The sequence below is a fragment of the Heteronotia binoei genome, chromosome 18 (genome assembly GCF_032191835.1).
Source record: "Heteronotia binoei isolate CCM8104 ecotype False Entrance Well chromosome 18, APGP_CSIRO_Hbin_v1, whole genome shotgun sequence".
NCBI classification, from domain to species: Eukaryota; Metazoa; Chordata; class Lepidosauria; order Squamata; family Gekkonidae; genus Heteronotia; species Heteronotia binoei.
Window position 1 is genome coordinate 5,839,388 of NC_083240.1, and position 70,864 is coordinate 5,910,251.

The 70,864-nt window shown below is 45.3% G+C and overlaps 2 protein-coding genes across 2 annotated transcripts; both read left to right on the forward strand.

Moving 5' to 3' along the window:
• The first annotated feature begins 2,682 nt into the window (after positions 1-2,682).
• Positions 2,683-11,618, forward strand: LZIC (leucine zipper and CTNNBIP1 domain containing). The gene is made up of 6 exons (XM_060258703.1): positions 2,683-2,824; positions 3,661-3,796; positions 5,388-5,486; positions 8,725-8,820; positions 9,440-9,521; positions 11,343-11,618. Exons 1-6 carry the CDS (start codon positions 2,724-2,726, stop codon positions 11,399-11,401), a joined length of 573 nt encoding a protein of 190 aa, XP_060114686.1. The 5' UTR covers positions 2,683-2,723; the 3' UTR covers positions 11,402-11,618.
• Positions 11,619-42,723: 31,105 nt separating this feature from the next.
• On the forward strand, positions 42,724-58,273 carry CTNNBIP1 (catenin beta interacting protein 1). Its single transcript, XM_060259159.1, has 4 exons — positions 42,724-42,846; positions 43,380-43,501; positions 44,165-44,255; positions 56,488-58,273. The coding sequence occupies exons 2-4, from the start codon at positions 43,406-43,408 to the stop codon at positions 56,544-56,546; spliced, it is 246 nt and encodes an 81-aa protein (XP_060115142.1). The 5' UTR covers positions 42,724-42,846; positions 43,380-43,405; the 3' UTR covers positions 56,547-58,273.
• Positions 58,274-70,864: the final 12,591 nt, after the last annotated feature.

The following is a 70,864-nucleotide window of genomic DNA, read 5'->3' on the forward strand; positions in this document are numbered from 1 at the left end:
CATGCCAGAGACAGAAACATGGGTGCTAACCCATCTCCCCCACTTTACAGTACAAACAGCTCTAATCAGCCCTGTGCCCACCAGACCACGCAAAGCTCCAAGAGATAAATAGGGGGGGGGAAGGATAGATACATTAGATTGTTGCACCAACATTCAATAGAAATCCAGTGGCAGAGTAAGATAAATACAAACCTGGATCTAGTCAAGGAAGATGTTAATTACCTCTGCTAATTACTTCTGGAGAGCCAGTTTGGTGTAGGGGTTGAGTGCACACTCTTACCTGGGAGAACTGGATTTGACTCCCTACTCCTCCACATACAACTGTTAGAGTGACCTTGGGTCAGTCTTAACTCTCTCAGAGCTATTCTGCTCAAGAGCAGTTTCTGTCAGAGCCCCACCTACCTCACAGGGTATCTTTTGTGGGGAAGGAAAAGGAGACTGGAAGCTGCTCTAGGACTCCACGTGAAGGGCGGGGTATAAACCCAATCTCTCCCTCTCCTCATATCTCACAACACACCCTCCTTCACTGATCTATCTACAATCAGGAGTAGCCCTAACCAATACTCCCTCTAAGCTGTGGGGTCTTTTGAACAAAAATTCTACCTTGTGAGCTACTGGCATCAAAGTTGTGAGCTACTGCATAAATTAGTTTGCTCTGGGGTCATTTTTCCTGAGCTAAGACAAAAATGTGTGAGCCAGAGACTAAAAAACTGTGAGCTAGCTCACACTCACTCAGCTTAGAGGAAACACTGGCCCTAACCCACTCTGAATGGACTGAATTATCTCTGATTGATGACTGCTTCTATCCATCCTTTCTTTGCAATGTCTTCCTACTCTCACCTTTCTGTCGCTCACATCTTTTTAGTACAAGTATCTGACTTACGGGTGGCATCTAATGAAATGAGCTCTGGCACACGAAAGCTCACACCGGAATAAAATTAGTTCATGTTTCACCTCTGGGAAAACTTGATAAATAATAACGTTATGCAAGAGAACACGGTGCATTCAATCAGCCAACAGCAGTACCTTCAGCCAAAGACTTCGTTCAGCTCCCTTAATCTAACATGCCCTGGGTTCAGTGGTTGCCAGAATCGAAGGAGAAACTACTACAGCCAACCCTGGGACCACCAGCTGCCCATCCCTGCTCCATAAATGCGTGCGGACTGGAGAGACTCTGATGAGGTTAACGTTGACTACTCCCACTCCTGAAAACGCCAGAGATAGTAACTCAATATCCCCTTCTCTCATTATAACCGGCGCCCCCCCGCAAAAAAAAATTAACGACCCTCTGAGACCACCCCCCTTCCCCGCCCCACTGGCACCCTTACCAGCCTGGAGGACTGCTCTCTCGTCAGGTCAAGGAGGAGCCGGAACTGAAACGCCCCGGGTTTGGGGGGCTAGGGGAATACTGTTACCATAGTACTGCAGCGTGGTCTTTCTATTGGCCGCGCCCTCCGGAAGCGAAGGCGTGTCCGTTGCCTGGAGGGGCTCCCCAGCACCCCGAAACCGGAAGTGAGGAGGGCTTGGCCTGGGTAGAGCACTAACCCGTTGGTGAAGGCGAGGATGTGATTGCGGGAATCGCGGCTGTTGCTTTTGGGGGCGGAGGGCTGGAGAAGGAGGAGTAACGTGGGTAAGAGGCGGGAGCCTGGTGGGTCTGGGTTTTGGGTGAGGGGGGAAGAAGGGGTTTAATAGGCTTGGAGGGTTGGAATGGAGAAGGTACAGGGTTGGAGCTGAAGACTGAAGAGCTTCAACTGATTCTGCAGTTGCCTGAGAAAGAGCCCATAGCAGATGGAGGTGGTCCTTATTTTCCGTCCGTTGCATTTTTATCCTGCTCTTTCTCCAAGAGTGCTGCACGCTGTTTGCTATTTTCTGGTGTCTGCTCATGGAAATACCCTTGTTTTCGTTTCTCTTTCAAACGACTGCAGGGGGAGGGGACGGCGACAGTGAAAATGTTATATGTGCTAGATCCAAAACAAAGAAGGAAAAAAAAGTAATTTGTAATGATTGCAGGACTTGCTACTAGATACTACAATGATGGCTGCTCGTTTAGAATGGTTTTAAAAGGAGATTAGGTTATTTCCTGGAGAAGAAGTTTATTCATTTATATTGGTCCTAAATGAAAGCTGCATACAAGTTGCTAGGGGAGGGCAGCAATTACAGGTGTAACTGCCTGGAAAATAAAATGTCCTTTCCCTTTACTAGAAGCTTAATGAGATGTTATTTATTCAGTTATGTTTTTTATTTTCATGCTATGTAAAGAGCCTTCTGCCTATTTCCACACATTAAGCTTCTATTAAAGGGACAGGGCATCTTTGCACCTTTCTCCAGGCCTGTCAAAACCCCAGGCAACAGCTGGAGGAGACTTTGGCCTCCATGCTTGTATAGAGTAACAACAAGAATAAGCCAGGTGCTTGTGCAATTCTGACAGATGGGGTCCTTGGTGAGAAATACCTTTCTTTGAGAAACTCACTAAAGAAAGATCCAGAGGCTTTCATTCTGAAAGTGTTGTAAAGCCCCCTTAATTTTGTTTTATCGATGTAAGTTAATTACACTGTAGTCATTCTCAGGTGTCATATTGCAATCCCATAAACTATATAGAATTTTAATGTTTGTACTAGTGCAAAGTTCTTTTATGATACTTTGGCTCACTGTTGTTCTTTGAACCCACAATTCAAATCTGTTTTTCTATCTCTTTCAGAAGTCTGCTGTGATTGTGATGGGAAATGGCTTCAAGGGGGAAAATTGAGACCAGCAAGTTGAAACAGAACCTGGAAGAGCAGCTGGACAGGCTAATGCAGCAACTGCAAGATTTGGAAGAATGCAGGTGATGAGGAGCTTCTAGAAAAAGGTTGAGCTGTTGTGAAATCTTTCTTTCTGTGAAAAGCATGTGGATCAGGACAACTTTGTAATCTTCAGTTCCTTGGGCAATGGTTACATATATGTTCTTTGATATTCTGTATTTTCTCAGACCTCTGTTGAGATGATCTCACAAGTAGGATGTATGAAGCTGCCTAATGTGAAAACAGACCTCCGCTCTATCTGGGGGTTTTTGTATTTGTTATTAGATGTTTGTGATCATGTTTTTCAGCTGGGTTGGTTGCCAATGCAGCTTAAAATTCAAATGTGTTACATTATATTTAGTTAGAGCCAGTTGCTGAGATGCACAGCTCCATTTTGATTGGCAACATTTTACACAAGGAAAGAAGCATCACCAAATATTGCCTCACCTGTTGGGACTTGGTGGAATGCTGAGAAGCTGGAATTATCAGCTGCTTAGTGAGGATGGTGAGCGAGAGTCCTGGATGTTAGTCTTCTACTATCACTTTCCACTGACTACTATTGCTATTGTCTGCTGTGATTAGCAGTTGCCCTCCAGGGTCATCAGCAGCGAAAGATCTTTTCCGGCAACTTCTACCTGAGTTGAGGATTGATTCTGGTACCTTCTGTATGCAAAGCAGGGACAACTAAACTGTTATGGGGCTAGATGGACAGATGCTCTGGTTTGGTATCAGGCAGCTTTGTCTGTTTTTATCTCCAAGAAAAAGAGTTTGTAGAAGCATAGTGAATGGGAGACAGCTTGTGTAGTGGCTTCTAGGTACAATGTGAGTAACTATGCAGGGTCATAGTTTTAAGTGACTCGTGCTTTTGGCTGTCGTTCAGAGATGAATTGGATGCCGATGAGTATGAGGAGACTAAGAAGGAAACCCTGGAGCAGCTGAGTGAATTCAATGACTCTCTTAAGAAGATCATGTCTGGAAATATGACTTTAGTTGATGAACTCAGTGGGATGCAGTTGGTGAGTACTTGGCTGTTTGTGGTATGTCTAAAAACAACATATTTCACTGTGTGTGAACTCAGTTTGCCAAGTTTATTCTGGTAGAGTTTTAGGGTACTTTCACACACGCACACTGAAGAATGCACTTTGAAGCCACTTTCAACACACTTTGGCGACTGTTTGCAAGTGGATCTTGCCATTTTGCACAGTGAAATCCAGTTGCAATGTGTATGGAAAATGTGTTGTTCAGCATGTGTGGAAGTGTGTAACTCTCATAATCATGGGCATTATTGTTGGTAGCTCTGTAATTCTTTGCTTCCAGCAGTTGACCTGGGTCTTTAGGCATGTGTGTAGCTCCTTGCAATGGCTGGCACAAGCTAGTCAGTTGCACCAGATCGGTCTTGTAATAGACAGACGAACAGATACAAAATTGTCCGTTAGCTGGAGTCTGTTGTGTGGTGGTCATCTGAAAATGTAATTTAAACTTGGCATCAAAATTGCAGCTTTTCTTGCTCTTAAGAGCTTAAGCACAGCCTGGCTGGATGAAACTATCTAGTCCGGTATCCTGTTTCCCACAGTGCATGGTCAAGTGTCCCCGGAGGGCTTAAAAGCAGTGAGTGACCTGGATGGCCCAGGCTAGCCTGATCTGGTCAGATCTCAGAAGCTAAGCAGGGATGGCCCTGGTTAGTATGTGGAGGGGAAACCGCCAAGGAAGACCAGAGTCGGTACACAGAAGCAGGCAGTGGCAAATCATCTCCGTTCATGTGCCCTGATCTAGGTAGCCCAAACTAGCCAGATCTCATCCGATCTCAGAAGCTAAGCAAGGCTGGCCCCGCCTCGTTAGTACTGGGATGGGAGACCACCAAGGAAGTCCAGGGTTGCAACACCAGCTAGTCAATGGAAAAACCACTTCTGAACATCTCTTACTTTGCAAACCTTACGGGGTTCCTGTAATTCAGCTGCAACGTGACAGCACTCACCACCGCCACAGAGGTCAAGATGCCTCCCCCCTATTTTATTTCCAGCACCTGTATTCAGAAGTATATTATCTCTGAGCATGGAAGTTCCATGATTCTGCATTTAACTTAGATGTGGGGAAAGGCACTAGAAAGATGCCTAGGAGTTTTCTGGGGCAGGTTAGTGGTGCAAGTTGCAAGCAGTGTTCCCTCTAAGCTGCAATCTTGTGAGCAAAAATTCTGCTTTGTGAGCTACTGCCATTAAAGTTGTGAGCTACTCCATAAATTAGTGTGCTCTGGGGGCATCCTTCCTGAACTAAGACAAAAATGTGTGAGCTGGAGGCTAAAAATCTGTGAGCTAGGTCACGCTAACTCAGCTTAGAGGGAATACTGGTTGCAAGTCTTGGTGGCAGAAATGTCCTTTGATACTTTGATTTCATGGTTCAGGAGCTGAAGGTTCCAGTTTGGTTGCTCTTGAAGTTAAAGAGCTTCAGCAGCAGAGTCCTTCCTTGCTGGCAACAAAGAGACAGTTCAGAAGCTGAGCGCCCCCAGCTAGTTGTGTTTGCTAAGAAGCCTGAGACTCTGCCTTAAGAAGGGACAGCAGCTGTTGGTGTTCACTGTAAACCGTGCCTGTTGGTTTCGATGTTCTCTTCCAGGCCATCCAAGCAGCCATCAGTCAAGCCTTTAAAACCCCAGAAATCATTCGAATGTTTGCCAAGAAACAGCCTGGGCAATTGCGGACAAAATTGGCTGAGGTAAAGCTATATTTTCATTTTTTAAAAAAATATATATGAATTTGGGATTACAAAGCAACCCCTTCCCCCGCCCCGTGACGGGCAGAATACATTTTGCAAATGTACACAACTTGCGACGTGGTCAGCTTGCAGAATTCAGCTGTACTTGGTGGTCTTCTGGAGCCACAGTGGTGCACTGAACTGACGCCCCCTTTGCCCATCCAGCTCTTTCAGCTTCATCAGATGTAATTTCCAGTTGCAGAGCAGAGCTGGCTTTATCTGTACAGGCCTGGTTTTCAACTAATTCTTAAACACAGCTCATTCTGAGCGACGGCTGAAGGATTGGGCAAGATTGGCTCTCTGCCCACAGGGTAGCAGAGTCTTTTGCTTAGCTGAGCCCTTCCTTTGAGTATTTCAGCTGCTCGTTCCCTCTTGTGGCTTGGCTTTCAAAAGAAATATATATTTTTTAAAAAGTGTGCGGAAGGCAGGGATTTTTTTGTAGCAGGAACCCCTTTGCATATTAGGCCACAAACCCCTGAAGGAGCCAATCCTCCAAGAGCTTACAGGGCTTTTCTTACAGGACATACTGTAAGCTCCAGGAGGATTGGCTACGTCAAGGGAGTGCGGCCTAATATGCAAAGGAGTTCCTGCTACAAAAAAAGCCCTGGTGGAAGGGATTTTTAGACTAGGAGCCAAGAAGGAAATCAAGTGGACCGATGGAACAAACCAGAGCACCAGTGGCTACCTAGCCCTGCTGCATAAGAATAAGCTTCAGGTGGGTAACTGTGTTGGTCTAGTACGCAAGCAAGATTGAAGTCCTGTAGCATCATATCGGAATAAGGTGCTAGAGGATTCATTGAACCCTTTAGAATGGCCAGGAGTTTAATTATTCTTCAAAAATCCATTCCAGATTTAACGCTGAGGCTCCAAAGAAGTTGTGATTTCTGTTCAGCATCCAGTTGTCTCAGGGAAATGAACAACCCATTAAAAAGTAGCAATCCAGGAACAGAATAGCATGTCTTGTACTTCTATTGCCTTGTAGCTTAGAGACCACCAGGCTGTGATCCAGGAGATCCTGGGTTCAGTTCTTGCCTCTGCCACAAACTCGCTAGGTGGCCTTAGACAAGCTGCTATCAGCCTCAGTCTTCCCTTCCAGATCTGCAATACGGACATAATAACATTGGCCTACCTTACAGGGCTGTTATAAGTATTAAACTGGGAATTAACAAATACAGTAAGACAGTGTGTTGGAAGTACTTTGAAAACCAACAGTGCCATGTATGTGTTCGATGCTATCACATTTCCTGTGTAGGGTAAAAATAATTCAAGGGTCACACAGGGGAACGGGCACCTTTTTTTCTTTTTCGGCTGTACTGTAGCTCACTAGAGCATCTTTCGTCAGAGCGGCCCTGCTGGAGCAGACCAAGGTGCACTTAGGTTGACAAAGTAGTTTCCCATAGTGATTAATCAGATGCCCTGGAGGTAGCTTTCCCGACCCCCAGGTGGGAGCTGGAGATCTCTCAGTATGATAGCTGATTCCCTGATGACATAGATCAAAGAATGGCTGCTTTTGAGAGTGGGCTGTATGGCACTTGCTGAGGACCCTCCCCAAGACCCCCTCCTGGCTCCACCCCCAAAATCTCCAGCTGTTTCCCAACCCGGAGCTGGCTCCCCTACCTGGAAGGCCCACCAGCTGAGGCATGGAGGCCAGATCTCCTCCTGATTCCTTTCCCCTCCACAAATGGCAGTGATAATTGTGGCAGCGAGTTCTACAGGTAAACAATAAATTATTTATTTTATTTATTTATTTTATTCTATGACTTATATCCCGCCCTTCCCATAAAATGGCTCAGGGCGGCTCACAACAAATGATAAAACAATAAACAAAGTGCAAAATTATTACAATTAAAAAGTCAAAGCATTTAAAAACCATAAAATCTTAACATTAAAACTATACCGTATATTTCACTAAGGTCTGATAAGCTACATTAATCTAGTCAGGCGTAGGCTAGCCGGAAGAGGCTTGTCTTACAGGCCCTGCGGAACTGAGTAAGATCCCGCAGGGCCCTCACCTCTTCCGGCAGCTGGTTCCACCATGTGGGGGCCATTGTGGAAAAGGCCCTGTCTCTGGTTGTCTTGAGACGGACTTCTTTGGGCCCGGGGATGGTGAGAAGGTTTTGCGTCCCAGACCTCAGTACTCTCTGGGGAACGTGTGGGGAGAGACGGTCCTTCAGGTAGGCAGGTCCCAGGCCATATAGGGCTTTAAAGGTAATGACCAGCACCTTGTACCGGACCCGGTATATTATTGGAAGCCAGTGCAGAGCCCGAAGACCCGGCCGAATGTGCCCCCACCTTGGGAGGCCCAATAACAGCCGGGCCGCGGCATTCTGCACCAGCTGCAATTTCCGGGTCCGGCACAGGGGCAGCCCCATGTAGAGGGCATTGCAGTAATCCAACCTCGAGGTGACCGTAGCATGGATCACTGTTGCTAGGTCGTCGCGGTCCAGGAAGGGGGCCAACTGCCTTGCCCGCCTAAGATGAAAAAACGCGGACTTGGCAGTGGTTGCTATCTGAGCCTCCATCTTTAGGGACGGCTCCAGTAGCACCCCCAGGCTTTTGACCCTGTCCGCCGCCATCAGCGGCGCACCGTCAAAAGCTGGTAGGGGGATTTCCCCCCCTGGACCACAACGGCCCAAACAAAGGACCTCTGTCTTCGCAGGATTCAGTCTTAGTCCACTCAGTCTGAGCCACTCAGCCACGGCCTGTAGTGCCCGGTCCAGATTTAGCTTGATTTCTCTCAGGGGTGGAGGGTTGTACGGATGATTGAGCTCCAAACATTTGATAGCCAAAGCGGTTTTTTTGTCAAAATTACATTGGAGGTATCCTTCATTCATATCCCCAAACATTTATGTTTAGAGCAGCTAAAAGGATATACAAATCACTCTTTTATCTCCGCCTGGATCACTGCACTGGGGAATTCTGAGGGCAGGTAACTGTAGTTGTGATTCTGCTGCAGCAGAAGCAACTGAATGATCCAATGGCAGAATTGCCCTCTTCCCATGGAAGCAGAGTGGAAGGAGGTGAACAGTAATTCATACAGAGACAACAGGCACACTCCTTTCTGGATTGGTAGTTTGGCCTTATAGAACCTGTTTTAGTAGTTGATTTCTCCTGATATGGAGCAGTTTAGGAATTATTGCCGCAAACGGTGCAGAACCCTCTGCATTGAATGTGGAATTCTCTGTTTCTTCCCATACAGATGGACAGAGATCTGATAGTTGGCAAGCTGGAGCAGGACCTTTACACCCAGCAGAAAGTAGAAATCCTGACTGCTCTCCGGAAGCTGGGAGAGAAGGTACTGATAGCCTGTCCCTTCCTACTGTGGAATGAACGCACATGCATGCTCCCTTTTCCTTTTTATTGCAGTATTTAAAAGGTAATTCTCAGATCCTCACGGTTGTACAGAAAATCCTGCTTCCCTGTTCTTTTTGTTGTTTGTTTTTTAAAAACTGCCTCCTAGCACCAGTGAAGTCCAGTCTCAGAACTGTTAAAGCCCTTTTAAAAATGTGTTTATAGCTGACTGCATTTCTGTTCATTTGCAGGTCTGTTTTTTCAGGATAAATACGGTAGAAGTAGCAGTACAAAGCTTGATTCCGGTGGCACCTTTAAGCAGGGCCCTTTTTTTTGCAGCAGGAACTCCTTTGCATATTAGGCCACACCCTCCTGGAGCTTACAGTAGGCCCTGTAAGAAGAGCCCTGTAAGCTCTTAGAGGATTGGCTACATCACAGGGTGTGGCCTAATATGCAAAGGAGTTCCTGCTTCAAAAATAAGACCAGCAAGCTTAGTTGGTCTTCAAGGTGCCACCAGAGTGAACCTTTGTTGTGCTGCTTCAGACCTACACGGCTGCCCACCTGGATCTACTGCAGAAGTAGTTTGTATGGCTGACTCTTTTCTGTTTTTCTCTTTCTTTTAGTTGACTCCTGATGATGAGGCTTTCCTCTCAACCAACGCGGGAGCTACTCTGAGCCAATTTGAAAGAGTCTCCAGTGACCTGGGTAAGCCCCCCCCCCCCAGGTGTTTGACTATCTAGTCATCTGGTGGGAACAAAGGACACCTCGTAGACTTCAACCCTCCCGCCTGTCAAGCTTCTTGATTTCGATGGCAGGGTTTGGAGGCATGTATGGGATCCAGGTGGTGTGCATGTCCTTCAGCCGCTTCCTCTATGTAACAGGCATAAAGCTCTGCTCAACTATCATACAGAACTGCGCATATGTTGCTTGACTTTGATCGAATAGTTGAGTGATGTGAAGTTTAAAAGTTGATAGCTGTAACTTAGCCATTCAAGAGAGTCTGCAAAAAAGTTACCGGCCCACATTTTTCTCCTAGCCATCCTGCCCTAGCAAATCTGTTAGCCATTTGTAACCTGGTAATAGCTGGAAAATCAGACAGAAGCTCTTCCAGTTCGCTGCATGGTCAGCTGACCTTTTGACTCACTCCAAGCTGTTGGGCCAAGGGGTCATCTGCAAGCTCAGTTTGCCATTTTTTGCCAGATCTAGTGTGGGAGAAGCTTTTGTGACCTCTGGAATTTAAAAAAAAAACCCAAGAGGCTTTCTTTTGCAAACCCAGAAGTCTCCAGCAATGCTCAATCAGGTTTTGGGGAGGGGCTGTGGATCAGCGGTGGGGCATCTGCTTGGCATGCAGAAGATACCAGGTTCAGACTCCTACATCTCCAGTTAAAAGGTCCAGGCAGGAGGTGATGGGAAAGACCTCAGCCTGAGACCCTGGAGAGCTGCTGCCAATCTGAGTAGATAAGATTGACCTTGATGGACTGAGGGTCTGATTCAGTGTTAGGCAGCTTCGTATGTGTTTTGTACGAACTCATAATATGATTCTGCACTGCAAATGCACTGTCCTGTCCCATCCTATCCATGCAATGTCATGAGTCATGAAAGAAAATGTATACTTTATTTCTAAAATGACAGACATGGATTGTATCATGGTAATTGGCTTTCAGCCTTAGGTAGGTCCACATATAAAGTGTACAATTTCCCTTCTCTTATGAATACAGGCACTCACCTTTTGAGCTTCCTATGTAATTTTGCAGCGACTCCTCTGGAACTCAGACCCTATCAAGTGTATACTTGGTGTCAGTCCCAGGTTCGCTTCTGCATAATGTATGGAGTGGACCTTGAACTCAGCTGTTGGCCAGGCCTGTTTTGCAGAGGCTCCAAATGAGGAGAGAGAGGTTGAGTTTTAGATCAGGTACTGAGAAGCAAGCCTTGATCCGGGTAGCCCAGGCTAGCTTGATCTTGTCACATCTGGGGAGCTAAGCAGGGTGGGCCCTGGTCAGCGTTCAGAAGGAAGGGAGACCACCAAGGAAGACCAGGCAATGGCAAACCACCTCTGAGCATCTCTCACCTTAACCTCTATAAAAAAGGTAAAGGTAGTCCCTTGTGCAAGCACCAGTCGTTTCCGACTCTGGGGTGACGTTGCTTTCACAACGTTTTCACGGCAGACTTTTTACGGGGTGTTCTGCCATTTCCTTCCCCAGCCATCTACACTTTCCTCCCCAGCAAGCTGGGTACTCATTTTACCGACCTCGGAAGGATGGAAGGCTGAGTCAACCTCGAGCTGGCTACCTGAACCAGCTTCCGCTGGGATCGAACTCAGGTCGTGAGCAGAGGGCTCCGACTGCAGTACTGCAGCTTTGCCACTCTGTGCCACGGGGCTCTTCTTAACCTCTATAGATCTCCCCATAAGTCAGCTATGTCTTTATGGGGGAAAACAACAGCAAATCAAGAAGCAAAGTAACTGTTAGAAGCAGGTGATGATGGGACGAATGCAAGGTTTAATGTTTGTTTCTCATTTCACTGCAGGATCAGGAGACAAAGTCTTCGCTCTGGCAAGTTTGGAGGTAGAAAAATCGAAGCATTAAAGGATGCTTCGGAGAGCAGCTTCAGTTTCCTGCAATCGATTATCTTAGGATTGTTGTTGTTGTTTTTTACACTACGTTGTATTTGTGAATTTCTTACAAACTCTTTGTAACGCTGTTTCTCTCAACAAGAAGCAAAAAGTTTTCCGAGTGCTCTTTGCGTATTCAGCAGCTTGGCTTAAAAGATAAAACCTTCCAAGTGGTACATTTTAAACAAGGGGGGGGGGGGAAACTAACAATGGTTATCTTTTCAATGGAAGCAACTTCTTTTTGTCCATGTCTTTTGAAACATAAGTTTCTCTTAGTAAAACATTTCTCTCGGGGGTGTGGGGGGGGATGGTGGCAGAATGTGGCACCCCCTCCTCCTTGGCTAGCCGATGTCCCTACACAACCGCCTTGGGTTTGTGGCTTGCCAGAAATTATTTGTTTTCCTGCAGTCCTTTCTGTTTCTTTATTTTTAAAAGGTGGGGGGAGTGAAACTCAATATCAAATGTAGGAGTTTCCCTGAAACAGCATCTGTCTGAAAGCCGAGATTGTGTGCCAGCCAACAGTTCTTCTGCTGTGGCTATGAATGGGAGCCATTGTCTCGGAAAGAGCTTGATTGGCAAACAAAAGCCGCCCAGTTGGGAATCTTCTGCAGCAATTTAACTTTTCTGTGTCAGAACAACAGGGAAGCGTTCCCAAACAGCCGCGAGAGGCCCCATCTGTAGCCGCCTTTGGGAGCCGGGAGTGTCATCGACTGCGAGAATGGCCATTCTTCTCTCCCTGTGTTTCTGGGGCAGCGTGTAATAACTTCCTCCCTGGTCAAAAGAAACAAATAAACAGAGGGGGCCCCCTCGCTGCAGGCTTGGTCCCATCCTTTTCTAAATTGGGGGTGGGTGGGTCAGACTTGGGAGCTGCTTTATCTTGTCAGCACGAGACTGCCTGTCAGCCTCCAGGCAACAGCGTTGGCCGGCTTTGGTGTCTGGAGCTGTACAGCCCTAAGATGGCCTCATGGCTTTTTTGGGTGGGGATTGTAGCCACAAGAGGAGATCTGGCCAGGGCCCGGCCTCTTCAGTTTCTTCATGAACATGTGAAGCTGCCTCATCCTGAACCAGACCCCCCCCTGGGTCCATCAAAGTCAGTATTGTCTACTCAGACTGGCAGCAGCTCTCCAGGGTCTCCGGCTGAAGTCATTCATGTCCCTTATCACCAGATCCTTGAGTTGGAGATGCCAGGAATCAAACCTGGAACCTTCACTATACCAAACAGGTGCTCTGCCACTGAGCCACAATGCCCGCAGGTGACCCTGTCCCTAAGCACCATCGCACTGTAACAGATGCTCGTGTGGAGGAAAAAAATTCCTGCTCTGTTACGAATCAACTGAATTCCTGTAGCTGGAGAGGAAGCTGCCCACTTCAGCAAAGAAACCAAACACTGGGAAGCAGGCGTGGTTCTAGCAGTGCACCGCACCTTAGGCTAGGCTGTGAGCCACATGAGTCCTGATTCACACACTGAAGTTTCATGCTCTGGACTGCTTAATTCCATAGCCAGCAAGTGATGGGGTTTCCAAGAAGACATCTGGAGGTTCAGAAATTGACTGCTGCTCTAAATGTCATCTGAAAAAGCTGACACGCTCTCTCGTGCCCACTTGTGAATGTATAACATTTGATTGTTGCTCATTGTGAAGGTATATGGACTATTTTAATTAAATATAAAACTTCTTTGTCTTGCCCTGTCTAACTTCTCTTGTTACCAGCCCTGTCTAACCTTCCTTTGGCTTTGAAAAGCGAATTGGCTGTGTTGACATCTTGGTTGCCAACACAGGGATATGTCACTTAACTCTCTTGCAGCTCAGTGGAAGAACCTCCGCTTGGCAGAAGGTCCCAAGTTTGATCCACACCATCTCCAGTTAAACAGATTAGGTGGTAGGCGATGTGAGAGTCCTCTACCTGAAACCCTGGAGAGCAGCTACCAGTTGGAGTAGACAATACTGACCTTGATGAACTAATTCAATATAACAAAACAAAGTTTGATTCCAGTGGCACCAACGTTTTGTCTCGAGGTATGAGCTTTCATGTGCATGCGCACTTCTTCGGACACAATGAAATGGGAATTACCAGTCCATACGTATAGGTAGAAGCTGAGCAGTAAATTAGCGCACAGCATAATGAAGGTGATTCAAGAATAACAAACTTGGTCTACATGGTCACCATTTGGGTTCAATTAAAGGGGGGGAACGTAGTGTCAAGTCAACTTTTATTACGATCTGAGATCAGAACTTGGAATCAAAGTCATCAGCAAACATTCACGTTGGTTCCATATCTCACATTAATTAAATACACTAAACATAAAATGCAATACTGGGTTAAAATATTAAGACAAGGGTTGTATGGTTCTGTCTAATTAAACATATCCGAGGGGACTCAGTGAAGGAAATAAATATGTCTAAATTGGGCATTGATGTATCCTTAATTGTGGAATGCTGAGGATTATCTTAGAGGATTTCCATGTCTATGTATCTGAGGAAGTGTGTGTGCACATGAAAGTTCATACCTCTAATAAAACTTTGTTGATCTTAAAGGTGCCTCCCTGGACTCAAACTTTGTTCTGCTTCAGGCCAACACGGTGACCCACCTGAATCTGGTTTGATCCAAGGCAGCTTTACGTGTGCCATGTGTCTATCTGTGGTTTCCCTTATGAACTTTGCTGTATAGTCATTTGAGAAGCTGTTTTCTGTCTGGTTTACAGAGTTAGCACAAAGCCTATATTCTCTTTTCTTGGCTTGCAGACAGGCGTGAGCTGCCAAAACAGTGCTGGTTACACCACACTGCAGTGTTGCTATATAGCAAGACTCTCTCTCCCTTATTCAGCATTTTTGGAAGTGCAATAACAGGGAGTGGGAGGGGCGGCTCCCTTGTTAATGGACAGTGGGCTCAGCAAATCCCCCCACAAAAACAGATGCCCAACACCAGAAGATGCTGGAAATCTTTAGGGGCTGGGATCAGCCTTGACAGCCACGTTCCTAATAGGATTAGAGCTGAGCAAGCGGGAAGTGCCCTGCTGCTGTCCTTTCCTGTGTGCGGCTCTTAGGGACGGTTCATAGAATTGTCCTTCGTTCCTCACATTTACATTCCACCCTGGGTGGGGTGATCCCATCATGGATTGTGTGGTGGTTGGGGGGGGTGGGATTCATCTTAAGTAAGAAGGATTGTAAAAGCAACTGCCTGGAGAACTTCATAGCCCTAGGAGAGTGAACACAGAGCTTCCCAGATCCAATATCAACTCTACGGTGGTTGCAGCAGCCAGCAGACTCAAGAGGCAAACTTTTCCTGGACTGTATCATTATAGACTGAGTTTGTGTGTCTGCATGCGTCTCCTGCATGCAGAGAAACTGTCAGGTTAAAGATTAGGCTGACATCTAGTTTTCTTTGTGGAGGGAGGGTTTAGAGAAAGGGAAACTTTGACATGCCCAGGACCCTGTAATCAGGGACTAGTTAGGATAGCTTGATCCTGGTTACATACTGTTGTGTATGGGTGCTCAGATCTTATTGTAGGAGGCCTCTTCAGTAGCTTCTCATGTTTACTTTTGGCTTCAGCTCCGAGGAATGGGATTATAAATTTAGAAGGCTCCAGCAAGTGAGCCAGGCCATAGATGTCAGGGGAGACCAAGATGCCGGAAGGCACTATTCAGCTCACTGATGCAAAAATCTTTCTTGGCGCCAAATCTAACAAACCCCTCCTTTAACGGCCTGATCATACCATCTTTTCATTTCTGGCTAGGTCCCTGTGGCTTTGATACATGACAGGCTAATGCTCAAGAGATGCAGCCTTTCTGAATACAGCTTCACCCTTCAGCAGGGAAGCTGCCTCTGTTAAAATCCTGCTTGTCCTAATGCAGTAGCCGTGACAGAACGAAGGGCCCCTGTTGGACTTCAGCCTTGTAGGTGTGACATGCCCCCAAAGGAAGGTGGGAAATCATTAGTGGGACTTGAGCGGGTGCTGAAAAGCCCTGCCAAGAACCTCAAGTTCAGTACAGAATGGGCTGTTTCCTTTGGGCTCTGATTTTCGATGGCTCAGACTGGTCCCTAATTTTTGTGGCTGTTGCAAGCAGAATTTTTTACATGCTTTTACTCTGGCAGTTAAATAACAGCTGGGGCAAATTTCCCGTGGTGGTGGACCTCCTTTTTCCTGAAATGCTGCAGCAGACTCATTAGTGATGATTAGAGGGTGAAGTGAAGCCGTGCCCCTGCGTTGCCACAAATCCCTGCCCTGAGCCAAACATGGCTCTAAACAGGCTTCTGCTTTTGATCTCTTTTTTTCTGCAGCAGGATTTGCATTTACTCCTCAGCCTTTGTGTAGTCTACGTCTTCCTTTATTAACAAACCTCTGAGAAATGCATTTTAATCTCAATCGCCAACTTTGTCTGCCTTAGAACATAATCATCTCATTAAACCACTACTCCCCCCCCAACATATAATTGTGGATGTTTTAGTGGGAGGAGTATGATTTTTGCACTTAAGCATGTAAAGCTCTAGTCAGAATTGCTTAAAGCAACTGAAAATAAGGCTCAAGGTTTCTAATCACTTAAAAAAAACAACTGCCTGCAAACAGGTAAGATTCTGAACGGTCTTCCAACATTAAGAACTGATATGCTTTAATCAAATAACGCATTTATAACCTGCTTTTCTCTCCAACCAATACCTAAAGCAATTCATGACGCTTTTCTCCTCTCCTCCATTTTATTTACAAAATCTGTACCTCACATTTCTGTCCTTACAAGGGCCACCAAAGGGACCAACAATTTAAAACACACATGGTAAAAATCACATTTTAAAACAATTAAAATCAGCCTCCATCCCAAACAAAAATCAGATTATTTAAAAAAAAGTTAAAATACATACAAAACAAGTAGAAATGAACGTGAGCTGAGTCACGTTCATACATTGTGCACATTTCTAGGTAGCCAACTCTGGGTTGAGAAATACCTGGAGTTTTTGGGGGTGGAACTCAGGGAGGGCCGGGTTTCGGGAGGGGAGGGACTTCAGTAGGGTATAATGTCATGGAGTTCACCCTCCAAAGTAGCCATTTTCTCCCAGGGAACTGATCTCTGTAGTCTGGAGATCAATTGTAATCTCAGGAGATCTCCAGGCCCCACCTGGAGGTCGGCAGCTCAGTTCTAGGATTGTTGCACAGAACAGTAGAATATAGCACACAAACTGATACTCTCTTTTCTGTTTCTCGTTTATCCTGAGTTCTTCCCAAGAGCACAGGAACAAGTTTTGCCTGTCCCCCCCCCCCCCACTACGAAATTACTTTTTAAAAAATCAATGGCAACTGACAGGCCATATTATATTTTAAAAGCATCAAACAATACTACCATCTAGGAGAGTGGATGTGAAGGTGAGTAAGGATGGGCACATTCTTCTCACTGTCAAACTACCCAATAAGTGTATGCTATAGCAGGGACCCCAATGTGGCCGAGATCTTCTTTTTACTTAGTGTCAGGATTATCCTCGCCTGCTGTCATGTGGAAGGTCTCAGCACACGATGGCAGCTGGATTATGAAAGAATCCTAAATGAGTTTCAAAGAAGATTGGGGTGGGGGGGCTAAAGAGAGGAGATTAGTGCAGAGGAACTGTCCAGTCTGAAAGAGGGCTGGGGAAATAGCCATGGCTTCTGATGACTGAGCTTAACTGCTGTACTGAGGAAAGAAGAGGCAGGAAGCAAAAGAAACAGCTGGAGGTCTTTTGGACACACAAAAATGGTCTCTTGGACTACAAAAATGTACATTTTTAACAGTTAGAAATAGTTTTTACAAAAGATACAATAGATGGAGACCTAGCTCAAAGTGGCTTGCAATCTACAAAGTTAAAAAATCCCTCAAACATCCAGTAGTACATAACTTTCAAGAGCTTCTAAAATTGTGACATGTCCTAATAGCATGAGTTGCACGACAAGAGCCATGTGTTTTATTGGGGAGGGGGACCAATGCAGGCTGCTAAGCTGTGCCTGCTTAGAGGGGGAAATAGGCCTTAGGACCTGATTTTTTTGTGGGGGGTGGTGGTCTCCTGTTTAAAGCTCTAGACGAGAGAATTAGATCAGCTCTGTGGCTGAGAACTGGGTCAGGAGCAATAGCAGCTTGTGAATCATTTTCCCCTCCCTTTCCTTTGGTGCTTGGCCTCTCCCCTCTGGAAATGCTTTTTGCATTTGCTGCACCCTTCACTGTACTGGCGCTTCTTCACAAACATTCTCTATCACCCTCACAGAACATTGATGTTCAGATCAAGGCACTGCATTCTGCAGGTAACATATGTTTGCTTGACGTTGGCATCCTGGTGTCCCTATTTTTCACTAGCTATATTCCACCAGTTGCTGATACCTCATAACAGAGCAGGCAAGGTGCTTTGCAGCAATGATACAAATGTAATAAACAGGAAATCTGATATGTTCCTCTGTGGTTAGCAGACTATCAATTTCCTTTCCTTGTTCCATTTATTTTCTTTTTTACAAATTGCTGATGTGTTGGATTATAAAGTAAAGCTAGATTAATGTGACACTAACAAAATATGAATATTAACAAAAGCTAAAGTTCAAAACATGTTTCCTACTTTACAGGAAAATAGTTGAAGCTTTGGTATCTGAACTTTATATGGGCCACTAGATGTTCTAGAGGTGGTTTGCATCTTTCAGAATGCAGATATATACCTTTTGTAAACATTAGTATAGTTGTGACAGATGATCCATTCAAATATGTATTTTATACCTGAAAGTATGTATCACATATCTGGCCATACGTATTCATATAGTTCTGCATCATCAGCTTGTGAAGGTGGAGTTTCCTGAGTGGGAGGTGTGGAATTCAAAGGGTCTTTTTCTTAAACAGTTACCTGATCAAGTGGCAAAGTGATGAGAAGACCTAACATGAAGGATTAAAAAAAATTATATTAAGCCTATAATTCCTTCAAAAGCATTCTCAGTCAGTTGCAAAGGCTAAACAGATGCCTTAATTGCAGGTCTCCCACCTCATTCGAGAATAAAACATCTCTGGATAGTTTCTTTCTCCCCTGCATACCGTGCTAATTAACATGATTCTGACGGAAGGATCCCAGAGTGATGTTTCTGCGTCTTTATCCCCCCCGGCCCGAGCTGACGCTCTCAGGTTCTTTTCGTAAATAATTAATAATCAGCACTGCCTGCTGCTCACTGTGTACGTGTTAGTGGTTGTCTCAGATCCCAGCATATTTGCACCCTTCCAGTTCCTGTCTGCAGCTCGCTTTTGCTCTTTTCACAGGCTTTCATGTGAAGGTCTTCATTAACTAACTCTGGTTGTAAAAATGTGGCAGGTGGCTTTGATGTCATTTAAATACCAAAAGAGAGAGTGGGACGTGCTGCTCTGTTAGACTGTTATTTATAGGATGCAGCAGATACAATATGAGGGCTGCAGTGGTATTTAGCAATGCCAGGTGAGTAGCCTAATCCACTTGGTTGGCTTTGCATGAAAAATCAAGAGGCGGAAGAGTGCGCCAGATGAAACCAAGGGATTTTCAACAGTCCACTGGCATAGTCTGGGTCCCATTTCACCTTAATTTGGGGGGCGAAGAGGCTGGGGGCCATTGCCTCTCTTCCTCCACAATCTATTTGTTGACTTCCGTGACCTCTAAGGTGAAACTGCTTAGATCTTTCTGTTGCTTATTCTCCAGTCCTGTGTTGATATTGTCAAACAACCTGTATACCGCCCCCAAATTTTGTTTCTGTATCAGTTAATGCGGAAACATTTAATTAGCAAGTTGCACTGAGCAATACCTTCTTCTCTGCTCTATAGGAGTGATCTCACCTAGTATTACACCAATCTGCTCTCCTGCAATTCTCTCAGCAGGACCAACTTTTCTCTTTCATTTGCAGTCTTATATCTCAGGATAAGAGAACCCCTATTCCCTAAAAGAACCTCACAGATCTTGCAGCACAAAAATGAACAGATTTATTGCGCAGTAAGTTTGGGGGGACTGGTGTCTGCATCATTGGATGCATGAATATTATCCTCAGTTAACAGATACACACATAGGTACTGAGAAACATTTAGCAGATACACACACAGGTATTGAGAAATGTTTATGAATAGTGGGAATAACTAGCTGTGAAATGAAAAGGGTTTATTTTATTTTATTGGATTTATATCCCGCCCTGCCCGCCAAAACAGGCTCAGGGCGGCTTACATCAATGAAAACATTTACAATACTGAACATTAACCACTAAAACATTGAACAGTATAAACAATTAAAACAGTTTGGTGCTAATGTTAAATTCTAATACCTTCAGCCTTCTTGAGTACCCTTAATTGCCTTATTCTGTGATATTCCCTGGCCAGGTTCAAATGTGCACCCAGTAAGTTCAGCGACTGTCTCCAAGTGCACTAAACAGCACCCACTGAAATCTAGTAAGAACACTCCACTTAATACTTTTGAACTTTTGCCTGCAAATGTCCCAGGCTGTACCTCTTGCAGTTCATGGCCATTTTGCCCCATCATTTACAATTCCCCCCTCCTTTGCTCTATGTGAGTAAAATAACCACTCTATTTAATAGTGAAGTGATTGTCCCCTGTATGGATAATGGAAGTAGCATAGCATGGCCAAGCAAAAACCAGAAGTCTCTATGTAACTAGGAGAAAAATTAACCAGAAGAAAAACAGAGGGGGAGACCCAACCCAACATCAGGATTGCCCCTCCTAAGGGATGGAAAGTACAGTCATTTTTCAGGACAGCTGGAGATGGCTGGCTGCTGTCTCCCTATTTCTCTGCTGGTCCTGTTGATAACAAATGGGCATGAGCTGGACCTGGCATTAAAGAGATTCTTGGATGCTGCCTTCCCTCTCTGATAGCCTCATCAATGGTAACTAGAAGCAAGGAGTAGTCTTAGCTCTTTTCCAGCACTGTGTACATGAAGCTTCCTGTCTACTTGGTGATGACACCCATTACAGCAGCAGGAAGCTAGTTGTGCACAAGCTATGCAACTTCTGAAACAGGTTGTAAGCAGCTTCACTGGCTCCAGCAAAACGCAGAACAAGAAACTAACCCCAAGTAATATGTTCACCAGGGCTAACCAAAATGTCACAAAACCCTGTGCAAGCTTTCAAGCTCCTCAGAACCCTGCCTTTTCCCCCAGTGGGGACCCAGCCCAGCTCACATCATCTGCCTCCATTTTATCTCCAAAACAACCTTGTGAAGCGGCTTAGTGCGACTGGCCCAAGGGCCACCCAGTGAGCTTTCATGGCACAAGTGGATTTGAACCTGGGTCTTGCATAAAGTTGCCAACCTCCAGCTGGTGACTGGAGATCTGGGATTACAATGGAGATCAGTTACAGAAAATGGCTCTTTCAGAGGGTGGGATTTATGGCATTGTGCCGTAAGGTGCCTTAAGAACATAAGAAAAGCCATGTTGGATCAGGCCAATGGCCCATCCAGTCCAACACTCTGTGTCACACAGTGGCCAAAAAAAAAATTATATATACACACTGTGGCTAATAGCCACTGATGGACCTCTGCACCATATTTTTATCCAATCCCCTCTTGAAGCTGGCTATGCTTGTAGCCGCTGCCACCTCCTGTGGCAGTGAATTCCACATGTTAATCACCCTTTGGGTGAAGAAGTACTTCCTTTTATCCATTTTAACCTTTCTGCTCAGCAATTTAATCGAATGCCCATGAGTTCTTGTATTGTGAGAAAGGGAGAAAAGTACTTCTTTCTCTACTTTCTCCATCCCATGCATTATCTTGTAAACCTCTATCATGTCACCCCGCAGGCGACGTTTCTCCAAGCTAAAGAGTCCCAAGCGTTTCAACCTTTCTTCATAGGGAAAGTGTTCCAACCCTTTAATCATTCTAGTTGCCCTTTTCTGCACTTTCTCCAATGCTATATCCTTTTTGAGGTGTGGCTACCAGAACTGCACACAGTACTCCAAATGAGACCGCACCATCGATTTATACAGGGGCATTATGATACTGGCTGATTTGTTAACAATTCCCTTCTTAATAATTCCCAGCATGGTGTTGGCCTTTTTTATTGCACACTGTCTTGACATTTTCAGTGAGTTATCTACCACGACCCCAAGATCTCTCTCTTGGTCAGTCTCTGCCAGTTCACACCCCATCAACTTGTATTTGTAGCTGGGATTCTTGGCCCCAATGTGCATTACTTTGCACTTGGCCGCATTGAACCTCATCTGCCACGTTGACGCCCACTCACCCAGCCTCGCCCTCCTCACGCTCCACCCTCAAAATCTTCATGTATGTCCCACCTTGGAGTTGGCAACCCTAGTTACTATTCCCACACTCTTAACCACTACCCCACACTAGTTCAATTATGCTGACATAAAAACAAATGTCAGCTTCAGAAACCCCCGGTCTGTTGCTTCTGCCCGCTTCCTGACCCTCTGTACCAGGAGTGGCCAAACTTGCTTAATATAAGAGCCACATAGAATAAACCTCAAATGTTTGAGAGCTGCAAGACATGAACATCAAGATGTATGAGAGCCACAAGACGGAAGGAAGGAAGGAAGGAAGGAAGGAAGGAAGGAAGGAAGGAAGGAAGGAAGGAAGGAAGGAAGGAAGGAAGGAAGGAAGGAAGGAAGGAAGGAAGGAAGGAGGGAAAGGAGGGAAAGGAGGGAAGGAAGGCAAGGAGGGAAGGAAGGCAAGGAAGGAAAGGAGGGAAGGAAGGAAAGGAGGGAAGGGAAGGAAGGGAAGGGAAGGGAAGGGAAGGGAAGGGAAGGGAAGGGAAGGAAGGAAGGAAGGAAGGAAGGAAGGAAGGAAGGAAGGAAGGAAGGAAGGAAGGAAGGAAGGAAGGAAGGAAGGAAGGAAGGAAGGAAGGCAAACAGATGAAGGTGGAAAGACAGCAACTTTAACTTTAAATACATGCTGACTGGCTTGGGGAAGACATTTTAAGAGACAAATGCCTTCTCTAAGCTGGCTGATGGGCTGGGGGTTGGGGGCTGCAAAAGCCACACGTGAAAGAGCCACAGTCTGGCCACCCCTGCGCTGTATACTTGGCCCCCACCCATTTGCCACCCTAAGCCCCGCCCCTTCCCCTCCCGCTCTTCCCACATAACCCCTCCCACCCACTCTTTCTCCAGCCCCGCCCCTTTCGCTGACGTCGGCCAGGGGCCTTCCTCTTTGGCCACGCCCCTCCCGACACAATAACTCCCCCTCACGCCTCGGCCGGCCATAAGCGGCAGCCCGTGGCCACGCCCCCTTTCCCTCAGAGCGGCCGCCGCTGCCTGAGGCGAACTCCGCTTGCCGCCCCTCGGCGGTGTCGGGCGCTGCTGGGACGCGGCGGGCGGCGGCAGGAGGGACGGAGGCGGCGGGTCCCTCCCACCCGGAGTCGCCCAGGCGCCTCCTCTGCTCCCTCCCTCGGTCGCCGCCGCTGTGAGTCACGACGACGGAGGGAGGAGGCAGAGGAGAGAGAGAGAGACACAGAGAGAGAAGCAGGCAGAGAAACGGCCGCTTCCCCTCACGGCGTTTGTCGTTGGGTCCGAGCCCGCCCACGTCCGACGCGGGGGAGGGGGAAAAAAAAAATCTCTCCCACCTGAGGGCCGCCAATCGCCTCCGTCACGACGACCCTTCAGGTAAGCGCTGCCCTGCCTGGCAACAAAAGGAGCCGCGCGCCTCGTCCTGTCCGGTGGTTGGTTGGTTGGTCGGCCGGCCGGGCTTGGCCGCACGCGCGCTCTCTCTCTCATTCGCTCGCCTGCCCCGTAACCGTCATTCCCCTCAGAACGCTCGCGCGCGCCCTCGCCCCCTCCCTTCTCCCCAACCGCCGTGCCTCCTCTCCTCTCCTCCCACCATCATGGAGTCACTCTGGCTCTCTTTCGCCCCACCACCTCTCGTGCTCCTGGCAGCGGGGCCTGCCCAGAGGGTTGCCAACCTCCGGGCGGGGCCTGGATCACAGCTGCTGCCGGGAGCACGAGAGGTGGTGGGGCGAAAGAGAGAGCCAGAGTGACTCCATGATGGTGGGAGGTGAGAAGAGAAGAGGAGGCAGCTCCCCTGGAGAGCTTTGGAGGGCGGGACTCTTATGCCATGGTATCCCATAGAGCCTGGCTGGGAGAAACTGAAGTCCCTCCCTAGGCACCGCCCTCCAAGCGCCAGGAACTTCCAGGCTATACAAATGTCACGTGAGGTACCAGAGATATAAACTTTATAAAGGTTATTTCAGATGTCCAATGGCAATACCAGGCTAATCAGGGGTCATTTTGTAGAAAAATAGGCGATAAGAACATAAGAGAAGCCATGTTGGATCAGGCCAACGGCCCATCAAGTCCAACACTCTGTGCCACACAGTGGCAAAAAATTTTATATACACACATACACTGTGGCTAATAGCCACTGATGGACCTGTGCTCCATATTTTTATCTAAACCCTTCTTGAAGGTGGCTATACTTGTGGCTGCCACCACCTCCTGTGGCAGTGAATTCCACATGTTAATCACCCCTTGGGTGAAGAAGTACTTCCTTTTATCCGTTTTAACCTGTCTGCTCAGCAATTTCATCGAATGCCCACGAATTCTTGTATTGTGAGAAAGGGAGAAAAGTACTTCTTTCTCTACTTTCTCCATCCCATGCATTATCTTGTAAACCTCTATCATGTCATGGAGCTCATCCAGGGATTGTTACGCAGCTGCACCTACTATTCAATGGACAAGGAGGTGGGACTCTCAGGAAGGTTCAGGAACTGCTCTCCTGTGAGCTCCCACTGAATCCGAGGCCTGCCAGGCCTGATTGGGTGTGGTAGCCAGAGGAGTAGTAGGTGGAGACTTTGGGACAAATGTTGACAGATTATCAATTTGGGTTCCTTGATTTATGCCTCAAATTTCTTGCTTTCCCCCCCCTAAGAACCCTTGCAAGAGGAGAGGAAGGGGACAGCTAACCGGAGCATCACCGGCACCCCTTTCATCTCAGAGGAACAAAACTAAATTGACTCTTTTTGGGTAGCAGAGAATCCAAAGCTGCCCCTTTGCACACAAACTAATTTTAAATGGGAGAGGATTTACCCTTTTCTGCCTACCCATCACTCTGAAATTGTCTCTTTCCTGCCTCCCCCACCCCCCATTATTCTGAAATTGTCCCTTTCCTGCTACTGTAGTTCATTCTTAAAATCACTGGCTACCAGGTTCTTTTCCCAGCGAATAGCTGGAGCTAAAGGTAGAGTAATACCAAGCAACTTCCATTCTTGCATATTCCCACATTAAAATGAAAGTGGTTTTACACTTCATAAGTATGAAGATTATTGCCTTTTGGCAACACTATCCTTAGCTATCTTTCTCTCCTTTGCTTTCTATGGAATTTCCTTGGAGACTACTTCACTCCAGTTTTTCTCTTCTCCCCCACCTCATAGACATCTAGCGCTGCCCTGAGTTATGCCTTATCACCTTGCACACCTTTCCTGTAAGTTTCAGGACTGCCCTTCTGATGTTTGGCTCCAGCTTTGTCCCATGCTGCTCCCTGTATTCAGAAGTTCTGAGGAGCATACCTTTAAATCGCAAAACAGAAACTCAGTGTAATATAGGCAGTTTGCAAGTATGCTTGTAAGAAGAGTTTTAGCTCTTAATGACACACCCATTTTTTTCCCTATGTGTAAAATGGTCCTCAATTTCATGTCTCTGTTTCTCACCTTTAAACATTGTTGCCTTGGGGGCGTTTTGCACATTGCAAGAGAAAAAACTGGTCCAGTGTGTTGACATACAAGTTTGAACAGTTGGGGGGGAAAAGCGCTTGGAAGACTCAGGCAGACTTATTTACTTAAAATATTTCTATCCTTTCTTGTGCTGAAAATTCTCACAGTGCTTACAAATTAGTGTGCCTTATAGGCATAACAAAATTAATGTAGCATTAAAGCCCACAAAGTGGTTTAACCACGACAGTTCAATCAGTGACATCACACAAAGAACAGCGCAATCAGCAGCAAAAATAAGATATTTAGGAGCAATTTCTGCAGAAATTTTGAATCCTCCTACATTGAATCATACTTTCCAAGCATGCTTGTCTTATATGCAGGCCTTCAGGCGTTTCCTACTCTAAACAAAAACGAGGTAGCTGAAATGTTACAAAAACACTCAGGGTGGTGGTGGGGTTCTTTTCTGTAACATCTGGAAGTCACTGTCTGCTATTTTCCTCCAAACCTTCTACGTTATCTCTTTATTTAATGATCCTACCTCTGAGGGGGGGCGGAGGTTGGAGGTTGATTAAAGTTTCTATCTCTCAGCCTGTTTTAGACTGCATTCTCAACCCCCCCTGATCTGAATTAAAGGTGTGTACGCTCTGAATTTGTTAAAAAGTGGCACAACCACTTCCTTAGTATTTGCTTGAGTTACAATTGGGGTTTAATTGAAGCCTTATTTATTAATTACATTTATATTTTGTCTGCCTTTCTTGGATCTCAAGGTGGCATACATGGTTCCTCAGTTGTCTTTGATAGAGTCATGGAACTCACCCAGATGTGCTTACTCTTAGTGTGGTTATTACATGATGTGCTTTCAGCCCGTGCTGTAGTTCAGGGGTGGCCAATGGTAGTTCTCCAGATGTTTTTTGCCTACAACTCCCATCAACCCCAGCCAGCATGGCCAATGGCTGGGGCTGATGGGAGTTGTAGGCAAAAAACATCTGGAGAGCTACCGTTGGCCACCCCTGCTGTAGTTGATAACTGTGAGCATGGAACCAGGAATTGGTAGCCCTGTGTGTACCTCCACATCATACAGCTCCCCAGCTTCAGGCTGTATTTTCATTACATTATATAATCTTAGAAAGAGGAGGGGAAAATGCATTACGCAGCACTGAACTAATTGGAAGAAGGAAGAAATAAAAATCTAGTAGTAATAATTTCTCCTTCCTTGCTACGTTTGCACACTCTTATTTAAACAATTTCTAAGGCCCTTACTCCCAAAGATGCTTCATAAAGTAAACAAGCACTTTCCTTGTTTACAGCATTTGTTCCCCTCCCCCCCCAGAATTTCATGTAGAACATGGTTAGTGTCAAAAGATTTGATGTAAATGTTGCTTCTAGTCTTCTCTAACTTTATGGCATGTTATATGGTCTGTTTACTTTTAGAATTTCAGAATCCTGTTCTGAAACTCAAAATATAGTGAAACATTCTTTTTCAGGCACCACATGTCCAAAACTTCTCTTAAAGTGGAGACATGGTGTATAAGTGGCCTAAATAGCAGAAGAGGCTGAGCCAGTTTGGTGTAGTGGTTAAGTGTTTGGATTCTTGAGAACTGGATTTGATTCCCCACTCCTCCACTTGCAGCTGCTGGAATGGCCTTGGGTCAGCCATAGCTATCACAGGAGTTGTCCTTGAAAGGGAAGGTGCTGTGAGAGCCCTCTCAGCCCCACCTACCTCACAGGGTGTCTGTTGTGGGGGGAAGAAGATATAGGAGATTGTAAGCCTCTCTGATTCAGAGAGAAGGGCGGGGTATAAATCTACGGTCTTCTTTTTCGCGTTCTGACATTCAAATAGACACCTGCTAATTTGCTTTTAGAAGTAAACTGAAGAGGGTTTGAATTATTTTTGCTGAAGTGCATGGGTGTATCCAAACTTTGGCAATTATGAATATATGCATCAGACACTGTAATATTATTCTCTTATATTTTTGGTTTATAATTGCATCTATAAGATATAGTTCAGATGAGAAGTTTAAATTGATACTTAAGTTTGTTGGCCAGTGACTCCCAAATGCCTGTGAGTTGGAGAAGCCTTTTTTTATTTCTTTATTATTTGGATTAATATCCCACGCTTCCCTGCATGCCGGGCTTGAGGAGAGGAGAATAAATCAATGATTTTTAAGTGAAGGGGAGGCTTCTGGGATGGGGTGGTAGAGTGGCCAGGTAGATCTCCAAGGCAGGAGGCCTTTTCGGCATTGGGAGTTGCTGTTCAGGATTGTGGGTTTTTGGATTATAGTTTGGCAATCTGCAGCCATGAGCTTGGCACAACTTGGTTCTGTGTTTATGTGACCTCATCAGCATAAAATAGGGTTGATTTCAGTGGATGTCATCAATCTTTTCAAGTTTTTATCACCCTTAAGACTAACAAATTTTCTTGTAGCATAAGCTTTCAAGGAACACAGCTCTCTTCGTCAGACACATCTGACAAAGAGAGCTGTCTTTCTCAAAAGCTTATGCTACAGTAAAATTTGTTTGTCTAAGGTATTCCTGGACTCTTTTCAATTTTTTAGTAAATTATGTCCATGCTTTAAATACTAAGACTCTTAAAAATGTATATTTGTACATTAGTCAGCTATTGATACAGATTTAAGATTTCTTGAGCTATGTGTGATAAAACAAGGACAGGATTGCAGAGAACAGTGAAAGCACAAAGGGATCTAGTTTTTATAAAAGTCTTCTTTCAGTGAGTAAGATTTTCTCCCATTCAGACTTTAAAAGAGTAACTGAAGTGTCCAAGTTTGCATGTAACATAAACACTAAAGAAAAGGTTCTCTTAATCGTATGCAGGAAGCCTCAGTCAATAAAGTTTTGGTAACTGGGTTATTTAAGTATTACGTGATAATCGTGCTATGTGTTGTACAGTTACTGTTCAGTCACTTCATAATATTGGTCTGCCAAATGTTCCCTGCCCTTTTGCTAAACAACTTTTGCCATAAGTGACCACTGATATAACCTTTGTACAACTCATTACCTATAAGTAGAACAAAGTAGGAGTCAAATTCACCTTTAAGACCAACAATTCAGAATGTAAGCTTTCGTGTGCTCCAAGCACACTTTCATCAGATGAAAGCTTACCTTCTGAATAAAACTTTGTTGGTCTTAAAGGTGCATTTGACTCCTACTTTGTTCTACTGCTTCAGACCAACACGGCTGTCCACTTGGATCTCATTACCTATAAGGTTTGAGGAATGTGTCTTACTTTATATTAAGGTTAAGAAAAATTGGTTGTAAATTAGTTACCTTGGGGTTATTAGTTATGTTACATGCAAGCTTGTCTAAGGAAGGAAGTTACACCCTGCTTGAGGACATTTCCTTCCCTGCTGTCCCATCTGGGTTTTTTTTTTTCCAATCCAGTGCTGTGAATGTAACAACCTCGTTCTGTAAAATTAGAACACAAAGGTCACCTGGGTGGGAGAAGTGGCTACTCCTAGGCAGCCTGTACTAGATGGCAGGGCCCACTCCGATCCTTCATTTGTGAGGGAACCTGGGGAGATGAAGTGAGGTGGTGAACAACCAGTGGAGGAAAACTTGCAGTGGATTACCCAATAAGGCTAGAGCACATTTTCGCATTTATTCTGTGAAGGGGTGATAGTGAAGCATTCTTCTTCCTCTGCCAATATTGGGTGTGTGCAAAGCTGTCCAGCAGGACTTTCCTGAGAAGGCTTTTCCATGAAGCACCTAATGATGTAGACTTGGAATTGGATGCAATTAATTCTACAGTTCAGGCTCTGACTCTTCTTGGAACTCAGAGTAGTCACAGTTGCTTGGATGAATTCAGTAACAGCTGCCTGAGGAGGTGAAGTAAGTTGCTCATAAGAGTGTAGCTCAGGGATCCCCAGTGTTGTGCCCACCAATGTAGCTTCTGGTAGCCACTTCCTTGTTTGCCAACGTAAAGATCCAATCCTTGCCTTCATCCACCTAACTGGAACAGATGGTGCTTCGGAAGAGCACAAAAGGTCTTTGTGTCTACCAGGAGCATCCATTCAGAAGTCACTGCCTCTGTCATGATAAGACAATTGGATTGGAACCACCTAATGCAGGGGTGGCCAAAACTGAGGCTCAGGAGCCACATGTGGCTCTTTCACACATATTGCGTGGTTCTCATATGCTGGCTTGGAGAAGGCATTTGTCTCTTTAAATCATTTATCCAAACCAATTCAGGCAGCGGCTTGGAAAATGCATTCAGCTAAAGTTGCTTTCTTTCTACCTCTCTCTTCCCCACATACCTTCCTTCCTTCCTTGTCTTGTGGCTATCAAACATCTGACATTTATTCTATGTGGCTCTTACGTTTAGCAAGTTTGGCCTAGTGTTTTGTAATTGACTCTATCCCCTATGGCAGCCTTCATAGTGATACCTACTACCTATTCTCAAAGTGTCTGAAGAGTCAGCAGGTGTTTGGGGCTGCTGGTGTTATCTCCTACATCAGTGTTCAGTCCATGGTCAATTTGGCTTGTTAATAGTTTCCACAGGGAATTTCCTGATGTGGTGCCAGGTTTTATTTATTGCTTCTCCGACTTGAAATACCTGCTGATCTTTTTTCCTCTTAAGAACATAAGAACATAAGAGAAGCCATGTTGGATCAGGCCAACGGCCCATCAAGTCCAACACTCTGTGTCACACAGTGGCAAAAAATTTTATATACACACATACACTGTGGCTAATAGCCACTGATGGACCTGTGCTCCATATTTTTATCTAAACCCTTCTTGAAGGTGGCTATACTTGTGGCCGCCACCACCTCCTCTTTTTTTCCACCTATCAGATCTTTTAAGTCGAAAGCCTCTAGCCCACTTTTCAATAAAATAATTTTGAAAGGTGCAGAACAACAAACAGTACCGCGGGTACTTTGAAGAGTGCAGGATATAGGCAAATGTTTGTGTTGCATTTAATCTGAAATCAGGAGAAGTAAAGATCAGGCAAAAAAAATCAGATAGGATATCAGCCTCTGTATAAATAAATAGGTTCCCAAGGACTGGGATTTTTTTCCTTAGGATCAAGATCCCTTATTTAATTTCTTTGATTAATCTCTGTATACAACCATTTCTATAATTTGAGAGCCACCTCAGGGTAACCTGTTGCTCTCCATACTTTCTTGTCGGGTATATTGATAGCTCTATGGCATAATGAAGGATTTCTGAGGACCTCTTTCACATGTATCTTCTGTGTCCCTTAAAGGAAACAGTTGTTTCGTGAAGCATAGTCTTCTGTTGAGAAGGAAAGACTGGGACTGCACTCTGCTAAACAATAACAAAGTTATTGAAGGAGAGAAGAAAATCTGTCACAGAAGTCTGTGTGACGTGGTCAGCTTTATTTCTCATGTGATGCCCAGTTTGGGATTTGAAGGACTCCTTGGCTAGCTCTTGAAATGTTTCTAATATGCAATTATTGATATATATATATTTTAAAATAAAAGGCTTTAGCTTGATTAATGACTCACCATACGTGTTAATTAAAACCAAAGTTTGCAGTTGCTTCTGTGATACCGGTAAGAAGCTGAGACTGTTGACTGTATTTGTGGCCTGTCTTTCTAACTTGAGTTATTGTTAAAATGTTTGAGACAACCTTTGAGAGACCTTAAGTTAGCGCATGTATTATATGTGAAACGCGCTAGCTAATGATGAAGAAAAATACCTAGCCTTGGAAATGGACGGCTAGAAAATTGCCTAAATCTCTTTTTGAAAATGTAACTGTCTCAACTAGTACCAGGATTTCTGTCTTTCCAAGAAGCAACTTTGGATTTCCTTTGCTTCACTAAATGTTTCTGCTTAAGTCGCTGCTGTGTGGTTTGGTTTTCATTTGGTCATTCCAGAAGACAGGTCACCTTTTTTCTTAAGGAGAAAAAATCAAAAGGCAGTAGCAGAATTTTCTCAGATGTTTGCAACATGGTACACAGCTTATGTGCTAGATTCTCTGTCCTCTTTAATTATTTATCCCTCTTCTGCCATTCTGTCCAAGTTGACAACTTGCTCGTGAAAACTCTTCCTTGGGGCTTTTGTGTGTCACATGCATGTGGAGAGATGAATTTTTGAAGGTCAGTGAATACCCTCATAGTTTTCTATTCCCTCTGGAATGAATCTTCAGAAGCTAGTTTTTTTCAGTATATAATTTATAGGCAGGGATTCAGCAACTGTACAGCTAGTTCTTTGTGACCAGAGTAGCTATTGATTTGTCTTTCTTGAACATTGGTTGGTCTGCCATATGGCAAATAGCTCTTGATTCTAAAGCAGAGTTTCAGAAACTGTTTGATATTATGTAAATTATGTAGTATGAATCCTGTAATGGAAGTCTGAGTGTTCAGTAGAAATTGTTTCACCTTCAGGGATTGTCATGGTGAAGAGAAATTTTGATTTTACTTAGCTTATGTTGTTTCACTTTGTTTTACTAAATGCTCCCAGATTTAGTTTCCACTTGTTCTGTCATCTGGAAGACAGCATAATTTATGATGTAGTTGCCTTGCATTTCTGACAAAAATAAACAAATGAAAGGATTTACTAACCCTAAAGAGATCTGAATGTTGCATGGCTCTTGGAATCTACTAGTTTCTCTTTTATGGATTTTTATACTTCACTTAGCTGCTGTTTTGAAACTTTATGCTGTTTTACTGCAGTTTTTGATAGTTGCTATGTCAGTGGGAAAAAGTGGGATATAAATATTCTCAAATCTACATATGGCCTAAATGCTCCTGTTGCATAAAAATTCTACCTTCTCATTTAAATATTAAGCATAAAGGGAGAATGAAGCTGTTGATTCTCTCATCTGGGAATGAACACTGACTTCAGTTGCCTGAGTGAAGTACGTATAGTTAAAACAGAAGCTGCCTTTCTCTGCTGACAGTGTTAAGTTGGCAAAAAAGTAATAGTTTGCATATGGCTAAAAGTCTGAATAGAGCAACCAGTTCTACAGTAATTCATAGTTAACTTGGCTCCTTGTGGTGCAATGAAATTACCTAGGGAATTTCTGAATTCTGTTTCATTAATGCTCTCAATATGTGTTTTGAAATCCTCTCATGAAAGAAGCTATAGAAATGCAAAGGACCAGGAAGTAAAACTTTTCCCTGTTTGGGTTTCTGAACTCCTAATGTATAGATGGCAGCAGCTCATGCCTTTAAAATGGGTAGGGCTGTTAAAGCTATGCCTGAAAACTGAGCTTGGGTTGTACTACCTTTTGGAGAATTTGGTGTAAAGTCTTATGTATCAGAAATGCTACACCAAGGGGGCCTGAATCTCAGAGGAGCTGGGCATGTTCTGGAAGGAAAAAAAATAACAAGGCATTAAGTATTCCAGATCTTACTATTCAATTATAAATGGTAAATGTTATGGATTCTGTGTCACATCCCTCGAGAGAAGTAAATTAATTCAGTCTCCATCTGCCTGTTGCTGGAGGTCGTGAGTTGTATTGAGTGAAGGGGGAAAAAATATCAGGACTGTGAGTTTCCTGATTTTGCTGCTGCTGGAAGACCTCACTGTAAATTAACAAAGCTTAAAGGTGCAGTGTCCTCTTGTCCTCTCCCAGGGTGACCTGAGCTATAGTATAGCCATTGAAGCACTCTGTGGTATAGAGGCTAACAGTGCCTATCTAGGCAATATCATTGTCCAAGATTAGGAGAACTGCACTGTCAGTTTTCCTTTTAAACTCAAATTTGCATGGTGCTTCTGAACTTGCTCATCTTTGTCTCTGCTTCTGTTAGTGTTTTTCTTAAGCCTTTTTTCCCTTTTTTTGGTAGAGCAATGGATTTTGGACTGCACTTCAGGAAACTCTGGGGTTTCTCAGAAGTGTTATCAGATTCCTTAATAAGAACATTTAATATAGGGCTGATGAAGGGAGCGCTGAGACATAAGAACATAAGAGAAGCCATGTTGGATCAGGCCAACGGCCCATCAAGTCCAACACTCTGTGTCACACAGTGGCAAAAAATTTTATATACACACATACACTGTGGCTAATAGCCACTGATGGACCTGTGCTCCATATTTTTATCTAAACCCTTCTTGAAGGTGGCTATACTTGTGGCCGCCACCACCTCCTGTGGCAGTGAATTCCACATGTTAATCACCCTTTGGGTGAAGAAGTACTTCCTTTTATCCGTTTTAACCTGTCTGCTCAGCAATTTCATCGAATGCCCACGAGTTCTTGTATTGTGAGAAAGGGAGAAAAGTACTTCTTTCTCTACTTTCTCCATCCCTTGACAGCTTATACCCAAAAAATCTTGCTGGTGTCTGAGGACTTGAATCCAGCTCTTCTACCACAGACCAAAACAGCTGCCTCCTGAAACTATTTTTGTGGAAGGCACTACATTCAGCCTCATGGAGCCGAAGCCCATCAGTGATATCTGATGAAGGGAGGTTTAACTGTCAAAATCTTATACCCCAGAAATCTTGTTGTTATCTTGAGGTGTTACTGGACTCAAATCTAGTAATTCTCCCAGGTCTATTTATATCCTACAACATTTTTTTTCATGGCATAAATAAGTTGATGAGAAACAATGAAGAGCTTAATATTAGGTTTTTGTGGTAGCAGCAATTAGAAAATGTGGTTGTTAAAATACAAAACCTTCTTTGGTGCCTGGAGCCCAAGAAAGCTTGTCAACACCTAATCTAATAGTGGGCAAGTTTCCCAGTGGTTAGTTCACTAGTGTGAGTGTTGGATGTGTGTGCCTTCTGTGGAAGAGGCTCCAGAATCCTCTTACAATTAATTACGCTGCCCCAAGCAGGACTCTGAAGAGGTGGCATAGAAATAACCTAAATGAGTGAAATAATAAATATTCTTGGGGGTTTCTCAGCTGGCAGGACAATGGAGAAAGGGGTTCTCTTAAGTTAAAAATACATACTGAAAACTTCTGCTCCAGAATAACAGTTGATAACGTAACAGTTTGTGCTGGAAAGTATCTGTCCGTGTTTGCATGTATCCTTGTTAAAGCTGGGAAGGAGGGTTCTTCTAGACCTGTGGTGATGTCAGTATGGACAATGATTCTTTAAACTGTCATTTTATTTTCCCGTACAGTCACTTTTATGTGACTGTTTTGCAAATGGCTGATGTTAAAAGTATCAACTGTAGAATAGTTTAAGGGCCGTGCACCTTGGTGCAGTTCTGCATACTAAAACCCTTTGTCCAAGGCTAATGTTGATTCCGAGTGAAGTGCAAGTGTGAGGCTTTTAAGTTGGATGCTACTGTGCTGGCTCCAGTTGTTCATTCATCTGAATTGACAACCTTAACGTTTTAACAGCATTTCTCATGTTCTTGAAAGCTGGTGTGTTCATGGTGCTATTAACATGGAAAGGTAGTGTAGAAGGAGGACGTGGTTTTTCCTTGACAGCCACCTTCTCAAGAATAGGCAGCTGTTTCCTTTAGAATCTCGTTTTGCACAAACTTTCTACAGCGTAGTCTCAGAAACGCCACTGATGCTCTCCAAATGCTAATTCCCACTGCAAAATTAGGGATGGAAGGTGAATCACCAGGTGTCACACAAACCTTGTTTGATTCGGGTCTGGAACCCAGCCCTTGTCCACTGGGACTATTCTGGCTCTTGGTGGGGCTGCATAACGAATAACGCTGCAGGCCGTGATGGTGGTTCAGCTGTTCTACAGCTGTCTTGCGAAGCATTACTGCTTGCCTCTGGGACCTTAGTCATCGTTGCTTCTGCTATTTCACATTCTCCCCCATCCTTCCCTGTAAATATCATGTTACAGAATATTTCTGGATTATATTTCTCAGGAGTTCATTTGTAGTTGAACATTTTACATTTTTCCTATATGGCCGAGGACCAGCCTACCTGAAGGACCGTCTCTCCCCGTATGAACCCCAGAGAGCACTGAGGTCAGTAGGAAAGAACAGACTGACTACCCCTGGGCCAAGACAAATTAAATTACAGAATACTCGCTCTCGGGCCTTTTCGGCCGCAGCCCCACATCTCTGGAACCAACTCCCAGAGGAGGTGCGGGCCCTGCGGAACCTTGATCAGTTCCGCAGGGCCTGCAAGACCACCCTTTTTAAATTAGCTTATGAATAACTGAAAATCCGCCATCAGCATCAACTAGAAGAATGTCAAGGATAGCGTCATAAAATGTTTTAGTTAATTGTTTTAATTCAGGCTTTTAAGGTTAGTTTAATGTTAATTTAATGTTTTTAATGTAACTGTTTTACTGTTGGTGCACCATTGGTCACCGTATTGTTAGCCGCCCTGAGCCTGCTTCGGCGGGGGAGGGCGGGGTACAAATAAAATTTATTATTATTATTATTATTATTATTTTAAATGAAAATTGTAAAGCATGGCCTCCAGTGTTCTTGGCTCTCCAGTGAGATAGTTGAGGGGTTTGCATGTGTTCATTGATAGTCTCGATTGCCTTTTGCCTGCTTGTATAATATGGGTGCTGCTAGGGAACCAGAAAATAATACATTTTAAATGTGAAAGTAGAGCCCCGTGGCACAGAGTGGTAAAGCTGTAGTACTGCAGTTCTAAACTCTGCCCATGACCTGAGTTCAATCCCCAGCGGTAGCTGGTTTTTCAGGTAGCCAGCTCGAGGTTGACTCAGCCTTCCATCCTTCTGAGGTCAGTAAAATTAATACCCAGCTTGCTGGGGGTAAAGTGTAGATGACCGGGGAAGGCAATGGCAAACCACCCCGTAAAAAGTCTGCCGTGAAGACGTGAAAGTAGCGTCATCCCAGAGTCGGAAACGACTGGTGCTTGCACAGGGGGACTACCTTTACCTTTTTTTAGTCCATTTCAGTGCAGGAGCAGTGGGTGGGGTAACTTGAACAATAAAAAGACTGATTTCTAAACAAAACAAGGAAGTTTTCGCACCTAATTGTTTGTCACTTGGTATCTGTAGCCAGAAGGACTAGAATCTTGTGTTTGCTGTTTTGTGTAGGATTATGATTCAGTAGAATAGGACTGCAGCATGTTTGGGCGAGGTTTTCACCTCACTGGTTGTATCAGGTGGCCTTCTTTGTTTTGCTCTGTAGCAATATTGGTCAAGGGTATTTAACTTTTCTTAGATCCCATGGATTATTTGCCCACATGAAACTTTAGCATATAGATGCTTGAGCTAATTACAGTGACTTGAAAAAGAATGTATCTGTAATAATGACCAATGAGACCAATGGTACTGGCTATTAAAACTAATACACCATAAGTGGATATTAATTCTTGTGTTAATGAACGTGTAACTTGAGTGTAAAGTGGTTTCCCACAATTCTGTGTGTTGAAAGAGCAGAATTAGTCTTTGAAATGCACAGAAAGTGAAAAGGGCAACTCGTTGCTGTAAATGATTATGCTGACAATGTTGTCCTTTGGCTCAGTTATATGTTTAAGTAGTGTAGAGACAGGGACCAGATTTCTAAAGGGTTTTAAATAGTCCTTTCCTAGGGGAATTTTGTTTCTTTCTAATGATTCTTACCCCTTTAAAAGGGAGTTGCTGCCAGTCTTTCCTAGTACGTTCCATTGCCGAGCAGGCTTGCAGGAATTTCAGCTGCAATGTACCCTGTTGGTGAAGACATTCACGGGGATTAGTTTGGCATCTTTTCCAGATGCTTTGTGGGATAGCAGAAATAAGCTGACTCTTAGGATTACCAGTCTCTGCTATCTGACGGAAAACGACATGTGTGTCTTTCTTAAATAAAGTCATTTTCTAGCTGTGTTCTGAGGACTCTGACTTCTGCAGATGCTTATTAGTGTTCCCAGTGATCAGATCACTAATGGCAGGCGAGCTTCCCTGGAAGGCTGCTTACCTACCTGCTACTGATCTCACACACATCCCTCCCATGTGTAGCCCTAGGTGAGCATTAAGCATCTTCTAGGGCACCCTTGAAGATTGCACAGGGAAGCTAGGGTTTAGCAGACCTGACCAGAGATTGATGTGAATTGACTGCGTGCGCCAGCATGCTGCAGAATATTCCATAATGTACAAAGTTTCTATGGCAGACGAAAGGAAAAGCTTCCTGAAGGTAAAAAGCATGAAAACGGCTGAGTCCAGACCGGCATTTTAAGCCAGCTCAGGGACAGGATGCGGGTGGACAAAATAAGCACGACTAAACTCGTGCATCTGTCCCCCGTCCTGCTCCCACACTCACCTCATCTACAGTCATCCCCGTCCTGACGCAAAAAGCTACCACTTCCAAAGTGGTAGCAAATCGAAGGGGCGCCTTCCTGCTGTCTGAGCATCCAGGAAGTGGCAGAAACGCGGCGGTTGGACCGCTTGAGTGCTGTGGACACTCCTCCAAGGCACACGTGGCCCACCCCTGTTCTGGCCAAGGGCCATCCAAGGGCACTTCTGTTTGTGCCGGCCCACTTCCGGGTCAGCACAATGCCACCCCAAGCTGCTGGTCTGGACCCAGGCAACCACTGATATTTTTGTATGCCATATGCAAATAGCATAGTCTTGCTTATGATAATGTAAATTGCCTTCTGTACTTACAGAGGCTTTTGGTTAACTATTTGACTTCCACCTGGTGCTCACAAACTCCACATGAGATGGTAAACCTGCCTCTGGGCTTTACCACTTTAGACTGCAGATGGGAAGTCACATGAATAAAGTGTTCCTCTAAACAAAAACCTCCCTCAGGAATCTTTTTTCCAATAGAAAACTGGCATCTCTAGGAGCGTGCAAAACCAAGACCGCAGTCCCCATAAAGCCTCTTAGTGGGAGCATACAAAGAACTCTTCATCAGATGCTACAGAAAAAAAGGTTTTGGGGGAGTGCCTAAAGATTTTGAATCTACATTTCTGCCTAGCAGTTAATACACAGCTGGGTTTGAACAGAACGTACCATTGTGACCTGAGGCATTCCCCTATCCCATCCCATTTTATAGATTTTTATTTTTAAACCATCTAGCTGGATTAAGAGTTTTGGAAAACTTGTTGACTGATGTGTATTGTTTTTTTCGTCCCCCAATGACAGGTATTACATGTATTTTATTTTTAGTTTTGAATTTTCTTTTGGACCAACAGATGCAAACAACTTTTTTCTAACTCTAGGGAGGGTGGTTTGGAACTTGTCTATCCTGCCATTTTGATATGTATCTGGATTCTGTGTAGGGGAAATATCCAGTCCTGTCCTTGCCTACTGTCTTCAAAAACAGGTTTGCCGTTTATTATGAAAATGAGGCATCTGCTCTTCGAATTACATTGATCCTCTTGCGCTCTTCCTAACATGATCAGCTGCAGATAGCATCATTTGTGCTTTTCAGCAAGTTGGATTGTGCTCTTCAGTTGGGTCTGATCCTGAGTAGAGTTGCTAGTTTGTTCCTATAACCAGATATGTGGAGAATGTCCCCACAAGAAGCAAGTGATGTCCCGTCCCTGTCCCCATCCCCCCCCCCCCCCCGTGCTGACTGTGGTTAGCCCGCTAGAGAAACTGCATAGGTCATGCTGCTTTGGCACTTACCCTGTCAGCTGTGAGTGTGGATGTGAGAAGGGAGAGTCAAACAGGGTTGCTATCCCCCCCACACACACTTTGTTGAACTGGTCACAATGAAAAGGTTGAAGTCTTGATGAAAGGAAACAAGCTGCTTTTTTCTGTCTTGACTTCTACTGACGAAGCTTTCCTTCTGTGTGTGAAAAATTTCTAAGTCTGCATCTATCAGCAACGCATGCAGGAATTGGTATGCAAACAAATACATATGGAAGTTGGCTCTGGTGGTGGTTAAATACTTCATTGGCTTCAAAACATCTAGAAGAAGATGAAGAAGATATTGGATTTATATCCCGTCCTCCACTCTGAAGAGTCTCAGAGCGGCTCACAATCTCCTTTCCCTTCCCCCCCACAACAGACACCCTGTGAGGTAGATGAAGATATTGGATTTATATCCCGCCCTCCACTCCGAAGAGTCTCAGAGCAGCTCACAATCTCCTATATCTTCTCCCCCACAACAGACACCCTGTAAGGTGGGTGGGGCTGGAGAGGGCTCTCACAGCAGCTGCCCTTTCAAGGACAACCTCTGCCAGAGCTGTGGCTGTCCCAAGGCCATGCTAGCAGGTGCAAGTGGAGGAGTGGGGAATCAAACCCGGTTCTCCCAGATAAGAGTCCGCACACTTCACCACTATACCAAACTGGCTCTCCTAACATGATCATCTGCAGATAGCATCTAAAATATTCTAGCTCGCTTCAGGCTGTATATTATAATTGATCCTCTGTTCCCACAGGGTGGCTTCTTGCAGTGCTTCCAAACTGAGAAGTGATCAGAGCTGAGCATCCGGGTGAGTTTTTCCTCAGCATAGTCAGGTAAGCAGCAGCAAATGCTTTTAATGGCCTGAGCCCAGTATTTTTCCTCTGTTGTCCCTTGTGGCAAGCCTGTTCTGAAATGTCGCACCTGCCAAGCTAGCTGGCAGTCAGTATATTCGGCTCTTCCAAGCACAGAACTGCCAGCTAGAGAGCAGTGGACTCTGGGAGCACTTCAACTGTGGAATTCAGGCTTGAAGCCCTGAATTGACACCTGCCTATACCACCATTTAATGCTGCTCTGATGTGTTTGACAGATGTCAGAACATACAGAGGAAACTAATTTGTGGCTGGATTATCTTTTGTTCCGAACTGTGCCAGTTTTACTCCCTCTTGGGCGGAGTTGCAGCCACGCAATAGCAAGTTAGATTCAAGTCCAGTAGCAGAAGACCAGCGGTAGCAAGTATAACCAACTTGAGACCAGGTTATTATATAACTTGGTTACGACCTGAGTCTGCCTGGATGTTGAGAACAGCTGGTAGTGCTGTGGTGAGAGAGCTCCGGTGTCATCGGGAAGGCTGTGAAGTACTCATGCATCCTTCCCTTAGTGTCGATTGCTCTGTGGGCCTTCTAACATTATTGGAACACTTACTTCCATGTGCCTTGATCTTATGCCAGTGCTGTAGCATCTGTACTGGTTTGTCATTGTTTTCTGGACCATCCAAAAAGATGTTAGTGACAGTAAACGACTTGAGCCTCTGCACATCAAAGATAACTGCTTTACTCCTGTGTCAGTGTCTAAAATTGGCTAGCATCCGTGATCACAGGAAGATATGATGGGAATAGTGGTTAGAGGGTCTAACTTGGAATCCAGGAGACCCAGGTTCAAATCCTTTCTCTGCCATGGAAGGCTCCTGGCCAGTTATACACTCTCTGCCTCACGTACCTTAGAGGGTTGTTGAGAGGATAAAACAGAGGAGAGGAGAACAGTGTCAGCCACTTTGGGTTCTCATTGGAGAAGCAAATAAGAGGGCATGGTGTTTCAACAGCTGTCCATTGACAGCAGATCTCCTTCTCCCCTGAAGGCTCAACAGCCAGAGTTTTGCATGACTTCTGAAAGCAATGCAGAATGTCCACACAGAGCAGAATTTGGCAGCATTTCTATGTAACTGTTGACAGTAAGACATGTTTTGAAACGAGTGAATAGCTAAGGTTTTTCAGACCCACATAAAGAGCTTATATGGAATAAGAAGAGATTGGATTTATACCCTGTCCTTCACTCAGAGTCTCAGAGCATCTTACAGTCTCCTTTCCCTTCCCCACAACAGATACCCTGTGAGGTAGGTGGAGCTGAGAGAGCTCTTTTGAGAACTGCTCTTGAGCAGAACAGCTGTGAGAGAGTTATTACTGATGCAAGGTCGCCCAGCAGTCGCATATGGAGGAGTTGGGAATCAAACCTGGTTCTCTCAGATTAGAGAGAACCACTACACCAAACTGGCTTTCAGTGAACTGCTAAGCCTCCTAGCATTTTTCTGTGCCTGGTTTCCCTCACCCACCCTTTGCTTTTTGTTTAGACGTTACAAACACAAATATACCAGGACCATAGGAGGCTGCTTAATGTGAATGTACAACTAGCCCACTTTAGAATGACCTTTTAGTCTAGTTTTGGTGATTCTACAGGTTGGCAGTCTGGCCTGCGTTAGCTTTCCGCAGTGTTCCGTGGTCTCTGTCATAGAAGCAGTCTTCTCTACTTGTTTGAGCAAGGGCAACTAAAAAATGCAGACACTTGGAATAATGTCCTAAAGTTTTCCTATGATGAGATAGTTTGTTGTCTAGAACATGTAGAGGCATGCATGCAAGTTTAAGTGCTGTCTTGACTAACTTGTCAGGGACAATGCAGAAAAAAGCAATCTATTGGCTGTCTGAACTGAATCCAAATTATTTTCGTTTCCTCACTTGTTTCCATTTTAGTCTCGTCTTGACTCCTTCCACCTCTGTCTTTGGTTAGTAACAGAGAGAGGAAGGCTGCTGCATATAGATTAAGGTCCTCTATGCGGTGTTCGGTTTCTAGATTCTTGTAAGCAGTGCCACCTGCTGGAAGATTTTTAAAAATACTAATTTCTTTCCCCTTTTTCAAGCTACTTCCTCTTCTTCGGAGTCATTTGCTCTGTTTCCAGAGTGACTTTCCTGTTCAATAACAACTTCTCACCAAAATGTGATAAATTTTATGGTTAGTTTATGTCTCATGCAAACACCCATCCTCCCTATCTCACCCTCCATGGTCTTAACCAGCCTCTCATACCCAATAAATGTTGCAAGGTTTCTCAGAGCTATTTGGGCTTTGGTGGCTCTCTGGAAAAGGGAATTTGATATCTGTGGAGCCATTCCTGACAAAATAAGGTGTCTAATGGTATAGTCAGGATGGTCTCTGAGGTCCCATCAGGAAAATCTGGTCGTCTTGGTAAGATGAAGTACTTAGCATTTATATAGCCTGTTCAGTGTTCGAGCTTTCACATACATTAACTCGCTAATCCCTGAAACAGATTTGTAAGGTAGGCCAGCATTCCAGTATTGTACATGAGGAGCAAAGGTGAAGAGGTGGCTCGCGTAAGGCTGCCTAGAGTGTTCAGAGCAAAGGGAGATAAATCTGATGTCCAGTAGTTAAAGCTACATGGTTAGAGGTGCTTTCTTCAAGATCATCCAATGTTTATATTTGTGTTTCTCTAATGATAGGTCCATATCCATAGGTTCTTGTCTAAGAAGACAAGAACATAAGAGAACCCATGTTGGATCAGGCCAATGACCCATCCAGTCCAACACTCTGTGTCACATAGTGGCCAAAAAACCCCCAGGTGCCATCAGGAGGTCCACCAGTGGGGCCAGGACACTAGAGGTCCTCACACTGCTGCCCCTCCCAAGCACCAAGAATACAGAGCATCACTGCCCCAGACAGAGTGTTCTAAAAATACACTGTGGCCACTGATAGACCTCTGTTCCATATGTTTATCCAATTTTAGCCTATTTAATCCATATTTATAGATCAGGGGTGGCCAACGGTAGCTCTCCAGATGTTTTTTGCCTACAACTCCCATCAGCCCCGTCCATTAGCCATGCTGGCTTGGGCTGATAGGAGTTGTAGGCAAAAAACATCTGGAGAGCTACCGTTGGTCACCTCTGCCATAGATAGTGATTTTGGATGTACAGCTTTACTCTTTCCAAGAATTGCTGCAAATTTTTTTTGGTGTGTGTGTAACTATGTATTCGTCAGGAATGTTACATTGATGTGATTTATTTCAGCTGAATTGGCTAACAGTAGCAACATGAACTGTGTATGCCAAACAAAGCATTGGGTATTGGTTAAACTATTCATGCACAGTTGGTAAGAAAGTGATATTTAAACAAATGCAACAGGAATTATTTAACAGAATAACAGAACAAATGTAGCATAAGGTCTGTATGTTGCTCAGAAAATTAGGCATTCCAGTCTCTGGTATTTCTTTTATAGGTGGTCCCTACATGCTTTGCCCAAAGCCCAAATCATATCTTTGATTTCTTCTTCTTGGCCATTCCGACTGAAGGTTCTCATAGCCCGAGGTTACCAGGGAAGCAGGTACTGTTGACTCTTTCTTCATTCTACTACGGTTAGTTTCTCTGTGTGGTCTGGAGAAACACCATGAATTCATACCAGCAGCTCTGATTAAACTAGCAACCATATTACACGCTTCTGCTTATTGTGGATTGTTTACTAAAAAATAAGCAAGGAAGAGAAGGCTAGGTTCAGCAACTGAAATACATGTCACCTGATTCTGTGACAAAAGCTATTAGTGTGTACACAGGTCTGCATCTCTGTAATTTCCTTCTGGTTAAGTTTTGTTGAAAAAGGACCTGTAAGGTGGTTTCCTTCCTGCAGAGCATCAATTTGTAGTTTACTGCTGCACCTGAACATTGTCTGGAGATTCATGTTTAACAAAATTGTCTGAATTGATGGCATTTGAATGGTGTTTAGGGCAGAGCTGGCCTGACCAGAGAGCTCCTAAGCAGGAAGAGATAGAAATTGCTTCGGTTGTAGGTAGTCAGTGTATTTTCTTACTGCTCATTCTTCTAATATTGCTCCTCTTTGTCTTGATGGTTCTGTGTATTTAGGAGCCTCAGGAACTGGGAGGAGGGGAATGAACCGTGAGGGTGTCCCCGGGAAGAGTCCGGAGGAGATGTATATTCAGCAGAAAGTGAGAGTCCTGCTTATGCTTAGGAAGATGGGATCAAATGTAAGTATCACAGACAACCTTGCAGGAAAGGCATAAGCTGCTAGCTCACTAAAAAATACACATTTTGCTCACACGTGGAACATCATGGGCCACCCGTCTCCTGGTGTGCCGGAGCTTCCCTGTCCCCTTGTGTGGTGCTGGTTGTTCCTGTTCTGTACATAAAAATGACACACGTTGATTCATAGATAACCTTGAGCCTCAGCTTCATAACTTTTCTACATCCTGTTTTTTTTTTAAATACAAAACTGTACTTGAAAATTGTCATTATGTCTTGAGAGGCAGGGTAATTCAAGAGGATGTGCTTTTAATCCTTTGTTTGAATATAAGAACATTTCTATAATGTATTTGGGATTGTGTTCTTTTTGACTTTGGGCAGATAAGAATCTCTAGTTATTGGTCATAATGGAATTCAATTCATTACTGCGCTTCATTAGTCTAGCTCTGTAACAGTGAATGGTGTATAAACGATGAATTTTTGGCATCCATTGGTGTGTGTTTCATTCACTTTTTAAAAGTGAAACAGTTTGGATTGTAGTCCCTGATTCCATATCCTTAGGGCTAAGAACTAATATAAGTAGGTAAAAGGAACTGCAACAGCATCTGAGTTGTTACTTGTGTTCTTCTGACCCCGGTGAATTTACTTTTCTCTCTCTCTGTTTGCAGTTAACTGCCAGCGAAGAAGAATTTTTGCGGACATATGCAGGAGTCGTGAATAGCCAACTTAGCCAGCTTCCTCAGCATTCGATCGATCAGGGTGAGTAGCAGATGAGGGAAGAAGCACAGTTTTTAAAACCTTGTGCTTCTTCCCTGTTTGGTAAAAGTAACCTACGCAGAAGGGTGGACCTGACTTTTGCTGTGTGTTGAAGTGGGATGGAGGAGGGCTTTGTGTAATCTGTACTGAAATCAGCGTTCTACTGCAGGTTGTGCCTATAAAAGCAAAATAATTTGTGCAATTTGAAGTAAACGTGGACATATGAACATATGAAGCTGCCTTATACTGAATCATACCCTTGGTCCATCAAAGTCAGTATTGTCTTCTCAGACTGGCAGTGGCTCTCCAGGGTCTCAGGCTGAGGTTTTTCACACCTATTTGCCTGAACCCTTTTTTGGAGATTCCAGGGATTGAACCTGGGACCTTCTGCTTCCCAAGCAGATGCTCTACCACTGAGCCACCATCCCTCCCCGACATTTAATTAGAAGAGGTAGGATTATACCTTTCCTCATAAAGTTAAGAATTTTGGGAGCAGGGCTGCTGTCCGTCTCCAATGTCGCTATTTGTGTCTGCAGAACCCCCCAGCATCAGGAGTGGTGGGCAGGTTTTTGCCTGTCCTTTAGCGTCATCCCCTAGTGCTTCTTTTTCTTTTCCGTATACATGAATGGCAGCTGTTCATGTTCCAGGTTAGTTATAGGAGGTCTTGGGTCTTTATATCCAGAAGTTCTGGGTTTGGTGTCCCAGGGTCTGTTAGCAGTATTTGCAGGTATAAATGGCTGTGGTAATTTAAATTAAGATGCTTTGCAATGATGTTCGAAAACTTAGTGTTCTTATTATTTTGTTTATTTAATTATTTAATTTTAAAAGTTGTGGTATGCTCACTGGTGGTGTAAAACTGCAAGACCTCTGTTGCATTTCCATAATGAGGCACAAAGTATGATGCTGATCTAGAGAGTATTTGAATTGCTATGTTTGGTTTTAAGCATACCAAACTCCTTTTTGTGGCGGTGCTTGCTAGGTAAAAATAGTTAATCTGCTATGAACTCTAAGGTTGCCTTGTTTAGTTAAAATCCACATGAATGGAAATATATATTTTTTTCTTCATCAGCATGCTTCAGTCCTCGTCCTGGTGTGGGTGTTCTGTTGCAAGTATTCTGTTCCTCTATGCCCTGTGCTTCTTTTCTTTGGGCACTAGGGAAAATGTACACTCACCTCCCTGACACTGTCTTGGTTGTACAAGGAGACAGAGGGCCCTTTCTTCTTTGGACATTGCAGGAGGCTGTTTCCAACTTTCAGGGGTGTTGTCAACCAATTTGAGCTGTTTGCTTCCCCCAGGTTTTGTCAACCAATTTGAGCCGTTTGCTTCCCCATTACCCTGTTTGCCCTTTAATTTTGTCTCTAAACTGTGAGTAAGCACCAATGGGCACCCTCTGACTTACATTTAGGGAGGCTCAGACTTTTAATCTAAACCCTAGAGAGGTTCAGGATGATGGGGTTGGAGAAACTTCTGCTCCAGATAACTTGCCTAGTTGAGTCATAACAATAGAATATGTCACTTACATGGTATCTTCTCGAAGGCTTTTTATCTGTACAGTAGCTTTTCTATGGGTGGGAGAAAGAAGGTAAATTTTTAGTACGTAAAAGGAGGAAGGTAAGTTTTTAGAAAATCAGATTGACCTGAAACTCAACATGCGAATTGAAGGCTTTTCCTCTAGATGGCAGTATGTCCTCTAGTTGCATGCTTGAATATTCCCACCATCACCACTAAAAAGCATCCTAAAGTTACGCTGTACCTAATATCCTATCTCTCTGGTATCTGAGTGAAGTTTCAAAAGGTCTTTGGAGACAAGGCTGTACAAAACACATTCCCCCCACCTTTGGACTCCCAAAATTGGTTTTATTGTGGCGTTTGCTAAGGGTTTATCAGGGGTCCCCAGGTGTTTTAAACTTGTAGGCCCCTTTGGAATTCTAACACAGTGTGGTGAGCACAGCAGCAAAAGGAACCCATAGCGTGGCTGCCACAGGAGGTGGAGCCAGCCACAAAATGATTGCTTTTAACTTGAGTCACGCAGCAAAGATCCTTGAGCCGTAGTGCCAAAGCAACTCTTTCTAAAATCTGCACAGTCCTTCAAATCTTCAGTAGCCTTCCTGGGCAAAAACTCTACCCAGCCACACATACTTTGTAAAAACACTTGGCAGGCACCAGAAAAGGAGTTGGCGGATGCCATGGCACCCACAAGCACCACGTTGGGGACCCCTGATTTATATTTTCCTGAATAGGGTTCCAGTGTAAAAGTTGCTGGCTCAATCATATATTGGCATGGCTGTTCGCTCCTCATAGTTGTTGCCATTCTGCAATTCATCACTGAAACTCATGTGCATATTCTGTTTCCACCTGTAGCAGCTGCCTGCTGAGATACATATTGTGGTGATTATTCAGCCACACCTTTATTACCATAGCCAGAGATAAAGAGAAAGGTATTTGCTGAATGAGGTGAGCTGTGTTTGACTTCTTCTTGTCCCTAAAGAAAAAGAAGAAGAAATTGGATTTATATCCCGCCCTCCACTCCGAAGAGTCTCAGAGCGGCTCACAATCTCCTTTACCTTCCTTCCCCACAGCAGACACCCTGTGAGGTGGGTGGGGCTGGAGAGGGCTCTCCCAGCAGCTGCCCTTTCAAGGACAACCTCTGCCAGAGCTGTGGCTGACCCAAGGCCATGCTAGCAGGTGCAAGTGGAGGAGTGGGGAATCAAATGCGGTTCTCCCAGATAAGAGTCCGCACACTTAACCACTACACCAAACTGGCTCTCCGAGATGCTAGCCCTCATAGTTGGAGGAGGGAACCCTTCCAAGATGCTAGCCATACACAGGCCTCAGGTACATATATTTTGTGTCTACGTAGGCAATAGAGTACGCAGCTTGCAGAATGGCGGTGGTGTGTGTTTGGAACCTGATTGTACCTTCTAGTGTTTGTCTTATGGGATGCTCCTCTTTCAAATGGGTGCAGGTGTTTGCCAAGTCCTCTGAAGAAAAGGGTTACATCTTGTAAGATCTGTGAAGGAGTACACAATGGAGCTGCATGACTGAGAGACAGAAAACGTAGATAGCAGATAGCGTAGGATTTGTGTGTCTTAAGATCTGGAAATATTGCAGACACAGTGGTCTGAATTCAAGGGTGTGAAGTAATTAGTACCGTATTCTTGTGAAGCAAGCTGTCTCTTTGGCGTTTCAGTCACCAAGGGGATATTTTGAAACTGAGGCTCCAAGGTTTGCTTTGCAGCGTGAGCTTAGAAGTACTGAAAGATCTAAAGAACCGAGGCATTAATCTATATAAGTACATGCCTGGGGGAATGTTGTGGCCACCTTCTTCTCAGTCTCCTGTTTTGATCTATTTTGCATTAGCTCCCCGCCTATTAAAGCGAGAGGGGGAAACGGCAGCTCTAGAGGGTCTGTTCTGAGCTGCTGTTTGTCAGATAAACTTACAGGGCTCTCATTGTCCAAATGCCACTTATGACATACAGTTTGGCCTTTGGCTTTTTTGCAAGCTAAATTGGTGTGCTAGTGAGCTGTGCTGTTTGCACGATGGAACTGGAAAATTGGATGCATTGTTGGTAAGTGGTAGCATCAACCTTGGTGTCTCCACTGCCATTGGTTGCTATAGCAACAGTGTCTTGTTGGTTCTTGGAGAAAGCCAAGTCTCTTGGGGAGCACAGAGCTAAGATACAAACATATTCTGCGCAGGTGGTTTTTAGGGACTGGCGTTTAAAAATAAAGCCGCTCAGCCCACACTGTGAGTTTAAGATAAAAGATGGTCACTGGGATTTGCGGGAGTTAGTGAAGGTGGTGGCGCTGTGACACCCACTTTTGGGAAATACTGTATTATGCAATGTGGTGTTTGGTGCTAAGGTTGATGTGGCCTGCATTGGCATGGAAATAAAGTCCTTCGATTGTACATGAAGACAAAGGATGTTTGAACCTGTAGGGAAAATGAAATGCTTGCCCATCATACTTTCCCCTAGCCAGGGTGTTCCAGTTCGAGCAGCCATGGCTCAGTAGTAGAACCTGTGCCTGGCATGCAGAAGGTCCAAGGTTCATTCCTTGGAATCCAGTAGCTCAGTAATTTCAGACAGCGACATCTTTCTCTCCTTGAGGTCCTAGAGAATTGCTATCAGTTAAAGGAGATAAAATCATAAGAGTTGGAAGGGACCTCCAGGGTCATCTTGTCCAACTTGCTGCACAGTGCAAGAAATTCACAAGTACCTCCCTACCCATGCCCCAGTAACCACCGCTGCATGTGCAGAAGATGGCAAAAACCTCCATGATCCCTGGCCAAACTGGCCTGGAAAAAAATTGCTGCCTGACCCCAAAGTGGCAAACAGCATTTCCCTGGATGTAAGAAAGGGCCACGAGAACTCAGCACTGCTGCAACCCTTCCTGCCCTCCCTCTCATGACCTGCTTAAGTTAACAGAATCAGTATTGCTGTCAGGTGGCCATCTAGCCTCTGTTTAATAACTTCCAGAGGAGGAGAGCCTACCACCTCCCGAGGAAGCCTGTTCTACTGCTGAGCAGACAGGTTAAAAAGGATAAAAGGAAGTACTTCTTCACCCAAAGGGTGATTAACATGTGGAATTCACTGCCACAGGAGGTGGTGGCGGCCACAAGCATAGCCACCTTCAAGAGGGGGTTAGATAAAAATATGGAGCAGAGGTCCATCAGTGGCTATTAGCCACAGTGTGTGTGTGTATATAAAAAATTTTGCCACTGTGTGACACAGAGTGTTGGACTGGATGGGCCATTGGCCTGATCTAACATGGCTTCTCTTATGTTCTTATGTACTGAGGAACCGCTCTAATGTTCAGGGAGTTCTTCCTAATGTTTAGCAAATAACTCTTTTGATTTACTTTCAGCCTGTTGGTTCTGGTCCAGCCTTCTGGGGCAACAGAGAACAATTGTTTTGATGGTTTGGGCAAGATGAGTGCATTTAGGCAACATGCACTCTATTTCTTATCTCTCAAACTTGGCAGAACATGTTTCAAAGAGGCAAAAAGTAGGATCCATCACTGAAAAGTGTTGCCAAAAATTGCCTGTAGAATTGCACCCTCTAACCAGTATAACACTGGCTAGAGTGTTGGATTTAGAACAAAGAGTCAGAGGGGAGGGACGGTGGCTCACTGGTAGAGCATCTGCTTGGTTAGCAGAAGGTCCCAGGTTCAATCCCCGGCATCTCCAACTAAAAAGAAGATGATGATGATATTGGATTTATATCCTGCCCTCCACTCCGAAGAGTCTCAGAGCGGCTCACAATCTCCTTTCCCTTCCTCCCCCACAACAGACACCCTGTGAGGTGGGTGGGGCTGGAGAGGGCTCTCACAGCAGCTGCCCTTTCAAGGACAACCTCTGCCAGAGCTATGGCTGACTCAAGGCCATTCCAGCAGCTGCAAGTGGAGGAGTGGGGAATCAAATGCGGTTCTTCCAGATAAGAGTTCACACACTTAATCACTCCACCAAACAGGGTCCAGGCAAGCAGGCATGAAAAACCTCAGCTTGAGATCCTGGAGAGCCGCTGCCAGTCTGAGTAGACAATACTGACTTTGATGGACTGAGGGTCTGATTCAGTATAAGGTAGCTTCGTATGTTCATATGTTCAAATCTGTGATCAGATATAAAGCTTTCTAAACAGGCTTTCCCCCAAACTCTTAGCCTCACCTACCAATGAGATGGCTATTGAGGTAAAATATATGAATCTCTTAAGAGGAATAATAAAGATCCATAGTTTCTACTAAGCTAGTGGTGACTTTCGCTGGGAAGTTAAACCACATGCAACATGCTTTAGAAAGTATATCCCCTTCCAGCTGTCAGGTTGCTTTCCCAGAAGAAAAATCCACATTAAAATTGCACTCCCAAGCTATAATTGTGACTTCATTCTTTGTCACATGCTTCTTTTTCTAACCCAGACACAGTTTGTGAGTCACTGTTAACGTGCCTTATGGGCATCGCTTGGGAGTCTAAAATGCAACAGACTCAAGCAGCTCCATACCTATATAAAGTGGTAGAATGAGTCATAATGTGAATCTTCACAAGCTGCTTCATACTCAGCCTCTTCTGTTCAGTATGTCAGCATTTATTCATGCTGATCAACAAATACATTCATAGTCAAATGTGGATTTAAGCAACCTGTGTCTTCTGGACTTTTCTACTCCATTAACCAGTGCCCTGACCTTCACATTTACCTAATTCCTGTTACTTCTTAAAATACATAAATGGCAAAAGTATGCTCATAAGAGTTGGATCATCCAATACAGGAAGTTTCAACACACACACAACCCTCCCCCCGCGCCCCGCCACCAAATTGTTGCAGTTCTCATTCTTTGAGCAATGTCCTTTTTTTTTTTCCTTTTTAAAAATCTTTTTTGTTAAGAGTGTAAAAGGGAGCTGAAATGTTGAGGCAGAAGCTTCCATGCGAAAGGTTAAAGATGCAGGGAGTTGCCCCCTGCTGTTCTCCTTCCTTTCCTGTCCCTTTCATTCTCATGAGCTTGCAGCCAATTTAAAGTGTGCCTTTTGTGGTAGCTTCGAAACCATAGGTTGACTGTACGGTTGCCAAATTGAACAGGTTGTGTGCCAGACATAAGTCGCTACCCTTTTTTTAAAAAAATTGTGGCGTTAAGATGGATGGAGGGGATAACATACTGCACACGTGCAATCAAAAGCAGTGTGTTCCACTGATGCATACAAAATAAACAAGGATCCCCAAGGTAGTTGGGGACCCGAGAATAAACAAGCTGCTCCAACTTTCTGTATTGTACAGAGCTGGAAGAGGCTAACAGTGGAATACTTTTCTGTCCAAGGCAGAGATTTCTAGGTACCTAACATTGTAACGCCTTCAAATGACTTTTTCCCCCAAATTGCCTTTTCCTCCATTTACACTCTACTTTTGCATTTTGTTGGCAGTGCATGCTTCCCACACATATGTACACGTTTTGGAGGCTGTCAGATGAGACGTCAGCTGTAGACTTCTTAACGGAAGTGAGACATGGGGAAGAGCAGATGGGCGCCATAGCTGTAGGGCACCATTGAGCTGTCAAGAGAACAAGGCGGAGTCTGTCGAGAAATCGGAGGCCAAAGTCTGTTTTGTGTATATATTTTTTTTAAGAAGCCCTGCTTGGAGCTAGAACTGCAACCATCCGTCTTCAGGTCTTGCTGTGTGGGAACAAATATCCACAGCTGCTGCAGTTCAAGCGTGTTGATTTTCTTGATGCAGCAGACCATTCCCTAGTTTTGCTTGAGCCCATTCTCCCTGTTATGTAAGTGAGGCTGGAACGCGTATCTCCTTTAGGTCTTAACCCGTCTTGATACAGTAACGGTAGGACTGGTTAAAGTTCTACAACAGCCGCTGCTTCCCAGAATGCAGAAAAGCTTGACAGAATACAGATCACGTGCTAGGTGCCGCTGAGAACTGTTTTAAAAATAAGACTTTAAAGTCTAGGCCACCAATAGCCACACATCCATGAGTTAAAAGGCAAAATTAAAAACTTTCAGCTGATCACCGAGGGAAGAATTTCTTGCTTGCCAAAATCCAGAAGGCTTCTTGAAGCCAGGCAAAGGGAGCGACTTCACACTGGCATCAGTGTAGTAGCTTGGGCTCTACGCTTATTGCCGTCTTTGAACCAGACTATCTTGGGCTATGCAGGGCAGATTCTAAGCTGGGATCAAAATTCTACTACTGGAATGATTGGGAACCAGTGTTACGTAGTAACTAAGTTAGTGTGTTAGATTTTGAAATCCCTTTAGCTAGCTGCCATCTGTCAGCCTAACCTACCCTCACATGGTTATGAGGATAAAATGGGGTGAGGGGGGCATGGCAGTGTCTTTGTGTGCTACTGTGAGCTTCTTGTAGGAAGGGCAGGGGGAAAAACAGGATCGATTTTAATACTTTGCTCTAGTTTCCCTGTATAAAAAACAGCTATAGATAATCCAGCTGCAGCAACCTTTATATCCTCAATGTAGCTGGAGTTTGTGTGTTTGTGAACTGTTCAGCCCTTGGCCACTGTAATCTGGATGTGTCAAAAAAAAAAAGAAAGAAAGAAAGAAAGATTTTGGTTGCTGAATTCATCCAGGAGAAATTGGCTGGGAGGGCTGGACAGATTATCTTGAAATAAGTCTCGTGTGCTTACATAAGATCCACAAAGAGATTTTTATTTTTTTTTATCATTTTATCCCAGTTTAGGAAGAGGGAAATACTGTAGGGAAACAGGGAGAGAAACCAAACATCTGCTGTCTGTTAGGTAACCCGTCTCATCTACTTTGTGCCGTGATGTCATCTGTGATCTTGCTGTTGCTAGGATACCCTGTTTTCCATGGAATCTACACAGCAATGGCACCTTTATATTTAAAGGTGATGCACACCACATACTAAGGGGGAAGGCATTAGAAGGTTTGCACCTGACCTTGAATTTCTGTCCTGCCTTTTCCTGATAGATTCTCTCCCCCCCCCCCCCCGCCAATATAGCAGTTCTAGAAGAGCTTGCACATACTTAATCTTATGCTTTTCTAAGGAGACTGTACTTTGGGCCAATACTATCATATTAATAATAAAAACATAAGAGTTGTTTGACATCTTAATTTAGCCCTTTTGTGTGCTAGACCCAAACAAAGGATAAAATCGAAGTACTTCTGGCTGTTGGCTAAAGGCAGCAAGTTAACCTTAGGAAGAAAACCCAGTTTGAAATGGATCACCCTGACGATTTAATTGTTTGAAGATGTGATCTCTGCACCGACGTGTGACTCATATACCACTCGCTCCTTTGTTCTGTCCCACCGGCCCCTCTCGTTGGCACAACTTTCATTCTTTTCAGTGTGAAAATTCAAAATCTGTTTAGCCTCAGGGGTGATGGAAAGTGCTGTCAAGTTGCAACTAGTTTATGGTGACCTCTTGGGGTTTTCAGAAAGGTGGCTGCTTGATCCTGGCTGAGCTTGCTTCTCCTACAGCCTGATTCCAACTGGGTTGCAGGAGAAGCCAGCACAGAGCCAGCCTGTTGGAAGCAATCTGTTCCCTGCAACACAGCAGATCTGGGGCTGGCTTCTTCTGCAACCTGGTTTAAACCAGGCTGCATGAGCAGCCAGTCCCAAGCCAAGCCAGCAGGAACAGTCTGCTCCCCACTGTCACAGCTGATCCTCAGGCTGTCTTCTGCAGCCCCTTTAAACTATAAAGCAGAGGTGTCAAACTTATTTGTCAGGAGGACCGGATCTGACATAAATGGGACTTTGTGGGGCCGAGCCATGCATGTCCTAAAATGTAATGCCTGATAGAGGAGGTATAGACTTTATAAAGGACACAGGCAGACACAATTAAAGATATTAATTTTGAATTTAAAATTGAAACATTGTTAAAACTCTCTTGCAATATTTTGTTTACAATGGAAAGGTAGGGGAATAGTTGAGTGGATGTTTTATTCCAGTCTGCTCTGCCCATAGGCCTGAGTGCGAAATCCATTCCACATTTTCTTTGCAGCTTGCTTCTGCTTTAGCCTCTTCAAAGAGAAGGCAAAAGAATCTGGAAATGTCAGCAGCCTTGGAGCCTCGCAGGGTGAGGACAGGATGGGGGAGAAGAGAGCCCTGTAGGTCTGATTGACGCCCTTGGGGGGGCCGGTTTGGCCTGCAGGCCACACATTTGACACCCCTGCTATAAAGGGACAACAATAGATGCCCAACCTGGTAATTCTAGAATATATCTGAGATTTTTTCAGGATTGTTTGTTTCTCAAGAAAACTTGGGTACGTTTGTAATGCCAAAATCTACCTGGAAAATACTGGCAAGGTATTTTTCAAGTAGATTTTCAGCTTGGGTAGACCCAGATGCACACCCCTAGTTGGCAACATGTGGAGAATTACGGCTATAAAAAGCCTGTTAATTTCCATGGAATAAGATATGACAAATAACTCTTATGGCCACGTCTGCTATTCATGCTTGCGTTCTGTATTCCTTTTGAATACATTAACAGGCATCTGGATCCACGCTCTCTAGTTTGGAGCTCAAATGATGATGTTTGAGTGTAATAATTCTGCATGTTTGAGATTTCTGATTCAATGGCGGGGGGGGGGGAGTCAATGTTGTTCAATTTGTGGTGTCTCACCTTGCTAATGGCTGTCTTACAGAATGCTTGAAATGGGAGTATCTTAGCTTTATTTTTCCTTTCTTAAACCTTTTGTGTGTTTTTAAAGGCCTTCCACTTAATTTGTCTCAACCCACTAAGCTTCTTATCTCATCTAAACCTTAAGTAATGTTAGTCTAGCAGGTGGTATCTGACAAGTCCTTCTTTTATTCTTGGGGAGAAAGGGTGAAGCAGACCAGAAGAGTTGGAGAGAAAGAACGGGCCTCTCAAAAATAGTGTAGAACAAAATAAGAACAATTATATTTTAACAGTTTGTTTTTGTAAGGAAGTTTAGTTTCCATTTGACCTCTGTTGTGGTTATTTCAAGGCAGCAGCAAGGTTTTGGATCTCAAGCCAAAGCCGTTGTGGAGCTTTGAACCTACTTATTAAAATATTAGTATGGTTACTGGTTTTGTGAAAGGAGAGGAATACATTTCTCTTTCGCTGAGAGAAACAGCAAAGTTACTTCAGTTGGACCTGTTGCATTTAGAAAGGTTGTCTGTTCACTAATAGTTTTAACAGACACCTGCAGAGCAAACCAATATAACCTTTTCATGCACGCCTAATTAGCTTGATTGGTGCCAGAAAAAAAGGACCTCATGTCACCACTTAGTTTAAAAAGCTCTTTTGCCATTTTAAATATGAAGTTCATTTGACTGCTTAGCCAAACATTTGGAACTCTGTGGGTAGGAACTTCTGGGGGGCAGATGACTTCCTTATTTGATTCCAGTCATTAGGGATCTGCAGATGAAAGAGCAAGTAACTTGCTTTATTTCAGTATCGGAAGGCCAGACATCCTGTAACAAATTGCAAAGGCATTCCTCATAAAACCCTTTTGCCAAAATCCTGCCTAAAAGAAGAGCTGAAGTTCAAAGGAACCACTTGGATCCTCTTTCTTTCCTCTGTCTTTGAGTGTTGTCCTTCTGCATTGCAACTAATTGCATTGTTGGCTTTTGACAATAGCTAATTCTCAGAATGCACAGTTGTTGTCAGCCCCCCCCCCCCCTTTCATCTGCACCCCAGTCCCAGACTGAATATATGTACTGCACATGTAACACCATGAGCAAGTCGCATGAGGCGCACACACAACATGGGAAGCAACTGCCATGTTTAGTGTCTCACAGAGAATCTTGTAGCAGTGAACACAGCAGTGAACAGCCACAGCAAATGCTTCCAAAGAAGCCCTGGAAAAAAATCAGGGAGCGCCAACCAGATGATGGCAATTAAGTCACAAGTGACTAGAAGACCAAACTGTCCCTTCCTTGCATGGTCCTACACGATGATGCAGTCACTGACCATTAATGCAGTTCAGACATTAAGTGCCAGAAGCTTTGTAACGTACTGCTTTATTTCAAAGGGCCTTCTCCAGGCTAAATATTTCCTTGGCCTGCTTTTGTGACTTTGTGATAATACGACAAATGGGTTTGAGTTCCATTACTGAGCTTGTATTGTAAGGTCAAGAGCCCCATGTTGCAGTGTGGTAAGCTGCAGTACTGCAGCCCAAGCACTGGTCATAACGTGAGTTCTATCCCAGCGGAAGCTGGGTTCAGGTAGCCCCAACTCCAGGTTAACTCAGCCTTCCATCCTTCCAAGGTTGGTAAAACGAGTACCCCACTTGCTGGAATAAAATGTACATGACTGGGGAAGGCAATGGCAAACCACTCTGTAAAAAGTCTGCCATGAAAACATTGTGAAAGCAATGTCACCCCAGAGTCAGAAACAGCTGGTGTTTGCACAGGTGATTACCTTTACCTTGTTATTATAAGGTTGGTGCTGATCTTTTCGTCTGTATTTTAATTTAATATATTAAGCAGCTTTCAACTTGATGAGATTATGCATTTTTAAATACACACACGCAAGCTAACATTTAAGTCTTAATCCTTGTGATTAAGAATTAAAACTTTCAATCCATATAGAAAAATAGTTCAAATAGTTCCAAAACAGTATTGTAACAATTAGTGTCTGTTCTGATGCAGACTTCTCATTTAGGCTCCTCCCTCCTTACCCTTTTTTGTCCCAGAGAAAGCTCTTTCCAGTGTATAGGTGAGCATCTTGTCTCTTCCACGGCTGCTGCCTACCTGTCTGCCAAAGGGTCATCTCCTTCTCTCATTTTCCTTCTGTGCCATAGGTGCTGAGGATGGGGTGATGGCGTTTTCCAGATCGGAGACGGAAGACAGAAGGCAGTAATGGAAAGGCTGTCCGAGCAGTACAGAGCTGGACCGGGGAAAACAAGGCTCATGGAGATCGAGGAAGATGGCTGGACATTCATGAGTTCTTTTGCCCTCTCCTGATTTCCCCCCCCACCCCCGTCCCACGTTAGCCTTCCCTCGTCCCCCCAGTTCAGTTTCTTGTTGCCCAGCTGTCTGAATGTATCTTGTAGCAGTCTGTCCTCTATGCCCTGTTGGCGGCTCAGCTGGGCTGTGTTAATTGAGGATAACTCCAGGAATGCATTTGTGATTGGCTCAGAAAAGGTGGACTCTGATTGGATAAAAGGAAGAAAACGTGACCAGTGGAAACACTCCTCATACCCCCCCCCTTCCCATCCCGCCTGTTTGTTTTTAACTTTGTGTTTTTAAGAATTGCTGCCGACATCCTTCTCCTCAAAGCCTCCGAGCGTTCGTGCTTATGTAGGTCATGTTTGTGTGTTTTCGGAGAGTGGCTTCTCTGTGTGAAACTGGAAATGGACCGATTGCCGGTGCCAAATTGAGCGGCTTGCAGGTGTTTTGCCAGCATCCATGTTTTCTTTGCTAAAAAGCTGGGGGTGGGGAAGGGAGGGAGGGCAAACGCAAGTTATTGCTTCACGTTTATTGTCATGGGGAATGTTTTGCCATATTTATTACATGCTTGCATACCTCTTTTCATTGGCCTAATTGACTTCCTGTTGGCTGCAGTGTCTCTAACTGCCTTCTCTGCACTAGTCTGCTCCGAGGCGCTCTTTGAGGAATCCATGCAGGAAAACGGGTTGGTTTTCTCAAATCTTTCCCAGCAGGAGGAGGTATTCACGGACGCTGCATAGCTTCATCGAGTGCTGTGGAAATGAGCCTCTGATGGAGACAAGGGTGGCTTCGTTGAAGCTTGCATGGGACCTGTATACACTGTAGGAATGGCAGGTGACCCAGATCTGTGTGACGGCCAAGTGCCAAACCAGAACGAGCACAAACTATTCTATACAGACCGTATTACTTAACCGTTAACGTGGGCTACTGCTGACCTGGTTATTTCCTGTAGCGTTTGGGCTGAGCCTGCCGTGACTGGCGGGGTGGGACTTGCTGTGGCCCTTGACTGGGTTTGCTGTTCTGTGATCAGATCTCCTTAGAGTCACTGAACGGTGCGCCTGAGGGCTCCAGTCACAGGTGCTGCAGGGGACCCATCTTTTCCCTACATCTGATGAGAAGGTTCTGGAACGACAGCGCTTTGTGTCAGATGTGCTGAGCTTGCCAGGAAGTGGCACATTCACCCCCCTGAACCCCCAGGTGCTGCTGCCGAAATCCAAGTGTTGCCTTTTCTGTTACATCCCAGGATTTTCTCAGTACTTCCAAGAAGGCAGCTGTGGTGGGTTTAGAAATCCATCCCTCCTGTCCCTGCATCTTTGGGACATCTAGAGGCTTAAGGATATGACTGTGATGAACCCAGTCAGTTCCTGGGGCCTGAAGCTGTGAGGGTACAGGTGCTGTTGCTCTGTGGGTGTGTATGTGGGCGCACATGTGTGTGCACACACATTTGAGAGAGAGAGAGGTTACGGTGAATGAATAAACCTACAATAGCAGCAACGCTTTTGCCAGAAAAACAATACTTGAGTTTCAATTTGCAGCTTTTTAATGAAGTTCTCGGTGTGGAAAATAAGCCTCAATTGGGGCTGGTAATGAGATTCCAATTAAACAAAACCAGCAATAAATGCCGTTCATCCCTTTCAAGTCCAGCTTTATTCCCTATTTCTTCCCCCCCACCCCCCCACCACCCATGGCAGGGAATCTAGATGGATTCACTTCAGCGAGTGTTCCTGGTACAGAACATTCTCAGCAGTCAAAACAGATCGTTGCTAGGAGGAACGTTTGACATCTCTTGCGATAGCTGTTGCAGTCTGGATTGCAGCTGTGCCAGAACGAGGGTCATCTATTGGCTAGCGCTTGTGCTGTCATTGCTCAGAATGAAGGACAGCTTCCCCCCCCTCCCCCGGCCGTTCCTTCAAGAACTCTTTGGGATGTTCTGTTTTTCACTCACCTCCTTATCCTGCTGTTCCTCTGAGTACCTCAAGGCATGGTGTACATGGTGCTCCCCTCTGTTTTGTACTCATAAAAACCCCGTGAGGTAAGTCAAGGTGAGAGAATGTGACTAACCCAAGGTAACCAGTAGAGCGTCATGGCAAAGGAGGGGTTTGAACCTCCTGAGCTCTCCCCAGTTGTGCTGTGGCACTTGAATCAGAACACTGGCTGACCTCTCTGGTATACTGACTGAGCAGGTTCCCAATGGGAAAGATAGGCGTTATCAGGGGAAGGGTACCCTTGTCCTCTGCTTATCCCTTCTTGTGTCCCCCCCCCCAAAAAAATAATGTGATGCCGCTGTCCCCTCTCCCCTGGGTGCATTCCCTAGGGATGAGATATTTATGCTCCTGGTTGGTATTAACAATAAAATACCTTTTGGCAATCAATCTTCCAGTGACTTGGCTGGATCAGATGGCCTCCACGGCTACAGCCTCTCGGTTGGCTGCGGCACGTGGGTGTATGTCGTTTCCCAATTGTTGCACATTTCTGAAGAAGCAAAAGTGGCGGGAGGTGTTTGGGGCTTTCAACATGGCGGGGGGGTGCGTTGAAATAGAGTTTGTGAGATCAGATCTGTTCTTGCTGCTTGTTTTATGTTGCTCTTGAAAGATAAAGAGGTGCTGCTCAGCTGGTGTGAAAAGCTTTGGGCAATTAAGCTGCTCTTTGCACACATGAAGCTGCCCGATAGCAGATCACGAGGGATTCCCTGGCACACCTTCCCACCTTCTCCGACCGCCCCGGAAGAGTTTGATCAGGGTACAATCGCATCAGTACGCATGAGGGAGTTAGGATGCCAGCAGCGGAGCCGGCAGAAGGGTTGGCACCGGAAGGGTCTTTTAATAGAGTTGATACTGGTCCTGAGGAGAGACGGGGCAGGGGGCTGCCTGTGGAATAGAGCAGCAGCTGCTCTTCACAGCAGGCTCCGTGTTTGTAATCCAGCCCCTCCTTTTCAGGCAGCCGCTAAATTGAGGGTGTTGAGAAAACGGCCTGGTGTACATGATGAAATCAGGAACTGGGATTCAAGCTCATTTTGTCCTTTCCAGCCTTGAGGTCTCCAGTGTCCTTTTCCAAGCACCGGCGCTAGCAAAGGACTCAGCGACTTTCCTACCTGGTTGCCCGAGTGACAGACGGTGCTGGCAAATTGTCACACGGCACTCCTCAAGAAGGCAACTCTGAGCACCAGATAATGTAGGGCAATTTTCTTTTACCATTTAGAGAGCATCTTTTAAGGCCCTGGAGTGAGCTGCCGTGTCTTGTTTTGGCAAGGAGGCGAGAACCCATTAAAGGCTTCCTTTCCGAGTACCCGCGGTGGCTGTGGTGAGAATAAAATGAGGGGAAGGAGAATAACGTGGGCCAGCCAGGGCCAGATAAAAACAGCAACGAACCAAGTGGCGCTTCTGCACAATTCCACGAGTGCTTTAGAGCAGGGGTGGCCAAGGGTAGCTCTCCAGATGGTTTTTTTTTTGCCTACAACTCCCATCAGCCCCAGCCAGCATGGCCAATGGCTGGGGCTGATGGGAGTTGTAGGCAAAAAGCATCCGGAGAGCTACCATTGGCCACCCCTGCTTTAGAGGAGGCAAGCCACCTGCTTCATGCAGAAGAGCCAAGCCTCATGTCAGAGGGAATGGGGCGGGAAAGATTTCCAGGATCTTTGGAGCATGCAGAGGAGAGAGATTCTCCCCCCACCCCCATTAGTAGTAATTAACCCGTTACCAATGAAGTTGATGCACGTTGAAAGGAGGGGAATTCCCCCCCTTCCCCCCAGGGCTGAGGCATGAAAGTGGCTGCATGAACTACTTCTTGAAATCAGATCGTGTTGAAGGTTTGGGTGCAGTTTGGGATTGCTTTTTTTCTTTAAAGTTCTAAGCTTTTTTTCTAAGGTTCTAGGATGTTTTGAGAATTTTAAAAAAAAAATCTTTGCAGTGCTTTCCCCCCCTTAGGCTCCTTATAAAGGAGGGGAGACATTTTGTTTTAAACTAAACGGCCTCATAAGCTTCTGAATGGCCTCGGCAGTCCATAAACCCTCCTGAGGCTGACTGGGCCCGAGGCTGGTTCTGTACCCCAATGAGCAGCTCTCTTCCTGTGTGGAGCCTTCGTAGCATCCTTTTTTCCCCTCCCTGCACACGGGCTGTATCGGCTTTAGTGTTGCCAGTCGCAAACATGAAGCGAGGGCCAATCTTTTTAACACAGGGTTCCCCCCCTCCCCCAGGACTCCTAGCTCCTTATTTTGCTGTGTGTGTAAATTAGGGTTAAGTTCATGTTGGACCCTGGGTCAGGGTATCACATTTGTCTTACTCCTCGCATTTAGAATTTGCTAGTGTCGGTCTTCTCATTTTACCCCTTTTGTCTTATCAGTATTTCCAGTTCTGTGTTTCTTTTATGGGGTGGGAAGACAGGAGTCAGTGGCAAAGGCAATCACGCTAGGTAAAGTTGAAGGCGACAGGAAGAGGGGACACCCAATATGAGACAGATGGTTTGATTAAAGGAAGCTGCGGCCCAAAAGGTTGTTAATGGTAGGACATTTTGGAGGTTACTAATTCATAGGTTTGCTTGAAAGCAACTTGGCAGCACATAACATGTCCAGTATTAAAGTGCGCATCCGCAAGTACCAAACTAGCAATGCGGGAGTTGGGAGTATCCCTCCAGCACTAGATATTTATTTGCAGGGAGACAGAGTAAAATCCAATGGCCGTGTAGTCTGTAGGTTTCTCAATGCAGAAGTGTTGGGTGCGCAACAGGTTCCAGACTCCTGGGATGGATAAGCAAAAATAAGGGGTTGGACTAGATGACCGTGGAGGTCCTTTCCAACTCTGATTCTGTAATAGGCACTTCCATTTTGAGAGTAAAAAGCCACGTTAATTAGCCATACAACACCCTGCTCTTAATGAAACACACAATTCCTGGGTGGCAAAAAATATGGTAAGCCTTACATGTAATGGCCATAACAGTTACCAAAAAAAGATAGATTCAGGTGGGTAGCCATGTTGGATCTGAAGCAGTAGAACGAAGTTTGAGTCCCGTGGGCCATTTAAGACCAACAAAGTTAAATTATGGGTTTTGTTGGTATTAAAGGGGCCACTGGACTCAAATTTTGTTCCAGTAAATGAAGAATACAGTCTCATCATCTCATAAAAAGAGGAAATCTGCACTACAATATCAAAGCAGAATCTCAACAGCACTGTTGTCGTAGCAGACTTATCTTAAGACAAAATCCCCTGATCTGAAAACTATTTTAAAAAAAAAATAGAAGATGTGAGTAGAGGGGGAGAGATGCCTCATGAGGGATAGCGTTCCACAGACTTTGCCGTGCCTTCAGTTCTTTGCACATGTTCTGAAACCCAGCAGTTGTGTGAGGTGGAGTTGGTTAACGTTCCACTAAGAGATACTGAAAACAGAAATTCGTCCCCTTTTTTCTTCACACATTCCATAGGCGTGTGGCCAATTATTTTAAAAAGAAGGCGGAAAAAGTAATCCCAGATGGTGTTTTTCTAGACAAGGCAGTGCAAAACTCTTCCCCCCTCTCCTCTTTCCTGCTGGTATGCTGTGCACCTGCTGGGCCTTCATTTCTCTCCGTCCCCAGGGGATATTTTGATTTTTAAAAATTTATTTCCCAAGGACGTTGCAATGCCATCAGTAAAGAGAGAACACAGCAATCTCCCACCGCACAAGTGAACAACAACAAAATCCTGGACTGGAAATCACAGCGCAAAGCCAGAGATGCCAGTGATTAAGACACACACCATTCGTCAATTACATTTGTGTCTTTTTTTTTTGTTGTTGTTGAGAAAAAATAATTTTATGTTACATACAAAGAAAGATACAGAAGGAGAACTGGCAGAAAAACATTTCTGTCAGTCTTTGTAGGAATATGTCTTTTTAAAGCAAGATTTACTTGTTGGGGGATGGGGGGAGTTATCAAGTTGCAGCCGCCTTATGTTGATCCCATAGCATTTTTGAGGCAAGAGATGAGCAGAGGTATTTTGTCCTTGCCCACCTCTGCATAGCGACCCTGACTTAATTAGTGGTCCCCTATCCAAGTATTAATCAGGGCTGACCCTGCTTAGCTTCTGGGATCTGGGCCGACCAGGTGAGGGCTAATTAAGACAAATACAGCCCCCTTTCCTTTCAGGTGAACTGGAGATCCATGCCAGTTACTTGGACACTTTTACGTTTGCTTGGCGAATCGGGGCAAGTATCCAGGTCGATGTCCTCGGGCAGACCAGGAGGCTCCAGCAGGAGCTGTGGAAACCTGTCCCTTCTCTGAGGGGAGCTGGTAGCAGCAGGGTCTTTGGTGCATCCTGAAAGGCTTGCCTCACAGCTGACTGTTAGGAACACCTAGGCCATTGCCTAGGGTGCCCAAAGTGGAAAGGGGCTCAAACCAGCCTTGGCCATGAAGTCATTCGACTAGGCTACCAAAAATGATTGGTTTGGCCCAACCTTGGAAGATTAGGCCTTCCCTCCCCTCCTCATGCAGATTATATTCAGAGGCCAGATTGGTGTAGTGGTTAAGAGCCAGTTTGGTGTAGTGGTTAAGTGTGTGGACTCTTATCTGGGAGAACCGGGTTTGATTCCCCACTCCTCCACTTGCAGCTGCTGGGAACGGCCTTAGGTTAGCCATAGCTCTGGCAGGAGTTGTCCTTGAAAGGGCAGCTGCTGTAAGAGCTCTCTTAGCCCCACCCACCTCACAGGGTGTCTGTTGTGGGGGAGGAAGGGAAAGGAGATTGTGAGCCGCTCTGAGACTCTTCGGAGTGGAGGGCGGGATATAAATCCAATATCTTCTTCTTCTTCATCTTAAGTGTGTGGACTCTATCTGGGAGAACCAGGTTTGATTCCCCACCCCTCCACTTGCAGCTGTTGGAATGGCCTTGGGTCAGCCATAGCTCTCACGGAGATGTCCTTGAATGGGCAGCTTCTGGGAGAGCTCTCTCAGCCCCACCTACCTCACAAGGTGTTGGTGGGGGGAGGTAAAGGAGGTTGTAAGCTACTCTGAGATTCAGAGTATAGGACAGGGTATAAATCAAATTACAAATAAGTTCTAAAAAGATAGCCCAAGGGGCAGCAGGTTGCCCGCTGTGGATTGAGAACTTCTGATGGTTTGGGGGTGGAGTCTGGGAAAAGTTAGGTTTGAGGAGAGACCTCGGTAGGAAATAATGCCACCGCGTCCACCTTCTTAGCAGCCATTTTCCCCAGGGGAACTGATCTCTGTAGGCTAGAGACATGCTGGCTGGGGCTGATGGGAGTTGTAGGCAAAAAACATCTGGAGAGCTACCCTTGGCCGCCCCCGGGCTAGAGGTTGTAATTCCAGTTCATCTCCAGACCCCACCTGGAGACTGGCAACCCCTAACAGCACTGGGCGTTGCACACCCTATTAGTCAGCCTCTTGCTTTCCTGCCTGAACAAGCAGCAGTGGCCCAGCCGAGGGGCGAGACAGGACAGCACAGCAGCTGGTGGTTTCCTTGGGAGGGGAAGCCCATGCGTCAAAGTGACAAGCAGTCCTTCAAATGCCTGCCCTCTCTTGCCGCACACCTGGGAGGCAGCCCTGGCAGCATCTTGCCAAGAACCCATGCTGGGAATGATTAGGAAGGGAACTGAAAACAAATCAGCCGGTATCATCATGCCCCTGTATAAATCGGTGGTGCGGCCTCATTTGGAGTACTGTGTGCAATTCTGGTCACCGCATCTCAAAAGGTATTATAGCATTGGAAAAGGTGCAGAAAAGGGCAACTGGAATGATTAAAGGTTTGGAACACTTTCCCTATGAAGAAAGGTTGAAACGCTTGGGGCTCTTTAGCTTGGAGAAACGTCAACTGCGGGGTGACATGATAAGAGGTTTACAAGATGATGCATGGGATGGAGAAAGTGGAGAAAAGTACTTTTCTCCCTTTCTCACAATACAAGAACTTATGGGCATTCAATTAAATTGCTGAGCAGTCGGGTTAGAATGGATAAAAGGAAGTCCTTCACCCAAAGGGTGATTAACATGTTGAATTCACTGCCACAGGAGGTGGTGGCAGCTACCAGCATAGCCAGCTTCAAGAGGGGATTGGATAAACAAATGGAGCAGAGGTCCATCAGTGGCTATTAGCCACAGCTTATTGTTGGAACTCTGGAGCAGTGATGTTCTGTTTTCTTGGTGCTTGGGTGGGAGCAAAGTGGAAGGGCTTCTAGCCCCACTTGTGACACTCCTGATGGCACTTGGGGTTTTTTTTTGCCACTGTGTGACACAGTGTTGTACTGGATGGGCCCTTGGCCTGATCCAACATGGCTTCTCTTCTGTTCTCATGTGACACAGAGTGTTGTACTGGATGGGCCCTTGGCCTGATCCAACATGGCTTCTCTTCTGTTCTCATGTGACACAGAGTGTTGTACTGGATGGGCCCTTGGCCTGATCCAACATGGCTTCTCTTCTGTTCTCATGTGACACAGAGTGTTGTACTGGATGGGCCCTTGGCCTGATCCAACATGGCTTCTCTTCTGTTCTCATGTGACACAGAGTGTTGTACTGGATGGGCCCTTGGCCTGATCCAACATGGCTTCTCTTCTGTTCTTATGTGACACAGAGTGTTGTACTGGATGGGCCCTTGGCCTGATCCAACATGGCTTCTCTTCTGTTCTCATGTGACACAGAGTGTTGTACTGGATGGGCCCTTGGCCTGATCCAACATGGCTTCTCTTCTGTTCTCATGTGACACAGAGTGTTGTACTGGATGGGCCCTTGGCCTGATCCAACATGGCTTCTCTTCTGTTCTCATGTGACACAGAGTGTTGTACTGGATGGGCCCTTGGCCTGATCCAACATGGCTTCTCTTCTGTTCTCATGTGACACAGAGTGTTGTACTGGATGGGCCCTTGGCCTGATCCAACATGGCTTCTCTTATGTTCTCATGTGACACAGAGTGTTGGACTGGATGGGCCCTTGGCCTGATCCAACATGGATTTTCTTATGTTCTTATGTGACACAGAGTGTTGGACTGGATGGGCCCTTGGCCTGATCCAACATGGCTTCTCTTCTGTTCTTATGTGACACAGAGTGTTGTACTGGATGGGCCCTTGGCCTGATCCAACATGGCTTCTCTTCTGTTCTTATGTGACACAGAGTGTTGTACTGGATGGGCCCTTGGCCTGATCCAACATGGCTTCTCTTATGTTCTTAACTTGTCTGTGTGTCCCATCTCAGACATCTTCAGAATGTTACTTAGCTACGTTTCTTTTAACCGTTGCTGGCGACTTCCAGTATCAGACTGGATCAAACGTCGCAGCCAGTTCAGGTTAGCAGAGCTGTACCTTTTTGATACCAAACTCCCCAGTAGTTCCAGAAGGCAGCCCAGGGACCAGGTCTTGCTGTGATGTTTGAGCCGTTCTCCCTAAAATTTGCAGCCAGCAAGTCAGGCTATGAATGCATCTCAGCTCTGGAGTGGAGAAGAAATTACATTTCTTAGACTCCCCTTCCCCCAGCAAGTCTTACATAAGGAACGTCTCATTTTATTTGTAATGACACAGCATCCCTGTAAAGTAGATTGCCTTTAGGTCTGGTCCACATAATGCGCTAGGCTTGTCGCCTTAATAATGCTCCTCTAGATCAAAAGCACCACGCACGAAGAATACAAGCACAGCAGTGAGGAAGTTGGCGTAGAACCTTTCTTATTGGTGCCCTCGTTTTCTACCTAAAGGGGAGGGGTTTTTTTAAAAAAAAGTTATAACAGAATTCAAAAATGGCAACTTCCAGCTGCACTGTGAAGGGACACCGTCCAGTATCTTAATGTCATTTCTGCTGCAATTGCAGCTTAATTTTTAGAAAACGAGTACAGATTTCAAGCCGTTGGGGGAGGGCCCCATCTTGACAAAGTGCCAGGCACACTGAGGGTCCTCTGGGAACGAGCCCCCCTCTTCATGTCCCACGAGCTTCCCCAGGACCACAGAGTGCAATTTTGCCTGCATAAGAAAAAACAAGGCGGGAGGGTTGCTGCCTAGAGAATTTGGAGGGGCGTGTGTGAGAAAGGCTATCATTGTGCTAATAAGGAGCAGAGCAAAGCGTGCAATTAATATGCCAGCAGAAGAAGGGGCATGCATGCTAATAATACGTAATTGGGCTTAAGCGGTACCTTCAGTCCTCGGCTGTGTGACGAGGCAATGGTGTTTACACTCCTTTTTGAATTAGGAAAGACAGAATAAATTAGCGCGCACATCCCCCCCCTCCCCAAATGAGCCGCTGCAGTCAGCAGGGCAACAGAGGCAGATAAAACCTCCGCATTCCAGTACAGCTCTTGCAGCTGAAGCTCCTACCTAAGAGCGCTAAAAGTTGCTTGCTGCTCCAAAGATGGAGAAGCACAAGCATCCGCAACCAAGACCGGCAACAGAAGTTGGCACACTTGCGTGGCCGCTGAGGCCCCAGGGCCCTCACCAACTCAGAGCCCTGGGCTTGCCTTCTGCATGTGACATCACAGGGTGCGGCTGGTGCCTGGATGGATACCCAGGAAGGAAGAGCAGAGCATGACTCGGTTGCACTGGGACCCACAGACTCCCGACGGCACTCAAAGGAGTTGTATTCTAGTTCCTTCTCTTGGAGGAAGTGTGGACACATCTGGAGTCTCCGCTGGCTTCGTTGTGGCTGGGGGAAGGGAACTGAACACCTGGAGGTGGCAGGTGTGTGCAGATGTGACGAAGGTGCAGCATCTCACAGAGGGCACAGAAAATTCAACGCAAAGGGTTTTTTTTAAAATTAATGTGTTCCTTCCGTTTTAAGACCGACAAGCAAAACCAGGAATCCTACAATACAAGTTCAGCAACTGAGCTTACATACCCGTTTCAGCTGTAAATAAATAGATACTGTAATAATGCTATAATACAAATGAAGTATACATAAATTTACAAACCTAATAACAAAATTGAACCAAGTCAGATATATAGATAAAAATACAGCATTTCCTGTATGTAAGATAGTGATAAGATTGTGACATCATGAGTAGCCAGGCAATATACCAAAGGAAACCAGGTTTCCACAACATTAGAGTGATAGTTGCTGTATTCTTGTTTTCAAATATTGTCTGTTAGCTTTGCTAATACAAAACATTCTGCAAACCTCCAAGCAGAGATTTTCAAGTGGAAGCAGCAAAGATGCAAGTGCAAAACCATCTCATTTCTATTTGGATTTCCAAATGGGTGTCTTGGATGAGGACATAAACTGGGCCTAATCCCAAATTTCAAGAGACAGGCTGATGCTTTGAGGGTTTGGTTTAGCCCGGCATTCGGGCTGCCAGTCACCCATCTCTGTTCTACAATGAAGACAAGGTCTGGCTCATGGGCTGCAGGTTTATGCACATCAGTTATTTTCCTATCATCGTCATCCCATAGTACAAAAAAAAAAGTACCCTTAAAATGATATGCTTCATAACATCTCAAAATACGTTGCCTATTTCCTCGCCTGCTTTCCTTGGGAGGGTGAGCACATCGGTCTTGTGGAGGCTTTAAATGTGCCATTATTAAATGAAAGGTGAGATCTGGAATCTTCTTGTCTAGTGCTGGAGAGCCAAAGAACCCCACTGCTAACACCATGCTACGGTCCCTTTTGCTTGCAAATCTGGAAACTGGTAATCACTCAGGATCTTCTTCATGGTCTCTGTGCAGTCCCACACATGGGACTGCACATGTAAATGAGGAGACGGTGACTGGGAAGGAGAAGAGTAGTCGTAACTATTTTGATAATAATCCTGGTACGGCGACGGGGAACGACGGCGCCCAATCGGAGAACGAGACTGGACCCGTTGGGTAGAGACCTGCGTAGAAGACTCAATATAACGGAGAGACCGCAATGTCCCAAAAAGATCCAGGCTTGAATCTCGAGCGGGCTGTTCTCGGAGAAGGATCGGACTCTAGGATGTCTTTCGGGACCTCACTGTGGATCGAGGGAGAGCGGGATCCGATCGGGATAACCTCCACAGTAGGCGAAAAAGGGAAAATAATGAATAAGGATTAAAAGAATTTAAGAAGAATACAATACTGACAGGAAAAGACAAGCCAAAGAGAGGAGTGCAACAAGGTTGCCTGGTTGTTGTCTGGGCGGCGGAAAGGAAGAAACTGAGTGGGAATGGCACCTCCCCCTTGCTCCAGGCATGCGCAGTCGGTGCCTGCTCCCCAGAGCGGGAGGGAAGCGCGCCAAAAAGCGCTATAGGCGAGCTATTAGAACTCCGAGGTACGGATCCGTTGCCTGTGGCAAGACCCATGTGTGTGACTGCACAGATGACCACTCGAAGATCATCAGTTACAGGTAAGCAACCTGTTTTTCTTGCTCTTCGGTACACACCAAAGAGACAGGTGCATTCAAAACAATGTCAGTGTATTGGCAAAGAAGCTACAAGGACAAGAGCAGCTGATATCAAGACAAGGGCGTGCATGCAGTCCACAAGTCTAACAAGCAGAACCCAGCAGGGACTCAACCCCACAGGGGTGTCCAAACATGCTCAGGGTAAGAGCCATGTAGAAGAAATGTCAGTTGTCTGGGAGCTGCGAGGCATGGAAGGGAGGCAAGCAAATGGAGGGAGAGGTGGAAAGAAAGCAACTTTAAATGCGTTCTCCAAACTGTCAGCCGACTTGGCTTGGAGAAGTGATTTCAAGAGACAGGTGCCTTCTCCAAGCCAGCTAGCAGGGCAGTGGGGGCTTCAAGAGCCACGCAATATGCGTGAAAGCCACATGTGGCTCCTCAGCCATGGTTTTGCCACCCGTGGACTAAACCAACTCACACGAACATCGGACGGGGGATGCAGTCTGCTCCATTTTAACATGCTCTCCCACTTTGGACGACCTTTTGAAGTGCTCCTTTTCCTTCTTGCAATGTGCAAGGCACCTCATGCTAACCTATCTGTTAATGTTTCCTGCCACCCGTTGGACCTTGGTTGCTCCTGTTACTTTACACTCTGCAAAAGACCACTACAAACAAACATAAAAGGTGGTGGGGCAATCTCTGAGAAGGAGAAAAAGAGTTTCCGGCGCTGTCATAAACCACCCGTCCGAGGTGCCCAGTTGTCTTGGAGCGACAGCAGGGAACATCTCTGACATTCAGAACCTCAGCCAGATTTTCAGAGTTCAGCTTGCAGATGACTTACAGCAGCTTGGAAGAGTATTCCCGTTAGTAGACACCCTGTGGAACCTCTGCAGATGTGGATGGTTAATTGAAGAGACTGCAAGGGGGGGTGGGTTCTTCCAAGGACCAGCTGGGAAGGAGAGGAGTTCCTGCATTGGACGAGAGCCATCTTGGATTGGATTTCTTCCTGCCAGGGGCCTTCTCTCTGCCACCTTTGAGCTCCCCTCGCTCACTTTTATAACTTGGTTCTCCAGAATCTTGTAACGAGAAAGGCCTTTTCTGCTATCTGAGATCACTTTAACATCGGATGCCAGCAATTGAGCCCAGGCCTTCCTATACACCAGGTGCCCCTGGGTGTGACAGTGGCCATCAGTACTTCCCTTGGTGCCGGCCAAGCTTTGCAGAAAGCAAGTGGGGCCCTTGTAAGCCAGGGCTTGTTATTGGCAGCCCTCGTTCACCTGAAAAGGTTTTCCACCGGAGGGTCAGGAGGAGTGGTTCTCACCTGGGCTTTCCATGGCCAGAGTGTGTGGTTTCATTCCCTCGTCAGATTTTCCTTCTTCCCAGGAGAGAGGCAGAGAGAGGTATTCCATTTGGCTCCACCTCCTGAGGAAGCCATTTTGGTTTGGTTTTGCCACCTGTGGCAGCCATTTTGGGGTGGGTCTTCGCATTCCCTCTCAAAATTCCAAAGGTGCCCGCAGGGTCGGAAAGGTTGGGGACTCCCTTCTACACCAGGGGTGGCCAGCAGTAGCTCTCCAGATGGTTTTTTTTTGCCTACAACTCCCATCAGCCTCAGCCAGCATGGCCAATGGCTGGGGCTGATGGGAGTTGTAGGCAAAAAAACATCTGGAGAGCTACCGTTGGCCACCCCTGTTCTACACAAAGCTCTGTCCTTGAGCGGTGGTCCTTCAGAATGAAGCAGCATCTAGTTCAAGTCTTTTGACAGGGAATTTGAAATATGATATTGCATAAACCTATGGAGCAGAGGCCCATCAGTGGCTATTAGCCACAGCATAATGATGGAACTCTTTGAATGGGGCAGTGATGCTCTGCATTCTTGGTGCTGGGGGGGCACAGTGGGAGAGCTTCTAGTGTCCTGGCCCCACTGATGGACCACCTGATGGCACCTGGGGGGTTTTTGGCCACTGTGTGACACAGAGTGTTGAAGTGGA

Bases quoted from the DNA above. Each gene is read 5' to 3' on its own strand.
- CTNNBIP1 (XM_060259159.1), top strand. From the start codon at position 43,406: ATGAACCGTGAGGGTGTCCCCGGGAAGAGTCCGGAGGAGATGTATATT. The intron at 43,502-44,164 runs GTAAGTATCACA...CTCTGTTTGCAG, and splicing joins TTAGGAAGATGGGATCAAAT to TTAACTGCCAGCGAAGAAGA. The intron at 44,256-56,487 runs GTGAGTAGCAGA...TCTGTGCCATAG, and splicing joins TCAGCATTCGATCGATCAGG to GTGCTGAGGATGGGGTGATG.
- LZIC (XM_060258703.1), top strand. From the start codon at position 2,724: ATGGCTTCAAGGGGGAAAATTGAGACCAGCAAGTTGAAACAGAACCTG. The intron at 3,797-5,387 runs GTGAGTACTTGG...GTTCTCTTCCAG, and splicing joins AACTCAGTGGGATGCAGTTG to GCCATCCAAGCAGCCATCAG. The intron at 9,522-11,342 runs GTAAGCCCCCCC...ATTTCACTGCAG, and splicing joins AAGAGTCTCCAGTGACCTGG to GATCAGGAGACAAAGTCTTC.